The sequence below is a fragment of the Anopheles arabiensis genome, unplaced genomic scaffold (genome assembly GCF_016920715.1).
Source record: "Anopheles arabiensis isolate DONGOLA unplaced genomic scaffold, AaraD3 Autosomal_pericentromeric_contig0006, whole genome shotgun sequence".
Classification (NCBI taxonomy): Eukaryota; Metazoa; Arthropoda; class Insecta; order Diptera; family Culicidae; genus Anopheles; species Anopheles arabiensis.
Window position 1 is genome coordinate 270,889 of NW_024412154.1, and position 72,089 is coordinate 342,977.

Here is a 72,089-nt window from a genome sequence, read left to right on the forward strand (position 1 = left end):
TTCAATGGCCTTGAATTTAGATGTTTAGTTTTTTTGCCCTCTATTATCGTTGTTACGGCCATGTTTCATCCAAATCGAGCCATCTTGCACTATTTCAATGGCCTTGAAATTTGATGTTGAGTTTTGTTGCCATCTATTATCGTTTTTATGGCCATCTTTCAGCCAAATCGAGCCATCTTGCACTATTTGAATGGCCTTGAAATTAGATATTGAGTTTTGTTGCCATCTGTTATCGTTGTTACGGCCATGTTTCATCCAAATGAAGCCATATTGCACTATTTCAATGGTCTTGAAATTCGGTTTTGAGTTTTGTTGCCAGCTATTGAAGCCATCTTGCACTATTTGAATGGCCTTGAAATTTGATGTTGAGTTTTGTTGCCGTCTATTATCGTTGTTATGGCCATGTTTCATTCAAATAGAGTCTTCCTGCACTATATCACTGGCCTTGAAATTTGATATTGAGTTTTGTTGCCATCTATTATCGTTGTTACGGCCATGTTTCATCCAAATGAAGCCATCTTGCACATCTTGGCCTTGAATTTAGATGTTGAGTTTTGTTGCCATCTATTATCGTTGTTACGGCCATGTTTCATCCAAATGAAGCCATCTTGCACTATTTGAATGGCCTTGAAATTCGATGTTGAGTTTTGTTGCCATCTATTATCGCTATTACGGCCATGTTTCATCCAAATGAAGCCATCTTGCACTTTTGAATGGCCTTGAAATTTGATGTTGAGTTTTGTTGTCATCTATTATCGTTGTTACGGCCATATTTCATCCAAATGAAGCCATCTTGCACTATTTCAATGGGCTTGAAATTTGATCTTGAGTTTTGTTGCCATCTATTATCGTTGTTACGGCCATGTTTCATCCAAATGGAGTCATCCTGCACTATTTCAATGGCCTTGAAATTAGATCTTGAGTTTTGTTGCCATCTATTATCGTTGTTACGGCCATGTTTCATCCAAATGAAGCCATCTTGCACTATTTCAATGGCCTTGAAATTCGATGTTGAGTTTTGTTGCCATCTATTATCGTTGTTACGGCCATGTTTCATCCAAATGAAGCCATCTTGCACTATTTCAATGGCCTTGAAATTTGATGTTGAGTTTTGTTGTCATCTATTATCGTTGTTACGGCCATTTTGCATCCAAATGAAGCCATCTTGCACTATTTCAATGGGCTTGAAATTTGATCTTGAGTTTTGTTGCCATCTATTATCGTTGTTACGGCCATGTTTCATCCAAATGAAGCCATCTTGCACTATTTCAATGGGCTTGAAATTAGATCTTGAGTTTTGTTGCCATCTATTATCGTTGTTTTGGCCATGTTTCATCCAAATAAAGCCATCTTACACTATTTCAATGACCTTGAAATTCGGTTTTGAGTTTTGTTGCCATTTTTTTAAGCCATCTTGCACTATTTCAATGGGCTTGAAATTTGATCTTGAGTTTTGTTGCCATCTATTATCGTTGTTACGGCCATGTTTCATCCAAATGAAGCCATCTTGCACTATTTCAATGGCCTTGTAATTAGATGTTGAGTTTTGTTGTCATCTATTATTGTTGTTACGGCCATGTTTCATCCAAAAGGAGTCATCCTGCACTATTTCAATGGCCTTGAAATTAGATCATGAGTTCTGTTGCCATCTAATATCGTTGTTACGGCCATGTTTCATCCAAATGAAGCCATCTTGCACTATTTCAATGGCCTTGAAATTTGATGTTGAGTTTTGTTGCCATCTATTATCGTTGTTACGGCCATGTTTCATCCAAATGAAGCCATCTTACACTATTTCAATGGTCTTGAAATTCGGTTTTGAGTTTTGTTGCCATTTATTGAAGCCATCTTGCACTATTTCAATGGCCTTGAAATTCGGTTTGAGTTTTGTTGCCATCTATTATCGTTGTTACGGCCATGTTTCATCCAAATGAAGCCATCTTGCACTATTTCAATGGCCTTGAAATTAGATGTTGAGTTTTGTTGTCATCTATTATCGTTGTTACGGCCATGTTTCATCCAAATGGAGTCATCTTGCACTATTTCAATGGGCTTGAAATTTGATCTTGAGTTTTGTTGCCATCTATTATCGTTGTTACGGCCATGTTTCATCCAAATGAAGCCATCTTGCACTATTTCAATGGCCTTGAAATTTGATGTTGAGTTTTGTTGCCATCTATTATCGTTGTTACGGCCATGTTTCATCCAAATGAAGCCATCTTGCACTATTTCAATGGTCTTGAAATTCGGTTTTGAGTTTTGTTGCCATTTATTGAAGCCATCTTGCACTATTTCAATGGCCTTGAAATTCGGTTTTGAGTTTTGTTGCCATCTATTATCGTTGTTACGGCCATGTTTCATCCAAATGAAGCCATCTTGCACTATCCAATGGCCTTGAAATTTGATGTTTAGTTTTGTTGCCATCTATTATCGTTGTTACGGCCATGTTTCATCCAAATGGAGCCATCTTGCACTATTTCAATGGCCTTGAAATTTGATGTTGAGTTTTGTTGCCATCTATTATCGTTGTTACGGCCATGTTTCATCCAAATGGAGCCATCTTGCACTATTTCATTGGCCTTGAAATTTGATGTTGAGGTTTGTTGCCATCTATTATCGTTGTTACGGCCATGTTTCATCCAAATGAAGCCATCTTGCACTATTTCAATGGCCTTGAAATTAGATGTTGAGTTTTGTTGCCATCTATTATCGTTGTTACGGCCATGTTTCATCCAAATGAAGCCATCTTGCACTATATCAATGGCCTTGAAATTTGATGTTGAGTTTTGTTGCCATCTATTATCGTTGTTACGGCCATTTTGCATCCAAATGAAGCCATCTTGCACTATTTCAATGGTCTTTAAATTCGGTTTTGAGTTTTGTTGCCATTTATTGTAGCCATCTTGCACTATTTCAATGTTCTTGAAATTCGGTTTTGAGTTTTGTTGCCATCTATTATCGTTGTTACGGCCATGTTTCATCCAAATGTAGCCATATTGCACTATTCAATGGCCTTGAAATTTGATGTTTAGTTTTGTTGCCATCTATTATCGTTGTTACGGCCATGTTTCATCCAAATGGAGCCATCTTGCACTATTTCAATGGCCTTGAAATTTGATGTTGAGTTTTGTTGCCATCTATTATCGTTGTTACGGCCATGTTTCATCCAAATTAAGCCATCTTGCACTATTTCAATGGCCTTGAAATTAGATGTTGAGTTTTGTTGCCATCTATTATCGTTGTTACGGCCATGTTTCATCCAAATGAAGCCATCTTGCACTATTTCAATCGCCTTGAAATTTGATGTTGAGTTTTGTTGCCATCTATTATCGTTGTTACGGCCATGTTTCATCCAAATGAAGCCATCTTGCACTATTTGAATGAACTTGAAATTCAGTTTTGAGTTTTGTTGCCATCTATTATCGTTGTTACGGCCATGTTTCATCCAAATGAAGCCATCTTGCACTATTTCAATGGCCTTGAAATTTGATGTTGAGTTTTGTAGCCTCCCTTTTTTATGAGTGATTCACTCACTTTTTAAAACATAATCCGTTTTTTATGAGTGAATCACTCACTTTTTTACACAAAATCCTTTTTTATGAGTGATTCACAAAACAAAATCCCTTTTTATTAGTGATTTGCTCACTTTTTAAACAAAATCATTTTTTTATGAGTGAAACACTCACTTTTTTACACAAAATCCCTTTTTTATGAGTGATTTGCTCACTTTTTTTCAACAAAATCCCTTTTTTATGAGTGATTCACTCACTTTTTTAAACAAAATCCCTTTTTTATGAGTGAATCACTCACTTTTTAAAACAAAATCAATTTTTTATGTGTGATATACTCTATGTTTTAAACAAAATCCCTTTTTATGAGTGATTCACTCATTTTTTAAAACAAAATCTCTTTTTTATGAGTGATATACTCACTTTTTTAAACAAAATCCCTTTTTAATGAGTGATTCACTCTTTTTTTTTTAACAAAATCCCTTTTTGTATGAGTGAACCACTCACTTTTTAAAACAAAATCACTTTTTTTTGAGTTATTCACTCACTTTTTTAAACAAAATCCCTTTTTTATGAGTAATTCACTTACTTTTAAAACAAAATCACTTTTTTTTTGAGTGATTCACTCACTTTTTAAAACAAAATCCCTTTTTTATGAGTGATTCACTCACTTTTTTTAACAAAATCCCATTTTTATGAGTGATTCACTCACTTTAAAAAAAAAATCTCTTTTTTATGAGTGATTCACTCACTTTTTAAAACAAGATCCCTTTTTCATGAGTGATTCACTCACTTTTTAAAACAAAATCACTGTTTTATGAGTGATTCACTCACTTTTTAAACAAATTCCCTTTTTTATGAGTGATTCTCTCACTTTTTTAAACAAAATCCTTTTTTTATGAGTGATTCACTCACTTTTTTAAACAAAATTACTTTTTCATGTGTGATTCACTCACTTTTTAAAACAAAATCCCTTTTGTATGAGTGATTCACTCACTTTTTTAAACAAAATCACTTTTTTTGTGTGATTCACTCACTTTTTAAAACAAAATAGTTAACACGACATCACAGCACCGAAACGAAAACACCAGCACCGAAACAATGCAACACCATTCATAGCGAAGTATGCTATGATCAACAAAGTAATCATCGGAACCAGAACCAGCATCAACATCGTATCAACATCTGGCCAAATCAAACCTCTAATAAATAACCGTAGCATCAACATAATAACCATAGCATAAACAATGAAAAGTAGGGAACCGAACAATATATAACATGAAATCAGGAAATATTAGCCAGTTCTAACCAACATCTTTAACTAAGAATATGTGCGCGACGAATTGAAAAAATAAAATTATTTTTTTATACAATTCTAACGCATGTGTTCTTAACTGGCGCCCGAATAGGGACCCGATATTGTGAAGTTTTTATAAATATATATTTTTTGTTTTGTGAAGTGACTACGTAAGAGTAATGTTGCAACAGAACAGTTTGTTAAAAACGAGTGTTTCCTATCGCCCCGCAAAAAAGTGACATTTTTCTGTGGCAGCAGTTCGTGAGATACCGTAGTATCAACAAGTGGTTAAAAGCTCATCTTGTTGAAAAAGGAGCAATTATCTACGAATCGAGAAGTACCGCAACATTATCGGGTCAACGCCACGACTGAATGACTTCCACCGTAAGAGGACAGGAGCAACAGTCGTCATAAGAATTTCAGAAACATCGCCGTAAGATGATAGATACTGATTTTCTTCGCAGAGAATTCCAGACCATCACCGTAAGAGGCACGAGGCGGAATTTTCACAATCATTTTGAGGTATCCCCTAAAATGAAACTTATGTAAGTAAAAGTGAAATAAGCGTGAGTATATAAAATCAAAAGCAAAGTGAATCGAAAATATAAACTGAAAATAATAAGAGTTTCCAAATTGATTTTCAAAAATTTCTATAAAAAAACATAAAATTAATAAATAATTAAAATCTATTTATAATAAACCTGGACGAATTAATAGAATCACTAAATAATTTTTCATTCAAAATGTCTCAACAAGAAGTAGTGGATAGAATTCTAAGCAGACTAGCTGCTTTAGAAGCACAACAACAATCGATTCCTGGAGTAATAGATTACTCGGACCCCCCATTACATTTTACGAAAACTGACGGAACAGCTGTAAGTCCTGAATCATTCGATAAAATACCTGATCTTGTAAAAGATTTGCCTGTTTTCTCTGGTGAACCAAGTGAGTTAAATAGCTGGATTGATGATGTTGATGGTATAGTAAAACTATACCAAACCAACAGTACCAATACCGTGGAACAACAAAACAGATTCCACATGGTTTGTAAATTCATTCGAAGAAAAATTAGAGGTGAGGCTAACGAGAAAAGAAAACCTTAATAACATATTACGGAGAGAAACGTGATCTTGAAACACTTGACTTCCAGATAATGAGCGTACAACAAAAGGGTCGGTCGTTAGAAGTGTATTATGACGAAGTCAATAGACTATTGTCATTAATAGCAAACCAAATTCATACTGATGATCGATTCTCTCATCCAGAAGCATCTAAAGCTCTCATTGAAACTTACAATAGGAAAGCCATTGATTCCTTCATTAGAGGACTTGATGGAGATGTGTACAAATTCATAAGAAATTATGAACCCACATCATTGGCCGCTGCTTACAGTTATTGTATTTCATTCCAAAACATCGAGTGTCGGAAAATGCTTACCACACCAAAATCATACATACCACCTTCCGCACCCAGGAATCTTATCCCAATAGTACCAAGAATACCAACAAAACCAAATATGTACAGACCACCAACCACTCCGAACCACCCCAATTCAACAATTTACTACAGACCTCCTACTTATCTAACTCCGCAAAATAGACCAAATCAAAACTTTTACAACCCACATTTACGCATTAGACCACCTGTAATTCCACAGAGAAATCCGTTTAAACCACCAGTCGCACAAAACCCGCCACAACCAGAACCTATGGAAGTTGATAGTTCCATCCGTTCTAAACAGGTAAATTACGGTAATCGTCCTAATTTTTCAGGAACATATAAACCACCATTAAAAAGAACAAGAGCATTTAATATAGAAACAAACACAGGAAACGAGCAAGTAGAATACGAAGAGGAAATGGCAAAAACATTAGAAGAATGTGACGATGATGTGCTCTCCGCCCATGATCGATACTTGGCATGCATTAACAGACAAGATGGATCAGAAACATCCGAAAATGGAGAAGAAGCCGAATTGATTTTTTTAGAATAAGGTCCACATTACCATATTTCCTTTACTATGGTAATGCAAAAGAGACATTACGAATCTTAGTAGACACAGGATCTAACAAAAACTATATACATCCAAAATATGCAAAAATTTCTCACGACTTAGAAAAACCATTTTTATCTCAACTGTAGCAGGAGACGTCAAAATAACCAAATATTCACAAGCTAGATTACTTAAACCATACTCGGACAAGATGATAAAATTTTTTCATCTTAAACAACTGAAATCGTTTGATGCTATTTTGGGTTGGGATTCTTTAAAGGAAAATGGTTCATGGATAAATACAGTACAAGACACATTAATAGTAAATAGAAAATATACTATTCCATTATTGCTATACATGCTTCAAGAAGTTAATCAAATAAATATGCGCGATGAACATTTACAAACTCAAGAAAAAAAGATTTAAGAAATATGCTCCACGATTTTCAAGATATATTTCAGCCTCCCGATAAAAAACTACCTTTTACAACAAAGGTTAAAGCTGAAATAAGAACTACCAATCAATCACCAGTTTACAGTAAAACATACCCATATCCACAAGCACTAAAATCGGAAGTGCATTCCCAGATAAACAAACTTTTAAACGATGGAATTATACGACCATCTCGATCTCCATACAATTCACCTGTATGGATTGTCCCTAAAAAACTTGATGCTTCTAACGAAAAAAAAAATAGACTTGTCATAGATTACAGGAAATTAAACTCAAAAACCATAAGTGATAGATACCCTATTCCAGATACTGCATCCATTTTGGCCAATTTAGGTTCAAATAAATATTTTACTACATTAGACTTAGCTTCAGGATTTCATCAAATTCCTATGCATGAAAGAGACATAGAAAAAACTGCATTTTCAATTCACAATGGCAAATACGAATTTGTACGTATGCCTTTTGGTTTGAAAAATGCACCATCGATTTTTCAAAGAGTAATGGATGACACATTACGTGAACATATTGGAAAAATTTGCTATGTTTACATAGATGACATAATAGTCTTTGGAAAAACTGTTGAAGAACATTTAAAAAATTTAAAAACTGTGTTAGAAACACTTAGGGAAGCTAATTTTAAAATTCAACCAGATAAATCAGAATTTCTTAAATCAGAAGTTGATTTTCTTGGCTTCATTATTTCTGCAGAAGGTCTTAAACCAAACATGAAAAAGTAGAATGCATCCGAAAATACCCCGAACCGAAGACATTAAAAGATTTAAGAGCATTTCTAGGACTCTCCGGATATTATAGACGTTTCGTAAAGAATTACGCAGAACTTGCGAAACCCCTTACGAAACTTTTACGAGGAGAGGATGGCCATCGTCAAATTTCCAAAAACCAGTCAAAAAATTTCACTATAACTTTAGATGAATCAGCAAAAAAATCATTCCAATACCTTAAAGAAGTGCTATGTTCAAATGATGTTTTAGCTTTTCCGGATTTTGAAAAACCCTTCATTCTTACTACAGATGCATCAAATATAGCATTGGGAGCAGTACTTTCGCAACAAACCTCAGATGGAGAGAGACCAATTACATTTATTTCCAGAACTCTTTCCAGAACTGAAGAAAATTACGCGACTAACGAAAAGAAATGCTAGCAGTAGTATGGGCATTACAAACTCTAAGAAATTTTATCTATGGAGCAAAACTTAAAATTTTTACCGATCACCTCCCACTAACATTTACACTTTCCCCAAAAAATAATAATGCAAAACTTAAAAGATGGAAATCATTTTTAAAAGAACATGATTATGAATTATGTTATAAACCAGGTAAAGCAAACATTGTTGCAGATGCTTTATCACGTGTTCAAATTAACTCCTTAACACCTACTCAACACTCAGCAGAAGATGATGATAACGATTATATTCTTTCAACAGAGGCACCCATTAATGTTTTCCGAAATCAACTTATATTCCGATTAACCCCTAACTCCTCCTATGAACTAAAGGCCGGGCTACATTGATCGTACTCCTGAGTGTATTTTTTTTTTGAACGCGTACGCCATCTAGCGGCGGCGGGTCGAAGCTAGAGGCTGGTATAATTTATCTGTCAAAAAGCGTTTTGGGTCGAGGAGCCTATAATTTTATCACAAACCAGTAAACAAACAACTCGGTGAGTATGTTCGATATTTTGTCGTGTATGTTTTTTTGAAAATATGTGGTAATTTAACATACATATTGTATTTCTAGCCATGGAACAAGCAGGAAGCAGTCGACGCAATGAAAAAATAGTAAGTACAACTGTTTATAACAAAAATTGTGTGTGTGTGTGTGAACTGTTGTCTGTGAATCGCTGGCTCGGCTCGGGGCCGCAATTGTGCTGAACATTTTATTGAAAAATGTAGTGTTTGTAGGTTTCACAAGTGCTTTAATAATTTGTTGTAGGGTTTGTCCATCTATTTCATCATTTAAACTACATTGCAGAGTGTGTGAAACTGGTTGTTCGTTTTGGTATTGTAGCGGTTTTTAGTATAGAGCGTGTTTTTTTATTCATGAGGAACGGCTTTGTCATATTGCTTGGTAGAACGTTTTTTTTATAAAATTGTAAGCAAAATTTACCGGCCTTTTTGTATACATTTAATATAAAAATAGCACGTGTTATTATTATCACTGTGGTTCCGGTGTGACGGCTAGCATGACCGAATTATCACGCGATTGTCGACCTTTCTGTTGTTTTAATTTAAATTAAAAAGGGAAGTATTTAACTGAATTTTCTTTTTCATTCCAGGATCATGAAAACAGCCTCCGCTTCATTGCCGAGGTGCAAAAGCACCGTGTTTTGTGGGAGAAAAAAATAAAAACTATAAAAATGTAGTTTTGATGGGCAACGCGTGGGCTGCGATAGCGGCAAAGGAGGAGGTTTCGCCACAAGATGCGAAACATCTGTGGTCCCGACTCCTTGGCATTTATCGGACCAACAAGGCCAAGGTCAAGAAGACGACGCAAACCGGTGCAGGTACATGTAGAAAAATATATATACAGTTAATTTATTATTTCTCATCCCAATTTATTATTGTTTTATTTAAGGCAATGACGACGTGTTCCGGCCACGGTGGTTCGCCTACCAAGCGATGTCTTTTGTAGACGAGGCCACCCAAGATGCGGTGCATGTAGACACGGTGAGTATGTTTATACTTATTTTAAATAACTAGTGGTGTGGGTTAACTAGTTTGTTTAATCTTTGGCGTGGAAGCTAATGTCAGCTTTCAAATCATTTTTTTCATAAATGCCTAGTATTGAGCATCAACACATTTGGGTATCCATGATTGATAGATGTTCTCCGACGAACTAGTTGACCTTACTCACATTCTATTTAACTAACTTAATGCGAAGCTCGTTTGTTATATACATAAAAAAGCTCTCTTTGCACTTATAAAATAAACATTTTGACGAACAAAGTATATAATGGTGGTTTTCCCATAACACCACAGTAGTATGTGCTTCGTTCGTCAAAGTTTTAACATAAATGAATCATTTCACACACGAAGTGTTCCTATGATCCTTAAAATGTACACATATACGGACGATCACGACAAGCAGGAAATGCTGACCAGCCCACCACGTCAACAGCACGAGACCAATATGTATAGCCGTCCGGAATGATAGTGCTGACATGACGATGGATTCTTTCTTCGCTCGTTGTGCAATTGCAATCGGCAATAACAATTGGCAATCGATCGTTGCGCTGGAAGCAGGTGCGTAGTTGATAGACGAGCGTACCCTGCTTGTTACGATCGTCCGTGATACTCCGCTATTTCAGCGGGTCGATGGCCAATTCGTCCGATAATGTTTTTGGGCGAATCGCTATCGTGTACGTAGCTATAGTTAGTTTCTCCATGATCAATCTTGAAGAGAATTGATTTTAGAAAGATTTTACTGTACATAGTTACATGCGTATGATTATCGCCACGTTCGTCCACTCGATCCACCAGCAGCAACCAAACACAACAGGCATGTGGCCACGTTTATTCGGTGAGTGAGCTAGTAAGCCAGCCAGTTTATCCAGCCGCTAATAGAGCAGGCGAGTAATGCTTAAAAAATCCGTAGTTGTTGCACTCGCGTACTTAAATGTATATTATAAATAACCATGCTGGTAGTAATGTACAGAATAGTTGGTGTAGTTGTGTTTGCGATTTCATAATTTATTATTAATTTTAATATCCATGGTATTGGTTGGATGGATTTACGTAGAACGATTATGTTTTAAATGGTTTGCAATGTGGTTCCTTATGTCAGCAAGATTTTCTGAAGGTCGGGAAGCAATGTTTTGGAGATCGGTCAAGCCCCCTTCACTTCTCCAATCTCCATCGACTCGTCGCCCGCGAACAACCCTATCAAATGCAGACGGGGGTGTGCATGTGTCCCGCGAAGCATGCTTGCGCAAAAAATTGTGCAAAGTAAACTGTTGTCAAAACAATGTTTTTGGCAACATCCGGCTGCAGTTGTATGCCTTTGAGCACTCTCCATCGATTCGCTAATATTCCAAGCGAATTTTCAACTGGCATACGACAAGTAGAGTGCATTTTGTTGAATGTACGCTCCATTGAATCAGGAGGATGCACCCCGCTGTACGGTCTTAAGCAGTAATTGGTAAAGGCAAATGCCTTGTCACCGAGAATAAAGTATGGGACTGGGGTTTGGTACGGGACCTGCAATGGCGTTGCTGGTGCAATGTTTAGTTGGTCGTTTTCTAGCTTGTGATACAGCCGTGTGTTTTTAAATATTCCACCGTCCGATATTCCTCCCTTACCACCAGCATCTGCCCATAAAAAGTTATAATCAGCATCGACCACAACCATTAATACAATACTAAATTTTTTTGATAGTTGTGATATTCGGATCCGCTATTACGAGGGCAAATAATTTCAACGTGCTTCCCATCGATTGCACCTATTGCGTGAGGAAATCTCCAGCGCTGCTCAAATCGTCTTGAGATTGCAAGCCATTCTTCTTCGGTAGAGGGTAGCTAAAAGAAAATAAAATAGAGGAATGATTTTAATGCATGTTTTAGTTACTGTATATTTTAGAGCTTATGAGAAACATAAATTATGATTTTAATGTTCATTTTCTTTTTTTTTCAGCTTGGCTACGACGATGATGAGTTCCCTCGTGGAGGCAGCCTACGCGGTTCCACAATCGTTGGACGACATCGATTGGGATGCCGCGGTTGCCTTCGACCCCGAGCCATTCTCTCCACTCCTTCTTCCTACCCTTCTGCCTTATCCGTCACTCCTGGCACGATCCGCGAGGGAAACGGTGTGAGTGGGGCCCTCAACAACCGGCTGCAACAACCGGTTTCGGGCGCAACAGGCGCACCGGAAACCGCAGATCCGGACGATTTCGGCCGGTACGTGGCCGATGAGCTTCGGCTTATTCCGTCTCCAAAAAGGAGACGCATTATGAATACTCAGCGGGAATTATTAGAATCATTAAAAAAAAAATTAACTTTGAATACTTTTTGAGTTTTGTATATCACATTAGTTACTTGATTGAAGAGCTACGTTCGAGGAAAAAAAAAGTTTCCGTTTTCATGTTACATGAACCTTTTAGTAATGGGCGGGTCGACCCGAACCTATCGGGTCGGAGCCATTAGAAAGCGACCCGGAGTCGTTCGGGTCAACCCAAAAGGTATAAGTAGTTTCAGTGGGTACAAATACTCCGGTAGGTGCGAGAAAGCATAAACGACTCCGACCCGTTGTTGCTGCGAGTTCGGGTCGGGTCGGGCCACGGTAGGTTTGGTTGCAACGAATTCGGGTCGACCCGAAAGATCAGTAGGTGCGAGAAAGCATAAGCGACTCTGACCCGTTGGTGCAGCGAGTTCGGATCGGGTATTGAACCTACCGTGGCCCGACCCGACCCGAACTCGCTGCACCAACGGGTCGGATTCGCTTATGCTTTCTCGCTCCTACTGATCTTTCGGGTCGACCCGAACTCGTTGCACCCACGGGTCGGATTTGATTCCAACTCCGACCTAGCGCACCCGCTGCACCCACGGATCGGAATCGATTCCGGCTGACTCTTTTTATACGAGGACGTTGAAGAGGAAAACGTAGTGCAGCACATTTCACACGTTCATTCCGGCTCCGTTTTTCATGAACTATCCGCCGGCATCTACTACCCAAGCAGTGAATTTTGATCCAAAGATGCATGTAGAAAAAATGAGGTTTTTCGCTATAATTTCAACTCTACTCTCTTCATCAATACTGTTGTGTGTGGGTTGATGTCTTTATCAATCGCAATAATATTTAGAAAATCATTTTTTTACCTTCACACCGTTGTATTCATGCGAATAGAGTACAGTTGTTCGCAATGTATGCTGTTTCTCTAGCCAAAGAGTCCCCAGAGCAATGGTTGGCCCCGGCAAACGGGAAAGTTTACTGGCAGGCCCTGGTGCCTGCCACATGGCTGAACGTTTTAAACACATAAACACTGAAGCGAGGCTGGTTACACCCGCAACTTACCTTGACATAATCCCGCAAAGCCTCGATAAGACATGCGTACGTCTCTTTAACTATTCTGCTGATAGAATGCCTCGACACCTAAAATTATATGTTGATTGATAAAAGTGTGCTTAGCAAAAGCAAATAGCTAAAATAATATTATTTACCCGGAACACGTATTGGAGGCTGGTAAATGTCTCTCCAGTCGCAAGAAAACGCAATGTTATCAGCAGCCTTTCCTGTACCGTGATTGCTTTGCGGAAATCTGTGTCCATTTTCGCAATTTTTGGACCAACAAGGGACAGTAAATGGAAGAAATCTTCCTTCTTCATCCTTAAAAATCGGTTCATCGTCTCGTATATACCCGATGTCGTGATGTCGGTCAGTAGCCGGTTGCCGGTTTCGTTTCGGTTCAGGAATAAGTCTTGAACCCACAAACGACGTGCATGCGGACTACGGGAACGAGATCGGGAACGATCCCGGACTTCGTTGTTGTCATTTTCAAGCTCTGGCTCGCTCATTTTTCCAAAAAATCGAGAACCACCAACATTTTCACTTCTACTAAACACCGGCCGGCAAACGACCCACCAAGCAATTTGACCAAGAGCCGACTGAATTGAGCGACCTTTTCCATACAAGCAACTCACAGCTGCGGCGGCTTACACACACATTCAAGCAGCGCTTGAGCGACTCCTATGGAAACCGATGACAACCTTGGTGCTCAATCATTCTCTCTCGTTCTTTTATCAGTTTTATTCTTTCTGGCACAACTGGCGCACGCACCATTTTGAAAAATTCGTTTGACAGCAGCTCGAAGCAACACAAATATATTTATTTTTCCCCGTGATCAGTTAATTTTGGAAAAAATAAAACTTTACGATGGCAGCACAGCGTGATAAAAAGACTGGTTCCTCGTATCGGAAGCGTGATAGCTTGTTGAAGCAATATGCAAGGGAATGGGACATGGATATGGAGGAAGCAGGATGTAGCTACCAATATTCGGCACCGACTGGTAAAAAGCTTGTGTAGACGGACCGTGGTGGACTGATGCTAATATTACTAACCAAAAATTCTTACAGCAACACCAGAGCCACTTGCTCAATCCGCTGCTCCAGTGATTGAGCATGATATTCCATTGTCGGGGGATGAATTAGGTATTGTTTGCTATGATTGGATTTGTTGCAGTGTTTTTAATGTTGCTTGTTTTCAGCTGCACACTGTTCTGATAGTGATGCGTCTTTTTCGGACCTTGAGGATAATAATGCAACGGAATTTGACGATGGAGATGACGAAGGTGACCAACCTTTCCTTACCGACGATTTGTCCTTCAAGGATGCTCTTCGCGTATGGGTGTTGGAGGCCAACATTTCGCATCGCCGCACAAATGTGTTGCTAGATTTGCTTCGCAAACACAACCATCCTGAGCTGCCGAGGGATGCAAGAACTTTTTTAGAGACTCCCTCAGCGAATACCACACGGAGTCTGGTCTCTACTATCTCGGGTGGTCAATTATGGTATCAGGGGATTGCTAGCAGCCTTAAATCGTACTTTAGGTAATTATAATTGTTGTAGCACAAGCGATTGGTACGATGAGCCTAAAGTGGCACATTTGTTTAGTTCATATTACATGAATCCGGTTTCTTCGCTGTTTTAGACTTGTGACACCGGACGTCAATGAAATGGAGCTAATTTTCTTTGTGGATGGGCTACCACTTCACAGAAGTGGTTTAACTCAGTTTTGGCCCATCCTGATGAGAATTCATGACATGCCAAATGTACCGGTAATGACGGTGGCAATTTTTTGTGGGGAAAGTAAGCCGGGAAGCCTTCAAGGTTACTTGCAACCATTTGTCACGGAACTAAACTACTTGCAAGCCAATGGACTACTGATAAACGGTCGCCCATATAAAATATGGTTCCGGGCCATGATAGCAGATACACCAGCTCGAGCTTACATCAAAGGTACGAATAGTTAGCTTCTACTTTCGCAACGATTATTCATGGCTGTATATCACATTGCAGGTGTTAAATCATTTAACGCTCGTTACGGGTGCATCAAATGCAAGACCCGTACCACAAAGGATCCAACAACGAAACGCAGCTACTACGGGCAGTTTGGTGCTGCGCGACGGACCCATGAAGAGTTCTGTAATGGTGCATACGTCGACCATTGCAAAACCACTACACCTTTGGTTAAGCTAGACAATTGCGACATTATCAAAGATGTAATTACCTCAGAACCTCTGCATGTACGAGATCACAGAGTTACGCGCAGACTAATGCTAAATTGGACTGAAGGAATATTTGGAACGAGTCGTAGGTGGACGGAACCGATACGCGAAGCAGTTTCCAACGAGATTCGGGAACTGCTTCTGCCGTCAGAGTTTCAACGAAGTGTGCGGAGCCTTAAATATTTACGCTTTTGGAAAGGGTTGGAGTACAACTACTTCTTGCACAACATTAGCTTGATTGTCCTTAAGGGAAGAATAAGCGATGTTGAGTACAACCATTTCATGCTGTACTTCTGTGGCATGACTCTGTTCAGCTCAGCTGAATACGAAGATGATTGGCCAATGGCAGATCAGATGTTGCGAAAATTTGTTTTCGATTTTGCCACCGTTTATGGCGTCACGTTTTTGTCTAGTAATGTCCATTACCTGTTGCATGTTTACGAAGATGTTGTTCGGTTTGGACCACTACACAACATTTCTGCCTACAAATTTGAAAGCCATCTTCAAGAGCCCAAAAATTTACTACGAAACGGTAGAAATTGTTTAGCACAAGCTGTGAACAGGTTAACCGAGCTGCAACACATTAACTACGCACGGCCCTCTAACGAGCCTTCGTTTCCGTACATAGTCAACAAAGGAAATGATGTTACTGTTTATGTGATGGCTAATTGCACATTAAAAAATGATAAAAAAAATTGCTGGTTTATGTTGAAAAATAATAATATAGGAATGTACAGCACAGCATCACGCGAACAGGGTTCGATTGTTGTACATTGCCATCTATTTAGTGAAACCAGTGAACAGTTTGACTATCCATGCTCTTCATACATAATGAATATACGGAGAGCAAACATGTTACATTTAGACCTTTCATCGTTGGTACGTATACCAATTGAAGAGGTAAAGTTCAAACTTGTTGCGGTAAAAACCAAAACAGGTGAAATTTACATGTTCGTCCCGGTGCCTCATAGTATGGCGTAAAATATATTTTTTTTCTCAAAACTAAAAAGAGAAGCATAAGGTATTCCATGTTCAAAATTCATAATATATTTCGTTGCATATTACCGTCTAAACATTATTTTTTTATATTTACATAAATTCAAAATTCTCTCCTCCCCCCCCCCTCTCTCTCTCACACACACACACACACATACACACACACACACATACACACACAATATTTACATTATTTCACGCGTTTTCATCTACATTTTCTTCGACATCTAGACAAGATGGATTTGTGGCTTTCCGCGTTTTTTCGGCTTTCACCTGGTCCGGAGCGTAGCGAAGCTTTTTGCCGATAAAATTTGCAACCATTGTTTCATTGATGGCATAGAATCGATTGCTGCCAATCATTTTAAAAAGCTTTACCACCCTTCGTAGCTCGCGAAACGGAAATTTTTTTACTGGTCTGCCACCACCAGTCCAGCTGCATTGCGCGAGAAGCTCCTTCGTGAACAAAAAGTTCAATGCTTCCTGCATCCTCGTCTCGGGAGCTTCGCTGGCAATGCGCCCGTTCGCCCATGTAAATATTTTAACTTCGTACTGGGGATCAGACAGCTTTTCATTAAATTCTTTTAATTCTTCCACATTATTCAGTAGTTCAAACTCAAATTCTTCTTCCTGATGGGCTTGGAGTACTCTATTGCAAACACAATTTTTCACCTGTTCGGTCGTTACCTGGACCAGCCCCACTGATTTTTCAATCCGCCTGGAGCGTTTATCTAAATTTTCCACCGACATTTGCAGTCCATCTAGCTGTCGCATTATTGCATCGAGCTTGCTGTTAATCGTGGATGGTTGTGGCTCTGTCGGAAGTGGTTCTGGCGGAAGTGGTTCTGTTGGAAGTGGCTTGGTCGGCTGTGGCATTGCTCGTGGTTGCACTACGGTAGATGTGAAAGTGGTTGGCTGCACAGGTAAGGATGTTGTTGGGGGTACTTTTTTCAGGGCCGATGTTGGTTGCTGTTTCAGTGGTTGGTACACGAATCGCTCTGGCACTTTTCTTGTTGGCTGATTAGGATTACGTGAAGATGGTTGCTGCACGGAGGGTATGGCTGTAGTGGTTTGCTGGATTCCTAGCGATGATTTGGTGGGCACTTTTCTCCCTAGCAATATTACTTTTTTATGTGTATGCTGCGCAACATTCATCGGTAGAGGAAGGGATGATTTTTCCGGAGCTTTTGTTGGGATACGAGGTTGCGTGGACTTTCGCTGCGGCACGGATGTGGTGGGTATAGTTCTAGCTAATATAAGTTTCGATTGCTTGGTAGGCACGGTTGGTTCATTTGACGATGATGCTCGTGGTTCTATTGTGCGTGTGATTTGTGGTATGCGGGTGGAAGTAGCTGGGATCGATATAGGCACGGATGTACGGGGTTGTCCTGGTTGAATGAAAACAATTTTTTTGCGTTTCTCGGGAGGTACAGCAGTTGAAGTGGGAGAATCTTCGAGGGATGATGGTGGTGTTGCTGATAAATTGCAGAAGTCCGGGTCTAGGTCCTTAGACATTTTGGGATCTGTAAAACAGTTCACGCATACATCACACGTTGTTAATTCGCACTACCTTCTGCGCAACAAATATCACATCACAAAATTTTATTTCTAACTTACCTGCTTGTTGTTGGCAAAAAAATGACACACTTGAAAAATTTTCCCCACTGTCGACTGCACGTAGGACTGCACTGCTCGAGAGTCAAATCGTTAATGAACGGACACTAAGATCAGGGAACTAATGTCTTTTATCCCCAAACCCTAGACACGTGTGGACAGCTGAATGAAAAATTCGGCGAAAATTTTGCTCCACAATGCAGCACCAAACGCAGGGATCGCTTTATTGCAAAGCGTATGCATCAATGAATGGACTAATTCGAGGAAAAACAAGTGTGCCCTGTTTTCCATCGACGCGCACAACAAACCTTTCTCGCCACCCCATCCCTTCCTCCCTTGTGCTCGGTGCAGATCAATGAATGAAATTCCACGAAAAATGCGTGTGCGTTGTGTGCCCACCAGTGCGCGTTTTGTGCCGAAAGCTCCTTCCGTAACATTTCCATGCGTGCCAAAGAATGGACAAATTCTAAGGAAAAAGGGTGCACAATTGTACTTGCTTGTTCCAAAGGGCAAAAAAACACACATTAAAAAAATATCAAGTGTGCCTTGTGTGCCATACCAGTGCGCGTTTTGTGCCCAATGCTCCTTCCGTAACATTTCCATGCGTGCCAAAGAATTGACTAATTCTACGGAGAAAGTGTGCACAATTGTACTTGCTTGCTCCAAAGGGCAAAAAGTACACATAAAAAAATATCAAGCTATCATGCAATCCATCTCAATGCATTATATTGCAATCCTAACACGCCAGCCGCACAACACTCGGATGGTCTACGCAGTATCGTGCCGGTATAACAATCGCCAGGATCGGGATCGCAGTAAGTACATTTCTCATTCCGTCTGCATAAGCTTTAACCCCAACAAAACCCATCAGCTGATCATTCATATTCATTCTTCTCCTCCCACTTCTCCTCATACAGCAGCCGATACATGTGAGCGAAATAATACCACCATATGGGGCCATATGAGCGAGCAAGCCAACGCAGGCAAGCGACACAGTACTATCATACACATGTGCATAGACACACATTTAAAGAGCCGTGGATAAGCTACGCGCGAGCCGTGTCTAGGCTGTGCGCGCGAGCGAGCCTTGTTCATTTTTTTTGCTCTCTCCTGCAATTGACTGTAAGGCGAGCGGGGTATGAGGAGGAGGGAGGGATGAGAGGGTACCACGAGCTACACATACAAACATACCGCCAAAGCAAAACCGCCAAGATGAAAAATGAGTTACCGTGAGTGTTCGTGCCACTCAATTCAGTCAAAACCTACTGCCATTTGACTCCAATCTTGATACAAACCGACTGGGCAAATTTGCACAAATCCGACGTCGGCCGACATGTCAAATTGCTTGGTGGGGATTCAAACAATAAACAATGCACACTGCTGCGATCAAGGTGATAACATTGACTACAATTATATGTGGAAGATTTGGCTGTGGAAGCCATGATGGATGGAGTTTGGCAGATGGGAAGGAATGTTGTCGTGCGCTTTGTATGAAGCTTAGGCACCCAACTGTCAAATGACGATTTGCCCAGCAGTACTCGGCGTCCTGACCTGTAGCAATTTATTGATTTTGATCAACATGTCAAACGGCATACAGACAGCCTGGTCGAAAATTGATGAGACACCAAGCATGAATAATTTTGGCACTTAAATTATACCCACATCTAGCTTGCGCTGGTCGCCGCCAGATGCGCTAGTGAATATAAAAATTACGCTTGCGAGTACGATCAATGTAGCCCGGCCTTAAAACAATACCATTTCAAGGGTATAAAAGACACACCTTCTGTGAATCTGAATTTTCAAGTGACTTCATTAAACAAACTTTTAAAAAATTCCTCAATCCTAAAGAAGGTAATGGTATATATTGCGATCAATTCATAATGGGAAACATTCAAGAAATTTTCAAATCAATGTATAATTCAAAAGTAATAAAAATCCGTTATTCTCAATTGAAAGTAGAAGATTTGCAAACAGAGGAACAAAAATTAGAAAAAATTAAAGAAATACATAACTTTGCACAATGAAATGTTAAAGAAAATTCTATACAATTCATAAAGAAATATTATTTCCCTGGAATGCGTAAATCCATTCAAAACTTCATTCAAAATTGTGAAATTTGCAAACTAGAAAAATATGATAGAAAACCACAGAAGTTCATTCGAATTAAAACCCCAATACCTACCTACCCAGGAGAAATAGTTCACATAGATATTTTTGCCTATAATGCAAATAATCTTTTTATTATATCCTTGGACAAATTTTATAAATATTTAAAAATCAGACATATAAAATCAAAATCAATAGCCGATATTAAAGATGTCTTGTTACAGCTTTTATATGATTGGAATCTTCCAGCAGAAATAGTAATTGATAATGAGTCTTCTTTTGTATCAAAAGTTGTAGAACAATCAATATTGAATTTAGGCGTGAAAATATTTAAAACTCCGGTTAATAGGTCAGAAACAAATGGTCAAGTAGAAAGATGTCATTCAACTATACGAGAAATAGCCAGATGCATTAAATCTCTTAATCCAGATATGAGTATCACTTGCCTTGTACAACAATCCACTTACAAATACAACAACTCTATACATAGTTTCATTAAAGATACACCGAGAAACATTTATATTGGAGAATTTTCAAATGACCATTCATTTGCAGAAAGATCAAAAATACGCGAAGAAAAAGATAGGAAAATCGCTCAACTTTTCAAAGAAAAAGAAGAGAAAATAGTCGATCAGGAATATCAGACTTATGAACCAGGAAGCATTGCATATGAAAAAAATAAAACAAATAACAAAAGAGAGAGTAGATACTATCCCATAAAAATTAAAGAAAATCATTCAACTTATATAATAGATTCTAATAACAGAAAGGTACACAAAGTTAACCTTAGGAAAACCAACTAACAAAAATTTTACTAACATTTAACATTTTCTCTTTTCAGACTCGCCATTTGCGTGTCATTTACAATTGTTTATGCTAACATAGGAATACATGATATAACTAACAACCCCTTAGCAGTAATTCCATTAGGTCAAGCATGAGTCAAGACAGGAAACATAAGAATCATACACCCAATCAAGATAGATCATTTAGAACAAGTTCTCATAAACAATGATGCAGAATTAAAACACCATGTGAACGACAATCCTCTTTACAATATTATAAAATTAAAGGTTAATAAATTGCATGAAACATTTAACAAGATTAGGCCACACACGAACAGAGAACGACGATGGGATACTATTGGCACCATATGGAAGTGGATCGCAGGAACACCTGATGCTGAAGATTTACGTGTTATAAACTCCACTATTAACTCCTTGATTGAGCAAAATAATCAACAAGTACTGATTAACGACGAAATTGATAAACGCTTGTATGATATAACCAGAATTGCAAACAGCGTACTCCAACTGGAAGAAGAAAGATTTCATCAAAGATCGAATGAAATCATCCAACTAATTATCATCTCAAATCTCGATAGTCTGCAAAACTATTTAGAAACACTGGAAGATGCTATTTTACTAGCAAAACATGGAATACCCAGCAGCAAACTATTATCTCTTGACGACCTGAACCAAATGGTTAAGTTTTTAGCTGAGCACAACATACATGTATCATCAACCGAAGAAATGTTGATAAGATCCACAGCTCAGGTAACAATGAACAAAACACATATCATATATATGTTGAAATACCCATTTGAATCCAAACATACTTTTGAATACAATTATATTGATTCAATTATAAAAAAATGACAAAAGAATTCTCTCGCATCACAACTATATACTGAAGAACAACACTCATGTATTTGAATTGTCACAGCCCTGCGAACAAATAGATAATGGCAATTATCTTTGTGACAGCATACTCCTAGAACCATCAAGTAAGTGTATTCAAAAACTAGTACATGGATATCATTCCGATTGTACTTATGAAAAAGTATATTCCGATGGAATAATTAAACGGATTCATGATGCCGTTATACTTATTAACAATGCCACAGTCAGAATTTCATCGAGTTGCAACAATGACACACAATTTCTCACAGGCTCATATATAATACATTTTGAAAAATGCAACATCTACATCAACGGAGAAGAATTTTCAAACCTGGAAATAACAATACCAAACAAAGCATTTCAACCCACACTGGGGTTAATAGCAACCGAAACCGACGTCATCGACATACCACCATCAAAATATCTAAACAATCTAACCATTGAGCATAGAGAAAAAAAATCAAACTAGAGAACAAATCTTTGTCATGGAAAGTTCATTTGTTTGGATCAATAAGTGGTTCAATTGTATTCATTGTGTTTATCGTAATAGCCGTATTGATAAATATTTACAGATATCAAAGCCTGAGGTTCATATTACCATCTGCATCAAGAGAAACAACATAAAGTAAACGAGAGCATCTAGAAACTTCGAGGACAAAGTCATTTAAGAGGAGAGGAGTTAACACGACATCACAGCACCGAAACCAAAACACCAGCACCGAAACAATGCAACACCATTCATAGCGAAGTATGCTATGATCAACAAATTAATCATCGGAACCAGAACCAGCATTAACATCGTATCAACATCTGGCCAAATCAAACCTCTAATAAATAACCGTAGCATAAATATAATAACCATAGCATAAACAATGAAAAGTAGGGAACCGAACAATATATAACATAAAAACAGGAAATATTAGCCAGTTCTAACCAACATCTTGAACTAAGAATATGTGCGCGACGAATTGAAAAAATAAAATTATTTTTTTTATACAATTCTAACGCATGTGTTCTTAACTAAATCCCTTTTTTATGAGTGATTTACTCACTTTTTAAAACAAAATCCCTTTTTTATGAGTGATTCACTCACTTTTTTAAACAAAATCCCTTTTTTATGAGTGATTCACTCACTTAAAAAAAAATCTCTTTTTATGAGTAATTCACTCACTTTTTTAAACAAAATCCCTTTTTTGGGAGTGATTCACTCACTTTTTTATGAGTGATTCACTCACTTTTTTATAGTGATTTACTCACTTTTTTAAACAAAATCCCTTTTTTATGAGTGATTCACTCACTTTTTCAAACAAAATCACTTTATTTAGTGATTCACTCACTTTTAAAACAAAATCCCTTTTTTATGAGTGATTCTCTCACTTTTTTAAACAAAATCCTTTTTTTATGAGTGATTCACTCACTTTTTTAAACAAAATTACCTTTTTTTGTGTGATTCACTCACTTTTTAAAACAAAATCCCTTTTTATGATTATGATTTATGATTTATGATTCACTCACTTTTTTAAACAAAATCACTTAATATGAGTGATGCACTCACTTTTTAAACAAAATCCTATTTTTATGAGTGAATCACTCACTTTTTGAACAAAATCCCTTTTTTGAGTGATTCACTCACTTTTTTAAACAAAATCCCTTTTTTATGAGTGATTCACTCACTTTTTAAAACAAAATCCCTTTTTTATGAGTGATTCACTCACTTTTTAAAACAAAACCAATTTTTTATGTGTGATTCACTCACTTTTGAAAACAAAGTCATTTTTTTATGAGTGAATCACTCACTTTTTAAAACAAAATCCCTTTTTTATGAGTGATTCACTCACTTTTTTAAACAAAATCCCTTTTTTATGAGTGATTCACTCACTTTTTTAAACAAAATCCCTTTTTTATGAGTGCTTCACTCACTTTTTAAAACCAAATCCCTTTTTTATGAGTGATTCACTAACTTTTTAAAACAAAATCCCTTTTTTATGAGTGATTCACTCACTTTTTAAAACAAAATCAATTTTTTATGTGTGATTCACTCACTTTTGAAAACAAAACCCCTTTTTTATGCGTGAATCACTCACTTTTTAAAACAAAATCCCTTTTTATGAGTGAATCACTTTTTCACTTTTTAAACAAAATCCTTTTTTATGAGTGCTTCACTCACTTTTTAAAACAAAATCCCTTTTTTATGAGTGATTCACTCACTTTTAAAACAAAATCCCTTTTTTATGAGTGATTCACTCACTTAAATGAACAATATCCCTTTTTTATGAGTGAATCACTCACTTTTTAAACAAATTCCCTTTTTTATGAGTGATTCACTCACTTTTTTAAACAAAATCCCTTTTTTATGAGTGATTCACTCACTTTTTTAAACAAAATCCTTTTTTTATGAGTGATTCACTCACTTTTTTAAACAAAATTACCTTTTTTTTGTGTGATTCACTCACTTTTTAAAACAAAATCCCTTTTTATGATTATGATTTATGATTTATGATTCACTCACTTTTTTAAACAAAATCACTTAATATGAGTGATGCACTCACTTTTTAAACAAAATCCTATTTTCACGAGTGAATCACTCACTTTTTGAACAAAATCCCTTTTTTGAGTGATTCACTCACTTTTTTAAACAAAATCACTTTTTTATGAGTGATTCACTCACTTTTTAAAACAAAATCCCTTTTTTATGAGTGATTCACTCACTTTTTAAAACAAAACCAATTTTTTATGTGTGATTCACTCACTTTTGAAAACAAAGTCCCTTTTTTATGAGTGAATCACTCATTTTTTAAAACAAAATCCCTTTTGTATGAGTGATTCACTCACTTTTTTAAACAAAACCCCTTTTTTATGAGTGATTAACTCACTTTTTTAAACAAAATCCCTTTTTAATGAGTGATTCACTCACTTTTTAAAACAAAATCCCTTTTTATGAGTGATATACTCACTTGTTAACACAAAATCCCTTTTTTATGAGTGATTCACTCCCTTTTTTAAACAAAATGCCTTTTTTATGAGTGATTCACTCACTTTTTTAAACAAAATCCCTTTTTTATGAGTGATTCACTCACTTTTTTAAACAAAATCCCTTTTTTATGAGTGATTCACTCACTTTTTTAAACAAAATCCCTTTTTCATGAGTGATTCACTCACTTTTTAAAACAAAATCCCTTTTTTATGAGTGATTCACTCACTTTTTTAAACAAAATCACTTTTTTTGTGTGATTCACTCACTTTTTAAAACAAAATCCCTTTTTTATGAGTGATTCACTCACTTTTTTAAACAAAATCACTTTTTTTGTGTGATTCACTCACTTTTTAAAACTGAATAGTTAACACGACATCACAGCACCGAAACCAAAACACCAGCACCGAAACAATGCATTACCATTCATAGCGAAGTATGCTATGATCAACAAATTAATCATCGGAACCAGAACCAGCATTAACATCGTATCAACATCTGGCCAAATCAAAACTTTTAAAAATAACCGTAGCATCAACATAATAACCATAGCATAAACAATGAAAAGTAGGGAACCGAACAATATATAACATGAAATCAGGAAATATTAGCCAGTTCTAACCAACATCTTGAACTAAGAATATGTGCGCGACGAATTGAAAAAATAAAATTATTTTTTTATACAATTCTAACGCATGTGTTCTTAACTGGCGCCCGAATAGGGACCCGATATTGTGAAGTTTTTATAAAATTGTTTTGTGAAGTGACTACGTAAGAGTAATGTTGCAACAGAACAGTTTGTTAAAAACGAGTGTTTCCTATCGCCCCGCAAAAAAGTGACATTTTTCTGTGGCAGCAGTTCGTGAGATACCGTAGTATCAACAAGTGGTTAAAAGCTCATCTTGTTGAAAAAAGGAGCAATTATCTACGAATCGAGAAGTACCGCAACATTATCGGGTCAACGCCACGACTGAATGACTTCCACCGTAAGAGGACAGGAGCAACAGTCGTCATAAGAATTTCAGAAACATCGCCGTAAGAGGATAGATACTGATTTTCTTCGCAGAGAATTCCAGACCATCACCGTAAGAGGCACGAGGCGGAATTTTCACAATCATTTTGAGGTATCCCCTAAAATGAAACTTATGTAAGTAAAAGTGAAATAAGCGTGAGTATATAAAATCAAAAGCAAAGTGAATCGAAAATATAAACTGAAAATAATAAGAGTTTCCAAATTGATTTTCAAAAATTTCTATAAAAAAACATAAAATTAATAAATAATTAAAATCAATTTATAATAATCCTGGACGAATTAATAGAATCACTAAATAATTTTTCATTCAAAATGTCTCAACAAGAAGTAGTGGATAGAATTCTAAGCAGACTAGCTGCTTTAGAAGCACAACAACAATCGATTCCTGGAGTAATAGATTACTCGGACCCCCCATTACATTTTACGAAAACTGACGGAACAGCTGTAAGTCCTGAATCATTCGATAAAATACCTGATCTTGTAAAAGATTTGCCTGTTTTCTCTGGTGAACCAAGTGAGTTAAATAGCTGGATTGATGATGTTGATGGTATAGTAAAACTATACCAAACCAACAGTACCAATACCGTGGAACAACAAAACAGATTCCACATGGTTTGTAAATTCATTCGAAGAAAAATTAGAGGTGAGGCTAACGAGAAAAGAAAACCTTAATAACATATTACAGAGAGAAACGTGATCTTGAAACACTTGACTTCCAGATAATGAGCGTACAACAAAAGGGTCGGTCGTTAGAAGTGTATTATGACGAAGTCAATAGACTATTGTCATTAATAGCAAACAAAATTCATACTGATGATCGATTCTCTCATCCAGAAGCATCTAAAGCTCTCATTGAAACTTACAATAGGAAAGCCATTGATTCCTTCATTAGAGGACTTGATGGAGATGTGTACAAATGCATAAGAAATTATGAACCCACATCATTGGCCGCTGCTTACAGTTATTGTATTTCATTCCAAAACATCGAGTGTCGGAAAATGCTTACCACACCAAAATCATACATACCACCTTCCGCACCCAGGAATCTTATCCCAATAGTACCAAGAATACCAACAAAACCAAATATGTACAGACCACCAACCACTCCGAACCACCCCAATTCACTAATTTACTACAGACCTCCTACTTATCTAATTCCGCAAAATAGACCAAATCAAAACTTTTACAACCCACATTTACGCATTAGACCACCTGTAATTCCACAGAGAAATCCGTTTAAACCACCAGTCGCACAAAACCCGCCACAACCAGAACCTATGGAAGTTGATAGTTCCATCCGTTCTAAACAGGTAAATTACGGTAATCGTCCTAATTTTTCAGGAACATATAAACCACCATTAAAAAGAACAAGAGCATTTAATATAGAAACAAACACAGGAAACGAGCAAGTAGAATACGAAGAGGAAATGGCAAAAACATTAGAAGAATGTGACGATGATGTGCTCTCCGCCCATGATCGATACTTGGCATGCATTAACAGACAAGATGGATCAGAAACATCCGAAAATGGAGAAGAAGCCGAATTGAATTTTTTAGAATAAGGTCCACATTACCATATTTCCTTTACTATGGTAATGCAAAAGAGCCATTACGAATCTTAGTAGACACAGGATCTAACAAAAACTATATACATCCAAAATATGCAAAAATTTCTCACGACTTAGAAAAACCATTTTTTATCTCAACTGTAGCAGGAGACGTCAAAATAACCAAATATTCACAAGCTAGATTACTTAAACCATACTCGGACAAGATGATAAATTTTTTTCATCTTAAACAACTGAAATCGTTTGATGCTATTTTGGGTTGGGATTCTTTAAAGGAAAATGGTTCATGGATAAATACAGTACAAGACACATTAATAGTAAATAGAAAATATACTATTCCATTATTGCTATACATGCTTCAAGAAGTTAATCAAATAAATATGCGCGATGAACATTTACAAACTCAAGAAAAAAAAGATTTAAGAAATATGCTCCACGATTTTCAAGATATATTTCAGCCTCCCGATAAAAAACTACCTTTTACAACAAAGGTTAAAGCTGAAATAAGAACTACCAATCAATCACCAGTTTACAGTAAAACATACCCATATCCACAAGCACTAAAATCGGAAGTGCATTCCCAGATAAACAAACTTTTAAACGATGGAATTATACGACCATCTCGATCTCCATACAATTCACCTGTATGGATTGTCCCTAAAAAACTTGATGCTTCTAACGAAAAAAAAATAGACTTGTCATAGATTACAGGAAATTAAACTCAAAAACCATAAGTGATAGATACCCTATTCCAGATACTGCATCCGTTTTGGCCAATTTAGGTTCAAATAAATATTTTACTACATTAGACTTAGCTTCAGGATTTCATCAAATTCCTATGCATGAAAGAGACATAGAAAAAACTGCATTTTCAATTCACAATGGCAAATACGAATTTGTACGTATGCCTTTTGGTTTGAAAAATGCACCATCGATTTTTCAAAGAGTAATGGATGACACATTACGTGAACATATTGGAAAAATTTGCTATGTTTACATAGATGACATAATAGTCTTTGGAAAAACTGTTGAAGAACATTTAAAAAATTTAAAAACTGTGTTAGAAACACTTAGGGAAGCTAATTTTAAAATTCAACCAGATAAATCAGAATTTCTTAAATCAGAAGTTGATTTTCTTGGCTTCATTATTTCTGCAGAAGGTCTTAAACCAAACATGAAAAAAGTAGAATGCATCCGAAAATACCCCGAACCGAAGACATTAAAAGATTTAAGAGCATTTCTAGGACTCTCCGGATATTATAGACGTTTCGTAAAGAATTACGCAGAACTTGCGAAACCCCTTACGAAACTTTTACGAGGAGAGGATGGCCATCGTCAAATTTCCAAAAACCAGTCAAAAAATTTCACTATAACTTTAGATGAATCAGCAAAAAAATCATTCCAATACCTTAAAGAAGTGCTATGTTCAAATGATGTTTTAGCTTTTCCGGATTTTGAAAAACCCTTCATTCTTACTACAGATGCATCAAATATAGCATTGGGAGCAGTACTTTCGCAACAAACCTCAGATGGAGAGAGACCAATTACATTTATTTCCAGAACTCTTTCCAGAACTGAAGAAAATTACGCGACTAACGAAAAAGAAATGCTAGCAGTAGTATGGGCATTACAAACTCTAAGAAATTTTATCTATGGAGCAAAACTTAAAATTTTTACCGATCACCTCCCACTAACATTTACACTTTCCCCAAAAAATAATAATGCAAAACTTAAAAGATGGAAATCATTTTTAAAAGAACATGATTATGAATTATGTTATAAACCAGGTAAAGCAAACATTGTTGCAGATGCTTTATCACGTGTTCAAATTAACTCCTTAACACCTACTCAACACTCAGCAGAAGATGATGATAACGATTATATTCTTTCAACAGAGGCACCCATTAATGTTTTCCGAAATCAACTTATATTCCGATTAACCCCTAACTCCTCCTATGAACTAAAGGCCGTGCTACATTGATCGTACTCCTGAGTGTATTTTTTTTGAACGCGTACGCCATCTAGCGGCGGCGGGTCGAAGCTAGAGGCTGGTATAATTTATCTGTCAAAAAGCGTTTTGGGTCGAGGAGCCTATAATTTTATCACCAACCAGTAAACAAACAACTCGGTGAGTATGTTCGATATTTTGTCGTGTATGTTTTTTTGAAAATATGTGGTAATTTAACATACATATTGTATTTCTAGCCATGGAACAAGCAGGAAGCAGTCGACGCAATGAAAAAATAGTAAGTACAACTGTTTTTAACAAAAATTGTGTGTGTGTGTGAACTGTTGTCTGTGAATCGCCGGCTCGGCTCGGGGCCGCAATTGTGCTGAACATTTTATTGAAAAATGTAGTGTTTGTAGGTTTCACAAGTGCTTTAATAATTTGTTGTAGGGTTTGTCCATCTATTTCATCATTTAAACTACATTGCAGAGTGTGTGAAACTGGTTGTTCGTTTTGGTATTGTAGCGGTTTTTAGTATAGAGCGTGTTTTTTTATTCATGAGGAACGGCTTTGTCATATTGCTTGGTAGAACGTTTTTTTTATAAAATTGTAAGCAAAATTTACCGGCCTTTTTGTATACATTTAATATAAAAATAGCACGTGTTATTATTATCACTGTGGTTCCGGTGTGACGGCTAGCATGACCGAATTATCACGCGATTGTCGACCTTTCTGTTGTTTTAATTTAAATTAAAAAAGGGAAGTATTTAACTGAATTTTCTTTTTCATTCCAGGATCATGAAAAAAGCCTCCGCTTCATTGCCGAGGTGCAAAAGCACCGTGTTTTGTGGGAGAAAAAAAATAAAAACTATAAAAATGTAGTTTTGATGGGCAACGCGTGGGCTGCGATAGCGGCAAAGGAGGAGGTTTCGCCACAAGATGCGAAACATCTGTGGTCCCGACTCCTTGGCATTTATCGGACCAACAAGGCCAAGGTCAAGAAGACGACGCAAACCGGTGCAGGTACATGTAGAAAAATATATATACAGTTAATTTATTATTTCTCATCCCAATTTATTATTGTTTTATTTAAGGCAATGACGACGTGTTCCGGCCACGGTGGTTCGCCTACCAAGCGATGTCTTTTGTAGACGAGGTCACCCAAGATGCGGTGCATGTAGACACGGTGAGTATGTTTATACTTATTTTAAATAACTAGTGGTGTGGGTTAACTAGTTTGTTTAATCTTTGGCGTGGAAGCTAATGTCAGCTTTCAAATCATTTTTTTCATAAATGCCTAGTATTGAGCATCAACACATTTGGGTATCCATGATTGATAGATGTTCTCCGACGAACTAGTTGACCTTACTCACATTCTATTTAACTAACTTAATGCGAAGCTCGTTTGTTATATACATAAAAAAGCTCTCTTTTGCACTTATAAAATAAACATTTTGACGAACAAAGTATATAATGGTGGTTTTCCCCATAACACCACAGTAGTATGTGCTTCGTTCGTCAAAGTTTTAATACAAATGAATCATTTCACACACGAAGTGTTCCTATGATCCTTAAAATGTACACATATACGGACGATCACGACAAGCAGGAAATGCTGACCAGCGCACCACGTCAACAGCACGAGACCAATATGTATAGCCGTCCGGAATGATAGTGCTGACATGACGATGGATTCTTTCTTCGCTCGTTGTGCAATTGCAATCGGCAATAACAATTGGCAATCGATCGTTGCGCTGGAAGCAGGTGCGTAGTTGATAGACGAGCGTACCCTGCTTGTTACGATCGTCCGTGATACTCCGCTATTTCAGCGGGTCGATGGCCAATTCGTCCGATAATGTGTTTGGGCGAATCGCTATCGTGTACGTAGCTATAGTTAAGTTTCTCCACGATCAATCTTGAAGAGAATTGATTTTAGAAAGATTTTACTGTACATAGTTACATGCGTATGATTATCGCCACGTTCGTCCACTCGATCCACCAGCAGCAACCAAACACAACAGGCATGTGGCCACGTTTATTCGGTGAGTGAGCTAGTAAGCCAGCCAGTTTATCCAGCCGCTAATAGAGCAGGCGAGTAATGCTTAAAAAAATCCGTAGTTGTTGCACTCGCGTACTTAAATGTATATTATAAATAACCATGCTGGTAGTAATGTACAGAATAGTTGGTGTAGTTGTGTTTGCGATTTCATAATTTATTATTAATTTTAATATCCATGGTATTGGTTGGATGGATTTACGTAGAACGATTATGTTTTAAATGGTTTGCAATGTGGTTCCTTATGTCAGCAAGATTTTCTGAAGGTCGGGAAGCAATGTTTTGGAGATCGGTCAAGCCCCCTTCACTTCTCCAATCTCCATCGACTCGTCGCCCGCGAACAACCCTATCAAATGCAGACGGGGGTGTGTATGTGTCCCGCGAAGCATGCTTGCGCAAAAAATTGTGCAAGTAAACTGTTGTCAAAACAATGTTTTTGGCAACATCCGGCTGCAGTTGTATGCCTTTGAGCACTCTCCATCGATTCGCTAATATTCCAAGCGAATTTTCAACTGGCATACGACAAGTAGAGTGCATTTTGTTGAATGTACGCTCCATTAAATCAGGAGGATGCACCCCGCTGTACGGTCTTAAGCAGTAATTGGTAAAGGCAAATGCCTTGTCACCGAGAATAAAGTATGGGACTGGGGTTTGGTACGGGACCTGCAATGGCGTTGCTGGTGGAATGTTTAGTTGGTCGTTTTCTAGCTTGTGATACAGCCGTGTGTTTTTAAATATTCCACCGTCCGATATTCCTCCCTTACCACCAGCATCTGCCCATAAAAAGTTATAATCAGCATCGACCACAACCATTAATACAATACTAAATTTTTTTTGATAGTTGTGATATTCGGATCCGCTATTACGAGGGCAAATAATTTCAACGTGCTTCCCATCGATTGCACCTATTGCGTGAGGAAATCTCCAGCGCTGCTCAAATCGTCTTGAGATTGCAAGCCATTCTTCTTCGGTAGAGGGTAGCTAAAAGAAAATAAAATAGAGGAATGATTTTAATGCATGTTTTAGTTACTGTATATTTTAGAGCTTATGAGAAACATAAATTATGATTTTAATGTTCATTTTCTTTTTTTTTCAGCTTGGCTACGACGATGATGAGTTCCCTCGTGGAGGCAGCCTACGCGGTTCCACAATCGTTGGACGACATCGATTGGGATGCCGCGGTTGCCTTCGACCCCGAGCCATTCTCTCCCACTCCTTCTTCCTACCCTTCTGCCTTATCCGTCACTCCTGGCACGATCCGCGAGGGAAACGGTGTGAGTGGGGCCCTCAACAACCGGCTGCAACAACCGGTTTCGGGCGCAACAGGCGCACCGGAAACCGCAGATCCGGACGATTTCGGCCGGTACGTGGCCGATGAGCTTCGGCTTATTCCGTCTCCAAAAAGGAGACGCATTATGAATATTCAGCGGGAATTATTAGAATCATTAAAAAAAAAATTAACTTTGAATACTTTTTGAGTTTTGTATATCACATTAGTTATTTGATTGAAGAGCTACGTTCGAGGAAAAAAAAAGTTTCCGTTTTCATGTTACATGAACCTTTTAGTAATGGGCGGGTCGACCCGAACCTATCGGGTCGGAGCCATTAGAAAGCGACCCGGAGTCGTTCGGGTCAACCCAAAAGGTATAAGTAGTTTCAGTGGGTACAAATACTCCGGTAGGTGCGAGAAAGCATAAACGACTCCGACCCGTTGTTGCTGCGAGTTCGGGTCGGGTCGGGCCACGGTAGGTTCGGTTGCAACGAGTTCGGGTCGACCCGAAAGATCAGTAGGTGCGAGAAAGCATAAGCGACTCTGACCCGTTGGTGCAGCGAGTTCGGATCGGGTATTGAACCTACCGTGGCCCGACCCGACCCGAACTCGCTGCACCAACGGGTCGGATTCGTTTATGCTTTCTCGCTCCTACTGATCTTTCGGGTCGACCCGAACTCGTTGCACCCACGGGTCGGATTTGATTCCAACTCCGACCTAGCGCACCCGCTGCACCCACGGATCGGAATCGATTCCGGCTGACTCTTTTTATACGAGGACGTTGAAGAGGAAAACGTAGTGCAGCACATTTCACACGTTCATTCCGGCTCCGTTTTTCATGAACTATCCGCCGGCATCTACTACCCAAGCAGTGAATTTTGATCCAAAGATGCATGTAGAAAAAATGAGGTTTTTCGCTATAATTTCAACTCTACTCTCTTCATCAATACTGTTGTGTGTGGGTTGATGTCTTTATCAATCGCAATAATATTTAGAAAATCATTTTTTTACCTTCACACCGTTGTATTCATGCGAATAGAGTACAGTTGTTCGCAATGTATGCTGTTTCTCTAGCCAAAGAGTCCCCAGAGCAATGGTTGGCCCCGGCAAACGGGAAAGTTTACTGGCAGGCCCTGGTGCCTGCCACCTGGCTGAACGTTTTAAACACATAAACACTGAAGCGAGGCTGGTTACACCCGCAACTTACCTTGACATAATCCCGCAAAGCCTCGATAAGACATGCGTACGTCTCTTTAACTATTCTGCTGATAGAATGCCTCGACACCTAAAATTATATGTTGATTGATAAAAGTGTGCTTAGCAAAAAGCAAATAGCTAAAATAATATTAGTTACCCGGAACACGTATTGGAGGCTGGTAAATGTCTCTCCAGTCGCAAGAAAACGCAATGTTATCAGCAGCCTTTCCTGTTCCGTGATTGCTTTGCGGAAATCTGTGTCCATTTTCGCAATTTTTGGACCAACAAGGGACAGTAAATGGAAGAAATCTTCCTTCTTCATCCTTAAAAATCGGTTCATCGTCTCGTATATACCCGATGTCGTGATGTCGGTCAGTAGCCGGTTGCCGGTTTCGTTTCGGTTCAGGAATAAGTCTTGAACCCACAAACGACGTGCATGCGGACTACGGGAACGAGATCGGGAACGATCCCGGACTTCGTTGTTGTCATTTTCAAGCTCTGGCTCGCTCATTTTTCCAAAAAATCGAGAACCACCAACATTTTCACTTCTACTAAACACCGGCCGGCAAACGACCCACCAAGCAATTTGACCAAGAGCCGACTGAATTGAGCGACCTTTTCCATACAAGCAACTCACAGCTGCGGCGGCTTACACACACATTCAAGCAGCGCTTGAGCGACTCCTATGGAAACCGATGACAACCTTGGTGCTCAATCATTCTCTCTCGTTCTTTTATCAGTTTTATTCTTTCTGGCACAACTGGCGCACGCACCATTTTGAAAAATTCGTTGAAAAATTCGACAGCAGCTCGAAGCAACACAAATATATTTATTTTTCCCCGTGATCAGTTAATTTTGGAAAAATAAAACTTTACGATGGCAGCACAGCGTGATAAAAAGACTGGTTCCTCGTATCGGAAGCGTGATAGCTTGTTGAAGCAATATGCAAGGGAATGGGACATGGATATGGAGGAAGCAGGATGTAGCTACCAATATTCGGCACCGACTGGTAAAAAGCTTGTGTAGACGGACCGTGGTGGACTGATGCTAATATTACTAACCAAAAATTCTTACAGCAACACCAGAGCCACTTGCTCAATCCGCTGCTCCAGTGATTGAGCATGATATTCATTGTCGGGGGATGAATTAGGTATTGTTTGCTATGATTGGATTTGTTGCAGTGTTTTTAATGTTGCTTGTTTTCAGCTGCACACTGTTCTGATAGTGATGCGTCTTTTTCGGACCTTGAGGATAATAATGCAACGGAATTTGACGATGGAGATGACGAAGGTGACCAACCTTTCCTTACCGACGATTTGTCCTTCAAGGGTGCTCTTCGCGTATGGGTGTTGGAGGCCAACATTTCGCATCGCCGCACAAATGTGTTGCTAGATTTGCTTCGCAAACACAACCATCCTGAGCTGCCGAGGGATGCAAGAACTTTTTTAGAGACTCCCTCAGCGAATACCACACGGAGTCTGGTCTCTACTATCTCGGGTGGTCAATTATGGTATCAGGGGATTGCTAGCAGCCTTAAATCGTACTTTAGGTAATTATAATTGTTGTAGCACAAGCGATTGGTACGATGAGCCTAAAGTGGCACATTTGTTTAGTTCATATTACATGAATCCGGTTTCTTCGCTGTTTTAGACTTGTGACACCGGACGTCAATGAAATGGAGCTAATTTTCTTTGTGGATGGGCTACCACTTCACAGAAGTGGTTTAACTCAGTTTTGGCCCATCCTGATGAGAATTCATGACATGCCAAATGTACCGGTAATGACGGTGGCAATTTTTTGTGGGGAAAGTAAGCCGGGAAGCCTTCAAGGTTACTTGCAACCATTTGTCACGGAACTAAACTACTTGCAAGCCAATGGACTACTGATAAACGGTCGCCCATATAAAATATGGTTCCGGGCCATGATAGCAGATACACCAGCTCGAGCTTACATCAAAGGTACGAATAGTTAGCTTCTACTTTCGCAACGATTATTCATGGCTGTATATCACATTGCAGGTGTTAAATCATTTAACGCTCGTTACGGGTGCATCAAATGCAAGACCCGTACCACAAAGGATCCAACAACGAAACGCAGCTACTACGGGCAGTTTGGTGCTGCGCGACGGACCCATGAAGAGTTCTGTAATGGTGCATACGTCGACCATTGCAAAACCACTACACCTTTGGTTAAGCTAGACAATTGCGACATTATCAAAGATATAATTACCTCAGAACCTCTGCATGTACGAGATCACAGAGTTACGCGCAGACTAATGCTAAATTGGACTGAAGGAATATTTGGAACGAGTCGTAGGTGGACGGAACCGATACGCGAAGCAGTTTCCAACGAGATTCGGGAACTGCTTCTGCCGTCAGAGTTTCAACGAAGTGTGCGGAGCCTTAAATATTTACGCTTTTGGAAAGGGTTGGAGTACAACTACTTCTTGCACAACATTAGCTTGATTGTCCTTAAGGGAAGAATAAGCGATGTTGAGTATAACCATTTCATGCTGTACTTCTGTGGCATGACTCTGTTCAGCTCAGCTGAATACGAAGATGATTGGCCAATGGCAGATCAGATGTTGCGAAAATTTGTTTTCGATTTTGCCACCGTTTATGGCGTCACGTTTTTGTCTAGTAATGTCCATTACCTGTTGCATGTTTACGAAGATATTGTTCGGTTTGGACCACTACACAACATTTCTGCCTACAAATTTGAAAGCCATCTTCAAGAGCCCAAAAATTTACTACGAAACGGTAGAAATTGTTTAGCACAAGCTGTGAACAGGTTAACCGAGCTGCAACACATTAACTACGCACGGCCTCTAACGAGCCTTCGTTTCCGTACATAGTCAACAAAGGAAATGATGTTACTGTTTATGTGATGGCTAATTGCACATTAAAAAATGATAAAAAAAATTGCTGGTTTATGTTGAAAAATAATAATATAGGAATGTACAGCACAGCATCACGCGAACAGGGTTCGATTGTTGTACATTGCCATCTATTTAGTGAAACCAGTGAACAGTTTGACTATCCATGCTCTTCATACATAATGAATATACGGAGAGCAAACATGTTACATTTAGACCTTTCATCGTTGGTACGTATACCAATTGAAGAGGTAAAGTTCAAACTTGTTGCGGTAAAAACCAAAACAGGTGAAATTTACATGTTCGTCCCGGTGCCTCATAGTATGGCGTAAAATATATTTTTTTTCTCAAAACTAAAAAGAGAAGCATAAGGTATTCCATGTTCAAAATTCATAATATATTTCGTTGCATATTACCGTCTAAACATTATTTTTTTATATTTACATAAATTCAAAATTCTCTCCTCCCCCCCTCTCTCTCTCACACACACACACACACATACACACACACATACAAACACAATATTTACATTATTTCACGCGTTTTCATCTACATTTTCTTCGACATCTAGACAAGATGGATTTGTGGCTTTCCGCGTTTTTTCAGCTTTCACCTGGTCCGGAGCGTAGCGAAGCTTTTGCCGATAAAATTTGCAACCATTGTTTCATTGATGGCATAGAATCGATTGCTGCCAATCATTTTAAAAAGCTTTACCACCCTTCGTAGCTCGCGAAACGGAAATTTACTGGTCTGCCACCACCAGTCCAGCTGCATTGCGCGAGAAGCTCCTTCGTGAACAAAAAGTTCAATGCTTCCTGCATCCTCGTCTCGGGAGCTTCGCTGGCAATGCGCCCGTTCGCCCATGTAAATATTTTAACTTCGTACTGGGGATCAGACAGCTTTTCATTAAATTCTTTTAATTCTTCCACATTATTCAGTAGTTCAAACTCAAATTCTTCTTCCTGATGGGCTTGGAGTACTCTATTGCAAACACAATTTTTCACCTGGTCGGTCGTTACCTGGACCAGCCCCACTGATTTTTCAATTCGCCTGGAGCGTTTATCTAAATTTTCCACCGACATTTGCAGTCCATCTAGCTGTCGCATTATTGCATCGAGCTTGCTGTTAATCGTGGATGGTTGTGGCTCTGTCGGAAGTGGTTCTGGCGGAAGTGGTTCTGTTGGAAGTGGCTTGGTCAGCTGTGGCATTGCTCGTGGTTGCACTACGGTAGATGTGAGAGTGGTTGGCTGCACAGGTAAGGATGTTGTTGGGGGTACTTTTTCAGGGCCGATGTTGGTTGCTGTTTCAGTGGTTGGTACACGAATCGCTCTGGCACTTTTCTTGTTGGCTGATTAGGATTACGTGAAGATGGTTGCTGCACGGAGGGTATGGCTGTAGTGGTTTGCTGGATTCCTAGCGATGATTTGGTGGGCACTTTTCTCCCTACCAATATTACTTTTTTATGTGTATGCTGCGCAACATTCATCGGTAGAGGAAGGGATGATTTTTCCGGAGCTTTTGTTGGGATACGAGGTTGCGTGGACTTTCGCTGCGGCACGGATGTGGTGGGTATAGTTCTAGCTAATATAAGTTTCGATTGCTTGGTAGGCACGGTTGGTTCATTTGACGATGATGCTCGTGGTTCTATTGTGCGTGTGATTTGTGGTATGCGGGTGGAAGTAGCTGGGATCGATATAGGCACGGATGTACGGGGTTGTCCTGGTTGAATGAAAACAATTTTTTGCGTTTCTCTGGAGGTACAGCAGTTGAAGTGGGAGAATCTTCGAGGGATGATGGTGGTGTTGCTGATAAATTGCAGAAGTCCGGGTCTAGGTCCTTAGACATTTTGGGATCTGTAAAACAGTTCACGCATACATCACACGTTGTTAATTCGCACTACCTTCTGCGCAACAAATATCACATCACAAAATTTTATTTCTAACTTACCTGCTTGTTGTTGGCAAAAAATGACACACTTGAAAAATTTTCCCCACTGTCGACTGCACGTAGGACTGCACTGCTCGAGAGTCAAATCGTTAATGAACGGACACTAAGATCAGGGAACTAATGTCTTTTATCCCCAAACCCTAGACACGTGTGGACAGCTGAATGAAAAATTCGGCGAAAATTTTGCTCCACAATGCAGCACCAAACGCAGGGATCGCTTTATTGCAAAGCGTATGCATCAATGAATGGACTAATTCGAGGAAAAACAAGTGTGCCCTGTTTTCCATCGACGCGCACAACAAACCTTTCTCGCCACCCCATCCCTTCCTCCCTTGTGCTCGGTGCAGATCAATGAATGAAATTCCACGAAAAATGCGTGTGCGTTGTGTGCCCACCAGTGCGCGTTTTGTGCCGAAAGCTCCTTCCGTAACATTTCCATGCGTGCCAAAGAATGGACAAATTCTAAGGAAAAAGGGTGCACAATTGTACTTGCTTGTTCCAAAGGGCAAAAAAACACACATTAAAAAATATCAAGTGTGCCTTGTGTGCCATACCAGTGCGCGTTTTGTGCCCAATGCTCCTTCCGTAACATTTCCATGCGTGCCAAAGAATTGACTAATTCTACGGAGAAAGTGTGCACAATTGTACTTGCTTGCTCCAAAGGGCAAAAAAAGTACACATAAAAAAATATCAAGCTATCATGCAATCCATCTCAATGCATTATATTGCAATCCTAACACGCCAGCCGCACAACACTCGGATGGTCTACGCAGTATCGTGCCGGTATAACAATCGCCAGGATCGGGATCGCAGTAAGTACATTTCTCATTCCGTCTGCATAAGCTTTAACCCCAACAAAACCCATCAGCTGATCATTCATATTCATTCTTCTCCTCCCACTTCTCCTCATACAGCAGCCGATACATGTGAGCGAAATAATACCACCATATGGGGCCATATGAGCGAGCAAGCCAACGCAGGCAAGCGACACAGTACTATCATACACATGTGCATAGACACACATTTAAAGAGCCGTGGATAAGCTACGCGCGAGCCGTGGCTAGGCTGTGCGCGCGAGCGAGCCTTGTTCATTTTTTTTGCTCTCTCCTGCAATTGACTGTAAGGCGAGCGGGGTATGAGGAGGAGGGAGGGATGAGAGGGTACCACGAGCTACACATACAAACATACCGCCAAAGCAAAACCGCCAAGATGAAAAATGAGTTACCGTGAGTGTTCGTGCCACTCAATTCAGTCAAAACCTACTGCCATTTGACTCCAATCTTGATACAAACCGACTGGGCAAATTTGCACAAATCCGACGTCGGCCGACATGTCAAATTGCTTGGTGGGGATTCAAACAATAAACAATGCACACTGCTGCGATCAAGGTGATAACATTGACTACAATTATATGTGGAAGATTTGGCTGTGGAAGCCATGATGGATGGAGTTTGGCAGATGGGAAGGAATGTTGTCGTGCGCTTTGTATGAAGCTTAGGCACCCAACTGTCAAATGACGATTTGCCCAGCAGTACTCGGCGTCCTGACCTGTAGCAATTTATTGATTTTGATCAACATGTCAAACGGCATACAGACAGCCTGGTCGAAAATTGATGAGACACCAAGCATGAATAATTTTGGCACTTAAATTATACCCACATCTAGCTTGCGCTGGTCGCCGCCAGATGCGCTAGTGAATATAAAAATTACGCTTGCGAGTACGATCAATGTAGCCCGGCCTTAATGGTATATATTGCGATCAATCCATAATGGGAAACATTCAAGAAATTTTCAAATCAATGTATAATTCAAAAGTAATAAAAATCCGTTATTCTCAATTGAAAGTAGAAGATTTGCAAACAGAGGAACAAAAATTAGAAAAAATTAAAGAAATACATAACTTTGCACAAAGAAATGTTAAAGAAAATTCTATACAATTCATAAAGAAATATTATTTCCCTGGAATGCGTAAATCCATTCAAAACTTCATTCAAAATTGTGAAATTTGCAAACTAGAAAAATATGATAGAAAACCACAGAAGTTCATTCGAATTAAAACCCCAATACCTACCTACCCAGGAGAAATAGTTCACATAGATATTTTTGCCTATAATGCAAATAATCTTTTTATTACATCCTTGGACAAATTTTATAAATATTTAAAAATCAGACATATAAAATCAAAATCAATAGCCGATATTAAAGATGTCTTGTTACAGCTTTTATATGATTGGAATCTTCCAGCAGAAATAGTAATTGATAATGAGTCTTCTTTTGTATCAAATGTTGTAGAACAATCAATATTGAATTTACGCGTGAAAATATTTAAAACTCCGGTTAATAGGTCAGAAACAAATGGTCAAGTAGAAAGATGTCATTCAACTATACGAGCAATAGCCAGATGCATTAAATCTCTTAATCCAGATATGAGTATCACTTGCCTTGTACAACAATCCACTTACAAATACAACAACTCTATACATAGTTTCATTAAAGATACACCGAGAAACATTTATATTGGAGAATTTTCAAATGACCATTCATTTGCAGAAAGATCAAAAATACGCGAAGAAAAAGATAGGAAAATCGCTCAACTTTTCAAAGAAAAAGAAGAGAAAATAGTCGATCAGGAATATCAGACTTATGAACCAGGAAGCATTGCATATGAAAAAAATAAAACAAATAACAAAAGAGAGAGTAGATACTATCCCATAAAAATTAAAGAAAATCATTCAACTTATATAATAGATTCTAATAACAGAAAGGTACACAAAGTTAACCTTAGGAAAACCAACTAACAAAAATTTTACTAACATTTAACATTTTCTCTTTTCAGACTCGCCATTTGCGTGTCATTTACAATTGTTTATGCTAACATAGGAATACATGATATAGCTAACAACCCCTTAGCAGTAATTCCATTAGGTCAAGCATGAGTCAAGACAGGAAACATAAGAATCATACACCCAATCAAGATAGATCATTTAGAACAAGTTCTCATAAACAATGATGCAGAATTAAAACACCATGTGAACGACAATCCTCTTAACAATATTATAAAATTAAAGGTTAATAAATTGCATGAAACATTTAACAAGATTAGGCCACACACGAACAGAGAACGACGATGGGATACTATTGGCACCATATGGAAGTGGATCGCAGGAACACCTGATGCTGAAGATTTACGTGTTATAAACTCCACTATTAACTCCTTGATTGAGCAAAATAATCAACAAGTACTGATTAACGACGAAATTGATAAACGCTTGTATGATATAACCAGAATTGCAAACAGCGTACTCCAACTGGAAGAAGAAAGATTTCATCAAAGATCGAATGAAATCATCCAACTAATTATCATCTCAAATATCGATAGTCTGCAAAACTATTTAGAAACACTGGAAGATGCTATTTTACTAGCAAAACATGGAATACCCAGCAGCAAACTATTATCTCTTGACGACCTGAACCAAATGGTAAATTTTGTAGCTGAGCACAACATACATGTATCATCAACCGAAGAAATGTTGATAAGATCCAAAGCTCAGGTAACAATGAACAAAACACATATCATATATATGTTGAAATACCCATTTGAATCCAAACATACTTTTGAATACAATTATATTGATTCAATTATAAAAAATGACAAAAGAATTCTCTTGCATCACAACTATATACTGAAGAACAACACTCATGTATTTGAATTGTCACAGCCCTGCGAACAAATAGATAATGGCAATTATCTTTGTGACAGCATACTCCTAGAACCATCAAGTAAGTGTATTCAAAAACTAGTACATGGATATCATTCCGATTGTACTTATGAAAAAGTATATTCCGATGGAATAATTAAACGGATTCATGATGCCGTTATACTTATTAACAATGCCACAGTCAGAATTTCATCGAGTTGCAACAATGACACACAATTTCTCACAGGCTCATATATAATACATTTTGAAAAATGCAACATCTACATCAACGGAGAAGAATTTTCAAACCTGGAAATAACAATACCAAACAAAGCATTTCAACCAACACTGGGGTTAATAGCAACCGAAACCGACGTCATCGACATACCACCATCAAAATATCTAAACAATCTAACCATTGAGCATAGAGAAAAAAAAATCAAACTAGAGAACAAATCTTTGTCATGGAAAGTTAATTTGTTTGGATCAATGAGTGGTTCAATTGTATTCATTGTGTTTATCGTAATAGCCGTATTGATAAATATTTACAGATATCAAAGCCTGAGGTTCATATTACCATCTGCATCAAGAGAAACAACATAAAGTAAACGAGAGCATCTAGAAACTTCGAGGACAAAGTCATTTAAGAGGAGAGGAGTTAACACGACATCACAGCACCGAAACCAAAACACCAGCACCGAAACAATGCAACACCATTCATAGCGAAGTATGCTATGATCAACAAAGTAATCATCGGAACCAGAACCAGCATCAACATCGTATCAACATCTGGCCAAATCAATAAAAAACTCAACGGAAAAAAGGTTAGAATGAGTCACAAAGAAAAATAGATTTCCAAATTACGTACTATTTCCGCGCACACACACAGAGTATAACCCAACGGAACGACGATAGTAACGAACGATGATGATATGACAATGAAGAGGGGATAGCGATCGCTGAGCGATAATCATGAATCGATGACGATGTGTAGGGAGCCGAATGGTATGTGGATCAGCACAGCAGAACACCGTACAACTAAAAGTCGGTGATAGAGAATGTTAGTAGAAGGATTAGGAAAGCAATATGATATCCATGGAAAACTACTTAGTTAAGACACTTCGGCGAAGTTAAAGGTAGTTTCGGTATTGCTGCACTAAAGGATGTTTCCGGAATGAGCTATGACGTTTGTCACGAGGTGAAGGTTGAAAAAAAAAAAAGGGTAAAGAGATGAAGCGTTCCGCTCACGCTATAAAGCGCAACGCTAGGATAAGACAAAGCGGCACGTTAGTGATCGCCCGGGGACAACGTAAGGATCGACGAAAGATTGTCAAAGATAGAGCAATTGAGAAGAAGCAGAAGAAGGGGGGGTCGTCCGGTCATTCCTCCTCGGGAGAGAGGTCAAGTGGTGGCAAACTTGGATACGAAGGGGGATTAACTCGGTGGACGGGAAGCTAGAAGGTTCAATAAATTGGCTATTAACACGGTGTAACAAAAAAAAACTAGTTTCTTTTATTAATATAAAGTGTAGTTTAGTTCACCTCTAATAAATAACCGTAGCATAAATATAATAACCATAGCATAAACAATGAAAAGTAGGGAACCGAACAATATATAACATAAAAACAGGAAATATTAGCCAGTTCTAACCAACATCTTGAACTAAGAATATGTGCGCGACGAATTGAAAAAATAAAATTATTTTTTTTATACAATTCTAACGCATGTGTTCTTAACTAAATTCCTTTTTTATGAGTGATTCACTCTCTTTTTAAAACGAAATCCCATTTTATGAGTGATTAACTCACTTTTTAAACCAAAATCCCTTTTTTATGAGTGAATCACTCACTTTTGAAAACAAAATCACTTTTTATGAGTGATTCTCTCACTTTTTTAAACAAAATCACTTTTGTATGAGTGAATCACTCACTTTTAAAAACAAAATCCCTTTTTTATGAGTGATTCTCTCACCTTTTAAAACAAAACCAATTTTTTATGAGTGATTCACTCACTTTTTTAAACAAAATTACCTTTTTTTGTGTGATTCACTCACTTTTTAAAACAAAATCCCTTTTTTATGAGTAATTTACTGACTTTTTAAAACGAAATTCCTTTTTTATGAGTGATTCACTCACTTTTTTAAACAAAATCACTTTTTTATGAGTGATTCACTCACTTTTTAAACAAAATCCCTTTTTTATGAGTCAATCACTCACTTTTTTTAATAAAATCACTCACTTTCAATGAGTGATTCACTCACTTTTTAAAACAAAATCCCTTTTTTATGAGTCAATCACTCACTTTTTTAAACAAAATCCCTTTTTTATGAGTGATTCACTCACTTTTTTTACAAAATCCCTATTTATGAGTGATTCATTCACGTATAAAAACAAAATCACTTTTTTATGAGTGATTCACTTTTTTTTTAAACAAAATCACTTTTTTTAGTGATTCACTCACTTTTTTAAACAAAATCCCTTTTTTATGAGTGATTCACTCACTTTTTTAAACAAAATCCCTTTTTTATGAGTGATTCACTCACTTTTTTAAACAAAATCCCTTTTTCATGAATGATTCACTCACTTTTTTAAACAAAATCCCTTTTTTATGAGTGATTCACTCACTTTTTTAAACAAAATCACTTTTTTTGTGTGATTCACTCACTTTTTAAAACAAAATAGTTAACACGACATCACAGCACCGAAACCAAAACACCAGCACCGAAACAATGCAACACCATTCATAGCGAAGTATGCTATGATCAACAAATTAATCATCGGAACCAGAACCAGCATCAACATCGTATCAACATCTGGTCAAATCAAAACTTTTAAAAATAACCGTAGCATAAATATAATAACCATAGCATAAACAATGAAAAGTAGGGAACCGAACAATATATAACATGAAATCAGGAAATATTAGCCAGTTCTAACCAACATCTTGAACTAAGAATATGTGCGCGACGAATTGAAAAAATAAAATTATTTTTTTTATACAATTCTAACGCATGTGTTCTTAACTAAATTCCTTTTTTATGAGTGATTCACTCTCTTTTTAAAACGAAATCCCATTTTATGAGTGATTCACTCACTTTTTAAACCAAAATCCCTTTTTTTATGAGTGAATCACTCACTTTTGAAAACAAAATCCCTTTTTTATGAGTGATTCACTCTCTTTTTAAAACGAAATCCCATTTTATGAGTGATTAATTCACTTTTTAAACCAAAATCCCTTTTTTATGAGTGAATCACTCACTTAAAAAAAATCCCTGTTGTATGAGTGATTCACTCACTTTTTAAAACAAAATCCCTTTTTTATGAGTGATTCACTCACTTTTTAAAACAAAATCCCTTTTTATGAGTGATTCACTCACTTTTTAAAACAAAATCCCTTTTTTATGAGTGATTCACTCACTTTTTGATGAGTGATTCACTCACTTTTTGATGAGTGATTTACTCACTTTTTTAAACAAAATCCCTTTTTTATGAGTGATTCACTCACTTTTTTAAACAAAATCCCTTTTTTATGAGTGATTCACTCACTTTTTTATGAGTGATTCACTCACTTTTTTATAGTGATTTACTCACTTTTTTAAACAAAATCCCTTTTTATGAGTGATTCACTCACTTTTTTAAACAAAATCACTTTTTTTGAGTGATTCACTCACTTTTAAAAAAAAATCTCTTTTTTATGAGTAATTCACTCACTTTTTAAAACAAAATCCCTTTGTCATGAGTGATTCACTCACTTTTTCAAACAAAATCCCTTTTTTATGAGTGATTCTCTCACTTTTTTAAACAAAATCCTTTTTTATGAGTGATTCACTCACTTTTTTAAACAAAATTACCTTTTTTTGTGTGATTCACTCACTTTTTAAAACAAAATCCCTTTTTTATGAGTAATTCACTCACTTTTTAAAACAAAATCCCTTTTTTTGAGTGATTCACTCACTTTTTAAAACAAAATCCCTTTTTATGATTATGATTTATGATTTATGATTCATTCACTTTTTAAAACAAAATCCCTTTTTTATGAGTGATTCACTCACTTTTTGATGAGTGATTTACTCACTTTTTTAAACAAAATCACTTTTTCTGAGTGATTCACTCACTTTTTAAAACAAAATCCCTTTTTATGAGTAATTTACTGACTTTTTAAAACAAAACTCCTTTTTTATGAGTGATTCACTCACTTTTTAAAACAAAATCCCTTTTTTGAGTGATTCACTCACTTTTTAAAACAAAATCACTTTTTTATGAGTGATTCACTCACTTTTTTAAACAAAATCCTATTTTAATGAGTGATTTACTCACTTTTTTAAACAAAATCCCTTTTTTATGAGTGATTCACTCACTTTTTTAAACAAAATCACTTTTTTTGAGTGATTGACTCACTTTTTAAACAAAACCCTTTTTTAATGAGTGATTTACTCACTTTTTTAAACAAAATCCCTTTTTATGAGTGATTCACTTTCTTTTTCAAACAAAATCCCTTTTTTATGAGTGATTCACTCACTTTAAAAAAAAATCTCTTTTTTATGAGTGATTCACTCACTTTTTTAAACAAAATCCCTTCTCTATGAGTGATTCACTCACTGTTTTACCAAAATCCCTTTTTAATGAGTGATTCACTCACTTTTTTATGAGTGATTCACTCCCTTTTTTATGAGCGAATCACTCACTTTTTTTCACAAAATCACTTTTTTTGTGTGATTCACACACTTATTAAAACAAAATAGTTAACACGACATCACAGCACCGAAACCAAAACACCAGCACCGAAACTCACTTTCTTAAACAAAATCACTCTTTTATGAGTGATTCACTTACTTTTTTATGAGTGATTCACTCACTTTTTAATACAAAATCCCTTTTTTATGAGTGATTCACTCACTTTTTAAAACAAAATCCCTTTGTTTCGTGTGATTCACTCACTTTTTTTCACAAAATCCCTTTTTATTAGTAAATCACTCACTTTTTTAAACAAAATCACTTTTTTTGAGTGATTCACTCACTTTTTTAAACAAAATCCCTTGTTTCTGAGTGATTCACTCACTTTTTAAAACAAAATCCCTTTTTATGAGTGATTCTCTTACGTTTAAAAACAAATTCTCTTTTTTATGAGTGATTCACTCACTTTTTTTCACAAAATCACTTTTTTGTGTGTGATTCACTCACTTATTAAAACAAAATAGTTAACACGACATCACAGCACCGAAACCAAAACACCAGCACCGAAACTCACTTTCTTAAACAAAATCACTCTTTTATGAGTGATTCACTTACTTTTTTATGAGTGATTCACTCACTTTTTAATACAAAATCCCTTTTTTATGAGTGATTCACTCACTTTTTAAAACAAAATCCCTTTGTTTCGTGTGATTCACTCACTTTTATACACAAAATCCCTTTTATGAGTAAATCACTCACTTTTTTAAACAAAATCACTTTTTTGAGTGATTGACTCACTTTTTAAACAAATTCCCTTTTTCATGAGTGATTCACTCACTTTTTTAAACAAACTCCTTTTTTATGAGTGATTCACTCACTTTTTAAATCAAATTCAATTTTTATGAGTGATTCACTCACTTTTTAAAACAAAATCCATTATTAATGCGTGAATTGCTCACTTTTTATGAGTGATTCACTCACTTTTTTAAACAAAATCCCTTTTTTATGAGTGATTCACTCACTTTTTTAAACAAAATCTTTTTTTTATGAGTGATTAACTCACTTTTTTAAACAAAATCACTTTTTAATGAGTGATTCACTCACTTTTTAAAACAAACTCCTTTTTTATGAGTGATTCACTCACTTTTTAAAACAAAATCCCTTTTTAATGAGTGAATCGCTCACTTTTTTAAACAAAATCACTTTTTATGAGTGACTTACTTACTTTTTAACACAAAATCCCTTTTTATGAGTGATTCACTCACTTTTTTATGAGTGATTCACTCACTTTTTTACACAAAATCCCTTTTTTATGAGTGATTCACTCACTTTTTTAAACAAAATCCCTTTTTAATGAGTGATTTACTCACTTTTTTAAACAAAAAGATGATGATGATGATGATGATGATGATGATGACCCACCTCTGACCCCTACAAAGGATTGAGATGTTCGATGTTTCTTGCGATAATTTGGTAAAGCTGCAAATATTCAAACGATTAGATGTTTGGGAGCTTAGCAAAGCATAGAGGTATGACGAGTTATTAGCCCGATCCACACCAATCTACCAAGCTCCGAACCCGGAGTCTACTGTACGCGCGCGTGTCTCAATTCAATGTAATCTCATTCTAATAATTTTTTGTATATTTATAGTTTTGAAACTTTGGTGCATTTAGAATGTAAATTAGTTTTAAAAAAATTCATCGCATTTTAAAGGACAAAAGAAAAGATTGTGAATGTCTACTCCTCTCACAACTCTTTGCGTAAGATATGTAGGTAGACGTCTTTTTATTAGATTATCAATGAATATCATTGTCTGATACGTCACTCTCTGTTTTATGGACATCGATTGTAAGACCATTCGCATTGTAACAGAAGAGGTATAACGCCCACAATCAAGGATAGCCCGCATTGCCTTATTCTGCAGCCTTTGAAGTCGCGTGAACTGTGTTTCAGTCGCCAGAAACAAAATCGAGGCACAAAAATCTAGATGAGGTCCAATACAGGGTTTTCAATGATATTATTGACATGTTCAGCGAGTTGTTGATTCGTTCGGGCATATAATTGACACTTTCAGCGAGATATTGAATTGTTCGTAAGCAGGCTCGCTGAACATGTCAATAATATCATTGAAAACCCTGTAAGTGATAAGTATAATTGTATCTTACCGCAACGGTTTACATCCTTTCTCAGTCTGCAAATAACTCCAACCTTTTTGGCCACCTTCTGTATAACGTTGTCAATATGGTCCGTAAATCTGAGTTTATCGTCAACTATCACTCCTAAATATTTTATACTAGATACAATTTCTACAGATACATTATTTATTACTAATTGAGTGGGTAGGCTAAATAGTCTTCGACACACAACCAAGGCTTTAGTTTTCTCAGGATTCAATTTGAGTTTCTTATGTTTCAGCCACCCATCCAGTGAGTCCAGATCCTGATTGAGTTTCCTAACAATATCACAATGGTCACTACCACTAATGAAGATGACTGTGTCATCCGCAAATAAATTGATGTCGCAATGCTGTAAAACCCTTTTCATATCGTTAATATACATTAAGAAAAGTATTGGTCCTAGAACACTTCCCTGAGGTACTCCTAGGGTGTTCTCGACGGCACTTGATGTTTTGTTGTTAAATACAGTTCTCTGTGTTCTGTCTTGGAGATAACTCTCGAACCATCGTAGGTCGTTGCCTTTAATGCCAAAACTTATTAACACTTTTAATAATAGTGGCCTCGAAATTGTTTCAAAGGCACGTTTTAGGTCGAGGAATACAGCAATTGTAGTCTTTTTACATTCGTTTTCATACGAAGCAGATTGCATACCAGAACTTGTTTGCAATGTTGGTGGGGAATTCTTATTTGGCGTGCATGTATTAGAGCAATCTTTACCCATATTATTTAATCCCACTTGCTTTTCTACTTGTATCACATTTACCTTACCACTACGCTCGCACTTGGCAACTGAGATTTTAGCATTAAGCGCCTCAACTAAATCGGATTTCAGTATCTCAAACTTAAGAGCAAATTCTTTCATGAGGGTTTCAAAGCCTGCATTTAGCATCGCTTTGCATTTACCCAAATCATTCCTCTCTAAATTCTTTTTGTCACACGCGTCACAACAGAAAACGATGTGAGTCGATTCATTTATCATACGCGCAGCCACTTGATAAACATCAACATCAAATTTCAAGGCCATTCAAATAGTGCAAGATGGCTTCATTTGGATGAAACATGGCCGTAACAACGATAATAGATGGTAACAAAACTCAACATCAAAATTCAAGGACATTCAAATAGTGCAAGATGGCTTCATTTGGATGAAACATGGCCGTAACAACGATAATAGATGGCAACAAAACTCAACATCAAATTTCAAGGCCATTGAAATAGTGCAAGATGGCTTCATTTGGATGAAACATGGCCGTAACAACGATAATAGATGGCAACAAAATTCAACATCAAATTTCAAGGTCATTGAAATAGTGCAAGATGGCGTCGTTTGGATGAAACATGGCCGTAACAACGTAACATAATAGATGGCAACAAAACTCAACATCAAATTTCAAGGCCATTGAAATAGTGCAAGATGGCTTCATTTGGATGAAACATGGCCGTAACAACGATAATAGATGGCAACAAAATTCAACATCAAATTTCAAGGCCATTCAAATAGTGCAAAATGGCTTCATTTAGATGAAACATTGCCGTAACAACGATAATAGATGGCAACCAAACTCAATATCTAATTTCAAGGCCATTCAAATAGTGCAAGATGGCTTCATTTGGATGAAACATGGCCGTAACAACGATAATAGATGGCAACAAAACTCAACATCAAATTTCAAGGCCATTGAAATAGTGCAAGATGGCTTCATTTGGATGAAACATGGCCGTAACAACGATAATAGATGGCAACAAAACTCAACATCAAATTTCAAGGCCATTGAAATAGTGCAAGATGGCTTCATTTGGATGAAACATGGCCGTAACAACGATAATAGATGGCAACAAAATTCAACATCAAATTTCAAGACCATTGAAATAGTGCAAGATGGCTTCATTTGGATGAAACATGGCCGTAACAACGATAGTAGATGGCAACAAAACTCAACATCAAATTTCAAGACCGTTCAAATAGTGCAAGATGGCTTCATTTGAATGAAAAATGGTCGTAACAACGATAATAGATGGCAACAAAACTCAACATCAAATTTCAAGGCCATTCAAATAGTGCAAGATGGCTTCATTTGGATGAAACATGGTCGTAACAGCGATAAGAGATGGCAACAAAACTCAACGTCACATTTCAAGGCCATTGAAATAGTGCAAGATGGCTTCATTTGGATTAAACATGGTCGTAACAACGATAATAGATGGCATCGCAACTCAAGATCAACTTTCAAGGCCATTCAAATAGTGCAAGATGGCTTCATTTGGATGAAACATGGCCGTAACAACGATAATAGATGGCAACAAAACTCAACATCAAATTTCAAGGCCATTCAAATAGTGCAAGATGGCTTCATTTGGATGAAACATGTCCGCAATAACGATAATAGATGGCAACAAAACTCAACATCAAATTTCAAGGCCATTCAAATAGTGCAAGGTGGCTTCATTTGGATGAAACATGGCCGTAACAACGATAATAGATGGCAACAAAATTCAACATCAAATTTCAAGGCCATTGAAATAGTGCAAGATGGCTTCATTTGGATGAAACATGGTCGTAACAACGATAATAGATGGCAACAAAACTCAACATCAAATTTCAAGGCCATTGAAATAGTGCAAGATGGCTTCATTTGGATGAAACATGGCCGTAACAACGATAATAGATGGCAACAAAACTCAACATCAAATTTTAAGGCCATTGAAATAGTGCAAGATGGCTTCATTTGGATGAAACATGGTCGTAACAACGATAATAGATGGCAACAAAACTCAACATCAAACTTCAAGGCCATTGCAATAGTGCAAGATGGCTTCATTTGAATGCAACATGGCCGTAACAACGATAATAGATGGCAACAAAATTCAACATCAAATTTCAAGGCCATTGAAATAGTGCAAGATGGCTTCATTTGGATGAAACATGGTCGTAACAACGATAATAGATGGCAACAAAACTCAAGATCTAATTTCAAGGCCATTGAAATAGTGCAAGATGGCTTCATTTGGATGAAACATGGCCGTAACAACGATAATAGATGGCAACAAAACTCAAGATCAAATTTCAAGCCCATTGAAATAGTGCAAGATGGCTTCATTTGGATGAAACATGGCCGTAACAACGATAATAGATGGTAACAAAATTCAACATCAAATTTCAAGGCCATTCAAATAGTGCAAGATGGCTTCATTTGGATGAAACATGGCCGTAACAACGATAATAGATGACAACAAAACTCAACATCAAATTTCAAGGCCATTGAAATAGTGCAAGATGGCTCCTTTTGGATGAAACATGGTCGTAACAACGATAATAGATGGCAACAAAATTCAACATCAAATTTCAAGGCCATTGAAATAGTGCAAGATGGCTTCATTTGGATGAAACATGGCCGTAACAACGATAATAGATGGCAACAAAACTCAACATCAAATTTCAAGGCCATTCAAATAGTGCAAGATGGCTTCATTTGGATGAAACATGGCCATAACAACGATAATAGATGGCAACAAAACTCAACAACTAATTTCATGATCATTAAAATAGTGCAAGATGGCTTCATTTGGATGAAACATGGCCGTAACAACGATAATAGATGGCAACAAAACTCAACATCAAATTTCAAGGCCATTCAAATAGTGCAAGATGGCTTCATTTGGATGAAGCATGGCCGTAACAACGATAATAGATGGCAACAAAACTCAACATCAAATTTCAAGGTCATTGAAATAGTGCAAGATGGCTTCATTTGGATGAAACATGGCCGTAACAACGATAATAGATGGCAACAAAACTCAACATCAAATTTCAAGACCATTCAAATAGTGCAAGATGGCTTCATTTGGATGAAACATGGCCGTAACAACGATAGTAGATGGCAACAAAACTCAACATCAAATTTCAAGACCGTTCAAATAGTGCAAGATGGCTTCATTTGGATAAAACATGGCCGTAACAACGATAATAGATGGCAACAAAACTCAACATCAAATTTCAAGGTCATTGAAATAGTGCAAGATAGCTTCATTTGGATGAAACATGGCCGTAACAACGATAATAGATGGCAACAAAACTCAACATCAAATTTCAAGACCATTGAAATAGTGCAAGATGGCTTCATTTGGATGAAACATGGCCGTAACAACGATAATAGATGGCAACAAAACTCAACATCAAATTTCAAGACCGTTCAAATAGTGCAAGATGGCTTCATTTGGATGAAACATGGCCGTACCAACGATAATGGATGGCATCAAAATTCAACATTAAATTTCAAGGTCATTGAAATAGAGCAAGATGGCGTCATTTGGATGAAACATGGCCGTAACAACGATAATAGATGGCAACAAAACTCAACATCAAATTTCAAGGCCATTGAAATAGTGCAAGATGGCTTCATTTGGATGAAACATGGCCGTAACAACGATAATAGATGGCAACAAAACTCAACATCAAATTTCAAGGCCATTGAAATAGTGCAAGATGGCTTCATTTGGATGAAACATGGCCGTAACAACGATAATAGATGGCAACAAAACTCAACATCAAATTTCAAGGCCATTGAAATAGTGCAAGATGGCTACATTTGGATGAAACATGGCCGTAACAATGATAATAGATGGCAACAAAATTCAACATCAAATTTCAAGGCCATTCAAATAGTGCAAGATGGCTTCATTTGGATGAAACATGGCCGTAACAACGATAATAGAAATAGATGGCAACAAAACTCAACATCAAATTTCAAGACCGTTCAAATAGTGCAAGATGGCTTCATTTGGATGAAACATGGTCGTAACAACGATAATAGATGGCAACAAAACTCAACATCTAATTTCAAGGCCATTCAAATAGTGCAAGATGGCTTCATTTGGATGAAACATGGTCGTAACAGCGATAAGAGATGGCAACAAAACTCAACATAAAATTTCAAGGCCATTGAAATAGTGCAAGATGGCTCCATTTGGATTAAACATGGTCGTAACAACGATAATAGATGGCAACAAAACTCAACATCAAATTTCAAGGCCATTGAAATAGTGCAAGATGGCTTCATTTGGATGAAACATGGTCGTAACAACGATAATAGATGGCAACAAAACTCAACATCAAATTTCAAGGCCATTCAAATAGTGCAAGATGGCTTCATTTGGATGAAACATGTCCGCAATAACGATAATAGATGGCAACAAAATTCAACATCAAATTTCAAGGCCATTGAAATAGTGCAAGATGGCTTCATTTGGATGAAACATGGCCGTAACAACGATAATAGATGGCAACAAAATTCAACATCAAATTTCAAGGCCATTCAAATAGTGCAAGATGGCTTCATTTGGATGAAACATGGTCGTAACAACGATAATAGATGGCAACAAAACTCAACATCAAATTTCAAGGCCATTGAAATAGTGCAAGATGGCTTCATTTGGATGAAACATGGCCGTAACAACGATAATAGATGGCAACAAAACTCAACATCAAATTTTAAGGCCATTGAAATAGTGCAAGATGGCTTCATTTGGATGAAACATGGTCGTAACAACGATAATAGATGGCAACAAAACTCAACATCAAACTTCAAGGCCATTGCAATAGTGTAAGATGGCTTCATTTGAATGCAACATGGCCGTAACAACGATAATAGATGGCAAGAAAATTCAACATCAAATTTCAAGGCCATTGAAATAGTGCAAGATGGCTTCATTTGGATGAAACATGGTCGTAACAACGATAATAGATGGCAACAAAACTCAAGATCTAATTTCAAGGCCATTCAAATAGTGCAAGATGGCTTCATTTGGATGAAACATGGCCGTAACAACGATAATAGATGGCAACAAAACTCAACATCAAATTTCAAGGCCATTAAAATAGTGCTAGATGGCTTCGTTTGGATGAAACATGGCCGTAACAACGATAATAGATGGCAACAAAATTCAACATCAAATATCAAGGCCATTGAAATAGTGCAAGATGGCTTCATTTGGATGAAACATGGTCGTAACAACGATAGTAGATGGCAACAAAACTCAACGTCAAATTTCAAGGCCATTGAAATAGTGCAAGATGGCTTCATTTGGATGAAACATGGTCGTAACAACGATAATAGATGGCAACAAAACTCAACATCAAATTTCAAGGCCATTCAAATAGTGCAAGATGGCTTCATTTGGATGAAACATGGCCGTAACAACGATAATAGATGGCAACTAAACTTAACATCAAATTTCAAGGCCATTGAAGTAGTGCAAGATGGCTTCATTTGAATGAAACATGGCCGTAACAACGATAATAGATGGCAACAAAATTCAACATCAAATTTCAAGGCCATTCAAATAGTGCAAGATGGCTTCATTTGGATAAAACATGTTCGTAACAACGATAATAGATGGCAACAAAACTCAACGTCAAATTTCAAGGCCATTGAAATAGTGCAAGATGGCTTCATTTGGATGAAACATGGTCGTAACAACGATAATAGATGGCAACAAAACTCAACATCAAATTTCAAGGCCATTGAAATAGTGCAAGATGGCTTCATTTGGATGAAACATGGCCGTAACAACGATAATAGATGGCAACAAAATTCAACATCAAATTTCAAGGCCATTGAAATAGTGCAAGATGGCTTCATTTGGATGAAACATGACCGTAACAACGATAATAGATGGCAACAAAACTCAACATCAAATTTCAAGGCCATTGAAATAGTGCAAGATGGCTTCATTTGGATGAAACATGGTCGTAACAACGATAATAGATGGCAACAAAACTCAACATCTAATTTCAAGGCCATTCAAATAGTGCTGTTCGTAACAACGATAGTAGATGGCAACAAAACTCAACATCAAATTTCAAGGCCATTGAAATAGTGCAAGATGGCTTCATTTGGATGAAACATGGCCGTAACAACGATAATAGATGGCAACAAAACTCAACATCAAATTTCAAGGCCATTCAAATAGTGCAAGATGGCTTCATTTGGATAAAACATGTTCGTAACAACGATAGTAGATGGCAACAAAACTCAACATCAAATTTCAAGGCCATTCAAATAGTGCAAGATGGCTTCATTTGGATGAAACATGGCCGTAACAACGATAATAGATGGCAACAAAACTTAACATCAAATTTCAAGGCCATTGAAGTAGTGCAAGATGGCTTCATTTGAATGAAACATGGCCGTAACAACGATAATAGATGGCAACAAAACTCAACATCAAATTTCAAGGCCATTGAAATAGTGCAAGATGGATGCATTTGGATGAAACATGGCCGTAACAACGATAATAGATGGCAACAAAGTTCAAGATCAAATTTCAAGGCCATTGAAATAGTGCAAGATGGCTTCATTTGGATGAAACATGGCCGTAACAACGATAATAGATGGCAACAAAATTCAACATCAAATTTCAAGGCCATTGAAATAGTGCAAGATGGCTTCATTTGGATGAAACATGGCCGTAACAACGATAATAGATGGCAAAAAATTCAACATCAAATTTCAAGGCCATTGAAATAGTGCAAGATGGCTTCATTTGGATGAAACATGGCCGTAACAACGAAAATAGATGGCAACAAAACTCAACATCAAATTTCAAGGCCATTGAAATAGTGCAAGATGGCTTCATTTGGATGAAACATGGCCGTAACAACGATAATAGATGGCAACAAAACTCAACATCTAATTTCAAGGTCATTGAAATAGTGCAAGATGGCTTCATTTGGATGAAACATGGCCGTAACAACGATAATAGATGGCAACAAAACTCAACATCGAATTTCAAAACCATTGAAATAGAGCAAGATTGCTTCATTTAGATGAAACATGGCCGTAACAACGATAATAGATGGCAACAAAACTCAACATCTAATTTCAAGGCCATTGAAATAGTGCAAGATGGCTTCATTTGGATGAAACATGGCCGTAACAACGATAATAGATGGCAACAAAACTCAACATCAAATTTCAAGGCCATTCAAATAGTGCAAGATGGCTTCATTTGGATGAAACATGGCCGTAACAACGATAATATATGGCAACAAAACTCAACATCAAATTTCAAGGCCATTGAAATAGTGCAAGATGGCTTCATTTGGATGAAACATGGCCGTAACAACGATAATAGATGGCAACAAAACTCAACATCTAATTTCAAGGTCATTGAAATAGTGCAAGATGGCTTCATTTGGATGAAACATGGCCGTAACAACGATAATAGATGGCAACAAAACTCAACATCTAATTTCAAGGTCATTGAAATAGTGCAAGATGGCTTCATTTGGATGAAACATGGCCGTAACAACGATAATAGATGGCAACAAAACTCAACATCAAATTTCAAGGCCATTGAAATAGTGCAAGATGGCTTCATTTGAATGAAACATGGCCGTAACAACGATAATAGATGGCAACAAAACTCAACATCTAATTTCAAGGCCATTGAAATAGTGCAAGATGGCTTCATTTGGATGAAACATGGCCGTAACAACGATAATATATGGCAACAAAACTCAACATCAAATTTCAAGGCCATTGAAATAGTGCAAGATGGCTCCATTGGGATGAAACATGGCCGTAACAACGATAATAGATGGCAACAAAACTCAACATCTAATTTCAAGGCCATTGAAATAGTGCAAGATGGCTTCATTTGGATGAAACATGGCCGTAGCAACGATAATAGATGGCAACAAAACTCAACATCAAATTTCAAGGCCATTCAAATAGTGCAAGATGGCTTCATTTGGATGAAACATGGCCGTAACAACGATAATATATGGCAACAAAACTCAACATCAAATTTCAAGGCCATTGAAATAGTGCAAGATGGCTTCATTTGGATGAAACATGGCCGTAGCAACGATAATAGATGGCAACAAAACTCAACGTCATATTTCAAGGCCATTAAAATAGTGCAAGATGGCTTCATTTGGATGAAACATGGCCGTAACAACGATAATAGATGGCAACAAAATTCAACATCAAATTTCAAGGCCATTGAAATAGTGCAAGATGGCTTCATTTGGATGAAACATGGCCGTAACAACGATAATAGATGGCAACAAAACTCAACATCAAATTTCAAGGCCATTGAAATAGTGCAAGATGGCTTCATTTGGATGAAACATGGCCATAATCACGATAATAGATAGGAAAAAAAACTCAACGTCATATTTCAAGACCATTGAAATAGTGCTAGATGGCATCATTTGGATGAAACATGGCCGTAACAACGATAATAGATGGCAACAAAACTCAACATCAAATTTCAAGGCCATTGAAATAGTGCAAGATGGCTTCATTTGGATGAAACATGGCCGTAACAACGATAATAGATGGCAACAAAACTCAACATCAAATTTCAAGGCCATTGAAATAGTGCAAGATGGCTTCATTTGGATGAAACATGGCCATAATCACGATAATAGATGGCAACAAAACTCAACATCAAATTTCAAGACCATTGAAATAGTGCAAAATGGCTTCATTTGGATGAAACATGGCCGTAACAACGATAATAGATGGCAACAAAACTCAACATCAAATTTCAAGGCCATTGAAATAGTGCAAGATGGCTTCATTTGAATGAAACATGGCCGTAACAACGATAATAGATGGCAACAAAACTCAACATCAAATTTCAAGGTCATTGAAATAGTGCAAGATGGCTTCATTTGGATGAAACATGGCCGTAACAACGATAATAGATGGCAACAAAACTCAACATCAAATTTCAAGGCCATTGAAATAGTGCAAGATGGCTTCATTTGAATGAAACATGGCCGTAACAACGATAATAGATGGCAACAAAACTCAACATCAAATTTCAAGGCCATTGAAATAGTGCAAGATGGCTTCATTTGGATGAAACATGGCCGTAACAACGATAATAGATGGCAACAAAACTCTACATCAAATATCAAGGTCATTGAAATAGTGCAAGATGGCTTCATTGGGATGAAACATGGCCGTAACAACGATAATAGATGGCAACAAAACTCAACATATAATTTCAAGGCCATTAAAATAGTGCAAGATGGCTCCATTGGGATGAAACATGGCCGTAACAACGATAATAGATGGCAACAAAACTCAACATCAAATTTCAAGGCCATTAAAATAGTGCAAGATGGCTCCATTGGGATGAAACATGGCCGTAACAACGATAATAGATGGCAACAAAACTCAACATCAAATTTCAAGGCCATTGAAATAGTGCAAGATGGCTCCATTGGGATGAAACATGGCCGTAACAACGATAATAGATGGCAACAAAACTCAACATCTAATTTCAAGGCCATTGAAATAGTGCAAGATGGCTTCATTTGGATGAAACATGGCCGTACCAACGATAATAGATGGCAACAAAACTCAACATCAAATTTCAAGGCCATTGAAATAGTGCAAGATGGCTTCATTTGAATGAAACATGGCCGTAACAACGATAATAGATGGCAACAAAACTCAACATCAAATTTCAAGGCCATTGAAATAGTGCAAGATGGCTTCATTTGGATGAAACATGGCCGTAACAATGATAATAGATGGCAACAAAACTCAACATCAAATTTCAAGGCCATTGAAATAGTGCAAGATGGCTTCATTTGGATGAAACATGGCCGTAACAACGATAATAGATGGCAACAAAATTCAACATCAAATTTCAAGGCCATTGAAATAGTGCAAGATGGCTTCATTTGAATGGAACATGGCCGTAACAACGATAATAGATGGCAAAAAATTCAACATCAAATTTCAAGGCCATTGAAATAGTGCAAGATGGCTTCATTTGGATGAAACATGGTCGTAACAACGATAATAGATGGCAACAAAACTCAACATCAAATTTCAAGGCCATTGAAATAGTGCAAGATGGCTTCATTTGGATGAAACATGGCCGTAACAACGATAATAGATGGCAACAAAATTCAACATCAAATTTCAAGGCCATTGAAATAGTGCAAGATGGCTTCATTTGGATGAAACATGGTCGTAACAACGATAATAGATGGCAACAAAACTCAACATCAAATTTCAAGGCCATTGAAATAGTGCAAGATGGCTTCATTTGGATGAAACATGGCCGTAACAACGATAATAGATGGCAACAAAATTCAACATCTAATTTCAAGGCCATTGAAATAGTGCAAGATGGCTTCATTTGGATGAAACATGGCCGTAACAACGATAATAGATGGCAACAAAACTCAACATCAAATTTCAAGGCCATTAAAATAGTGCAAGATGGCTTCGTTTGGATGAAACATGGCCGTAACAACGATAATAGATGGCAACAAAACTCAACATCAAATTTCAAGGCCATTCAAATAGTGCAAGATGGCTTCATTTGGATGAAACATGGCCATAACAACGATAATAGATGGCAACAAAACTCAACATCAAATTTCAAGGCCATTGAAATAGTGCAAGATGGCTTCATTTGGATGAAACATGGCCGTAACAACGATAATAGATGGCAACAAAACTCAACATCAAATTTCAAGGCCATTCAAATAGTGCAAAATGGCTTCATTTGGATGAAACATGGCCGTAACAACGATAATAGATGGCAACAAAATTCAACATCAAATTTCAAGGCCATTCAAATAGTGCAAGATGGCTTCATTTGGATGAAACATGGCCGTAACAACGATAATAGATGGCAACAAAATTCAACATCAAATTTCAAGGCCATTGAAATAATGAAAGAAAGCTTCATTTGGATGAAACATGGCCGTAACAACGATAATAGATGGTAACAAAACTCAACATCAAATTTCAAGGTCATTGAAATAGTGCAAGATGGCTTCATTTGGATGAAACATGGCCGTAACAACGATAATAGATGGCAACAAAACTCAACATCAAATTTCAAGGCCATTGAAATAGTGCAAGATGGCTTCATTTGAATGAAACATGGCCGTAACAACGATAATAGATGGCAACAAAACTCAACATCAAATTTCAAGGCCATTGAAATAGTGGAAGATGGCTTCATTTGGATGAAACATGGCCGTAACAACGATAATAGATGGCAACAAAACTCAACATCAAATTTCAAGGTCATTGAAATAGTGCAAGATGGCTTCATTTGGATGAAACATGGCCGTAACAACGATAATAGATGGCAACAAAACTCAACATCGAATTTCAAAACCATTGAAATAGAGCAAGATTGCTTCATTTAGATGAAACATGGCCGTAACAACGATAATAGATGGCAACAAAACTCAACATCAAATTTCAAGGCCATTAAAATAGTGCAAGATGGCTCCATTGAGATGAAACATGGCCGTAACAACGATAATAGATGGCAACAAAACTCAACATCTAATTTCAAGGCCATTGAAATAGTGCAAGATGGCTTCATTTGGATGAAACATCGCCGCAACAACGATAATAGATGACAACAAAACTCAACATCAAATTTCAAGGGCATTGAAAAAGTGCAAGATGGCTCCATTTGGATGAAACATGGCCGTAACAACGATAATAGATGGCAACAAAACTCAACATCTAATTTCAAGGCCATTCAAATAGTGCAAGATGGCTTCATTTGGATGCAACATGGCCGTAACAACGATAATAGATGGCAACAAAACTCCACATCAAATTTCAAGGCCATTAAAATAGTCTAAGATGGCTCCATTGGGATGAAACATGGCCGTAACAACGATAGTAGATGGCAACAAAACTCAACATCAAATTTCAAGGCCATTGAAATAGTGCAAGATGGCTTCATTTGGATGAAACATGGCCGTAACAACGATAATAGATGGCAACAAAACTCAACATCAAAATTCAAGGCAATTGAAATATTTCAAGATGGCTTCATTTGGATGAAACATGGCCGTAACAACGATAATAGATGGTAACAAAACTCAACATCAAATTTCAAGGCCATTCAAATAGTGCAAGATGGCTTCATTTGGATGAAACATGGCCGTAACAACGATAATAGATGGCAACAAAACTCAACATCAAATTTCAAGGCCATTGAAATAGTGCAAGATGGCTTCATTTGGATGAAACATGGCCGTAGCAACGATAATAGATGGCAACAAAACTCAACGTCATATTTCAAGGCCATTGAAATAGTGCAAGATGGCTTCATTTGGATGAAACATGGCCGTAACAACGATAATAGATGGCAACAAAATTCAACATCAAATTTCAAGGCCATTCAAATAGTGCAAAATGGCTTCATTTGGATGAAACATGGCCATAATCACGATAATAGATGGCAACAAAACTCAACATCAAATTTCAAGGCCATTGAAATAGTGCAAGATGGCTTCATTTGGATGAAACATGGCCGTAACAACGATAATAGATGGCAACAAAACTCAACATCAAATTTCAAGGCCATTGAAATAGTGCAAGATGGCTTCATTTGGATGAAACATGCCCAAAACAACGATAATAGATAGGAAAAAAAACTCAACGTCATATTTCAAGACCATTGAAATAGTGCAAGATGGCTTCATTTGGATGAAACATGGCCGTAACAACGATAATAGATGGCAACAAAACTCAACATCAAATTTCAAGGCCATTGAAATAGTGCAAGATGGCTTCATTTGGATGAAACATGGCCGTAACAACGATAATAGATGGCAACAAAACTCAACATCAAATTTCAAGGCCATTCAAATAGTGCAAAATGGCTTCATTTGGATGAAACATGGCCATAATCACGATAATAGATGGCAACAAAACTCAACATCAAATTTCAAGGAACATTGAAATAGTGCAAAATGGCTTCATTTGGATGAAACATGGCCGTAACAACGATAATAGATGGCAACAAAACTCAACATCAAATTTCAAGGCCATTGAAATAGTGCAAGATGGCTTCATTTGAATGAAACATGGCCGTAACAACGATAATAGATGGCAACAAAACTCAACATCAAATTTCAAGGTCATTGAAATAGTGCAAGATGGCTTCATTTGGATGAAACATGGCCGGAACAACGATAATATATGGCAACAAAACTCAACATCAAATTTCAAGGCCATTGAAATAGTGCAAGATGGCTTCATTTGGATGAAACATGGCCGTAACAACGATAATAGATGGTAATAAAACTCAACATCAAATTTCAAGGTCATTGAAATAGTGCAAGATGGCTTCATTTGGATGAAACATGGCCGTAACAACGATAATAGATGGCAACAAAACTCAACATCGAATTTCAAAGCCATTGAAATAGTGCAAGATTGCTTCATTTAGATGAAACATGGCCGTAACAACGATAATAGATGGCAACAAAACTCAACATCTAATTTCAAGGCCATTAAAATAGTGCAAGATGGCTCCATTGGGATGAAACATGGCCGTAACAACGATAATAGATGGCAACAAAACTCAACATCAAATTTCAAGGCCATTCAAATAGTGCAAGATGGCTCCATTGGGATGAAACATGGCCGTAACAACGATAATAGATGGCAACAAAACTCAACATCAAATTTCAAGGCCATTGAAATAGTGCAAGATGGCTCCATTGGGATGAAACATGGCCGTAACAACGATAATAGATGGCAACAAAACTCAACATCTAATTTCAAGGCCATTGAAATAGTGCAAGATGGCTTCATTTGGATGAAACATGGCCGTACCAACGATAATAGATGGCAACAAAACTCAACATCAAATTTCAAGGCCATTGAAATAGTGCAAGATGGCTTCATTTGAATGAAACATGGCCGTAACAACGATAATAGATGGCAACAAAACTCAACATCAAATTTCAAGGTCATTGAAATAGTGCAAGATGGCTTCATTTGGATGAAACATGGCCGTAACAACGATAATAGATGGCAACAAAACTCAACATCAAATTTCAAGGCCATTGAAATAGTGCAAGATGGCTTCATTTGGATGAAACATGGCCGTAACAACGATAATAGATGGCAACAAAATTCAACATCAAATTTCAAGGCCATTGAAATAGTGCAAGATGGCTTCATTTGAATGAAACATGGCCGTAACAACGATAATAGATGGCAACAAAATTCAACATCAAATTTCAAGGCCATTGAAATAGTGCAAGATGGCTTCATTTGGATGAAACATGGTCGTAACAACGATAATAGATGGCAACAAAACTCAACATCAAATTTCAAGGCCATTCAAATAGTGCAAGATGGCTTCATTTGGATGAAACATGGCCGTAACAACGATAATAGATGGCAACAAAATTTAACATCAAATTTCAAGGCCATTGAAATAGTGCAAGATGGCTTCATTTGGATGAAACATGGTCGTAACAACGATAATAGATGGCAACAAAACTCAACATCAAATTTCAAGGCCATTGAAATAGTGCAAGATGGCTTCATTTGGATGAAACATGGCCGTAACAACGATAATAGATGGCAACAAAATTCAACATCTAATTTCAAGGCCATTGAAATAGTGCAAGATGGCTTCATTTGGATGAAACATGGCCGTAACAACGATAATAGATGGCAACAAAACTCAACATCAAATTTCAAGGCCATTGAAATAGTGCAAGATGGCTTCGTTTGGATGAAACATGGCCGTAACAACGATAATAGATGGCAACAAAACTCAACATCAAATTTCAAGGCCATTGAAATAGTGCAAGATGGCTTCATTTGGATGAAACATGGCCATAACAACGATAATAGATGGCAACAAAACTCAACATCAAATTTCAAGGCCATTGAAATAGTGCAAGATGGCTTCATTTGGATGAAACATGGCCGTAACAACGATAATAGATGGCAACAAAACTCAACATCAAATTTCAAGGCCATTCAAATAGTGCAAAATGGCTTCATTTGGATGAAACATGGCCGTAACAACGATAATTGATGGCAACAAAATTCAACATCAAATTTCAAGGCCATTCAAATAGTGCAAGATGGCTTCATTTGGATGAAACATGGCCGTAACAACGATAATAGATGGCAACAAAATTCAACATCAAATTTCAAGGCCATTGAAATAGTGCAAGATGGCTTCGTTTGGATGAAACATGGCCGTAACAACGATAATAGATGGCAACAAAACTCAACATCAAATTTCAAGGTCATTGAAATAGTGCAAGATGGCTTCATTTGGATGAAACATGGCCGTAACAACGATAATAGATGGCAACAAAACTCAACATCAAATTTCAAGGTCATTGAAATAGTGCAAGATGGCTTCATTTGGATGAAACATGGCCGTAACAACGATAATAGATGGCAACAAAACTCAACATCGAATTTCAAAACCATTGAAATAGTGCAAGATTGCTTCATTTAGATGTAACATGGCCGTAACAACGATAATAGATGGCAACAAAACTCAACATCTAATTTCAAGGCCATTAAAATAGTGCAAGATGGCTCCATTGGGATGAAACATGGCCGTAACAACGATAATAGATGGCAACAAAACTCAACATCTAATTTCAAGGCCATTGAAATAGTGCAAGATGGCTTCATTTGGATGAAACATGGCCGTAACAACGATAATAGATGGCAACAAAACTCAACATCAAATTTCAAGGCCATTGAAGTAGTGCAAGATGGCTTCATTTGAATGAAACATGGCCGTAACAACGATAATAGATGGCAACAAAATTCAACATCAAATATCAAGGCCATTGAAATAGTGCAAGATGGCTTCATTTGGATGAAACATGGTCGTAACAACGATAATAGATGGCAACAAAACTCAACATCAAATTTCAAGGCCATTGAAATAGTGCAAGATGGCTTCATTTGGATGAAACATGGCCGTAACAACGATAATAGATGGCAACAAAACTCAACATCAAATTTCAAGGCCATTGAAATAGTGCAAGATGGCTTCATTTGGATGAAACATGGCCGTAACAACGATAATAGATGGCAACAAAACTCCACATCAAATTTCAAGGCCATTCAAATAGTGCAAGATGGCTTCATTTGGATAAAACATGGTCGTAACAACGATAGTAGATAGCAACAAAACTCAACATCAAATTTCAAGGCCATTCAAAAAATGCAACATGGCTTCGTTTGGATGAAACATGGCCGTAACAACGATAATAGATGGCAACAAAACTCAACATAAAATTTCAAGGCCATTCAAATAGTGCAAGATGGCTTCATTTGGATGAAACATGGCCGTAACAACGATAATAGATGGCAACTAAACTTAACATCAAATTTCAAGGCCATTGAAGTAGTGCAAGATGGCTTCATTTGAATGAAACATGGCCGTAACAACGATAATAGATGGTAACAAAATTCAACATCAAATTTCAAGGCCATTGAAATAGTGCAAGATGGCTTCATTTGGATGAAACATGGCCGTAACAACGATAATAGATGGCAACAAAACTCAACATCAAATTTCAAGGCCATTGAAATAGTGCAAGATGGCTTCATTTGGATGAAACATGGCCGTAACAACGATAATAGATGGCAACAAAACTCCACATCAAATTTCAAGGCCATTCAAATAGTGCAAGATGGCTCCATTGGGATGAAACATGGCCGTAACAACGATAATAGATGGCAACAAAACTCCACATCAAATTTCAAGGCCATTGAAATAGTGCAAGATGGCTTCATTTGGATGAAACATGGCCGTAACAACGATAATAGATGGCAACAAAATTCAATATTATATTTCAAGGCCATTGAAATAGTGCAAGATGGCTTCATTTGGATAAAACATCGCCGCAACAACGATAATAGATGGCAACAAAACTCAACATCAAATTTCAACGGCATTGAAAAAGTGCAAGATGGCTCCATTTGGATGAAACATGGCCGTAACAACGATAATAGATGGCAACAAAACTCCACATCAAATTTCAAGGCCATTCAAATAGTGCAAGATGGCTCCATTGGGATGAAACATGGCCGTAACAACGATAATAGATGGCAACAAAACTCCACATCAAATTTCAAGGCCATTAAAATAGTGCAAGATGGCTCCATTGAGATGAAACATGGCCGTAACAACGGTAATAGATGGCAACAAAACTCAACATCAAATTTCAAGGCCATTAAAATAGTGCAAGATGGCTCCATTGGGATGAAACATGGCCGTAACAACGATAGTAGATGGCAACAAAACTCAACATCAAATTTCAAGGCCATTGAAATAGTGCAAGATGGCTCCATTGGGATGAAACATGGCCGTAACAACGATAATAGATGGCAACAAAACTCAACATCTAATTTCAAGGCCATTGAAATAGTGCAAGATGGCTTCATTTGGATGAAACATGGCCGTAACAACGATAATAGATGGCAACAAAACTCAACATCAAATTTCAAGGCCATTGAAATAGTGCAAGATGGCTTCATTTGGATGAAACATGGCCGTAACAACGATAATAGATGGCAACAAAACTCAACGTCATATTTCAAGGCCATTGAAATAGTGCAAGATGGCTTCATTTGGATGAAACATGGCCGTAACAACGATAATAGATGGCAACAAAATTCAACATCAAATTTCAAGGCCATTCAAATAGTGCAAGATGGCTTCATTTGGATGAAACATGGCCGTAACAACGATAATATATGGCAACAAAACTCAACATCAAATTTCAAGGCCATTGAAATAGTGCAAGATGGCTTCATTTGGATGAAACATGGCCGTAACAACGATAATAGATGGCAACAAAACTCAACGTCATATTTCAAGGCCATTGAAATAGTGCAAGATGGCTTCATTTGGATGAAACATGGCCGTAACAACGATAATAGATGACAACAAAACTAAACATCTAGATTCAAGGCCATTGAAATAGTGCAAGATGGCTCGATTTGGATGAAACATGGCCGTAACAACGATAATAGATGGCAACAAAACTCAAGATCTAATTTCAAGGCCATTGAAATAGTGCAAGATGGCTTCATTTGGATGAAACATGGCCGTAACAACGATAATAGATGACAACAAAACTAAACATCTAGATTCAAGGCCATTGAAATAGTGCAAGATGGCTCCATTTGGATGAAACATGGCCGTAACAACGATAATAGATGGCAACAAAACTCAAGATCTAATTTCAAGGCCATTGAAATAGTGCAAGATGGCTTCATTTAGATGAAACATGGCCGTAACAACGATAATAGATGACAACAAAACTAAACATCTAGATTCAAGGCCATTGAAATAGTGCAAGATGGCTCGATTTGGATGAAACATGGCCGTAACAACGATAATAGATGGCAACAAAACTCAAGATCTAATTTCAAGGCCATTGAAATAGTGCAGGATGACTCCATTTGGATGAAACATGGCCGTAACAACGATAATAGATGACAACAAAACTCAACATCTAATTTCAAGGCCATTCAAATAGTGCAATATGGCTTCATTTGGATGAAACATGGCCGTAACAACGATAATAGATGGCAACAAAACTCAACATCTAATTTCAAGGTCATTGAAATAGTGCAAGATGGCTTCATTTGGATGAAACATGGCCGTAACAACGATAATAGATGGCAACAAAACTCAACATCAAACTTCAAGGCCATTGAAATAGTGCAAGATGGCTTCATTTGGATGAAACATGGCCGTAACAACGATAATAGATGGCAACAAAACTCAACATCTAATTTCAAGGCCATTGAAATAGTGCAGGATGACTCCATTTGGATGAAACATGGACGTAACAACGATAATAGATGGCAACAAAACTCGACATCAAATTTCAAGGCCATTGAAATAGTGCAAGATGGCTCCATTTGGATGAAACATGGCCGTAACAACAATAATAGATGGCAATAAAACTCAAGATAAAATTTCAAGCCCATTGAAATAGTGCAAGATGGCTTCATTTGGATGAAACATGGCCGTAACAACGATAATAGATGGCAACAAAACTCAAGATCAAATTTCAAGGCCATTGAAATAGTGCAAGATGGCTCGATTTGGATGAAACATGGCCGTAACAACGATAATAGATGGCAACAAAACTCAAGATCTAATTTCAAGGCCATTGAAATAGTGCAAGATGGCTTCATTTGGATGAAACATGGCCGTAACAACGATAATAGATGACAACAAAACTCAACATCTAATTTCAAGGCCATTCAAATAGTGCAAGATGGCTTCATTTGGATGAAACATGGCCGTAACAACGATAATAGATGACAACAAAACTAAACATCTAGATTCAAGGCCATTGAAATAGTGCAAGATGGCTTCATTTGGATGAAACATGGCCGTAACAACGATAATAGATGGCAACAAAACTCAACATCAAATTTCAAGGCCATTGAAATAGTGCAAGATGGCTCGATTTGGATGAAACATGGCCGTAACAACGATAATAGATGGCAACAAAACTCAAGATCTAATTTCAAGGCCATTGAAATAGTGCAGGATGACTCCATTTGGATGAAACATGGCCGTAACAACGATAATAGATGGCAACAAAACTCAACATCAAACTTCAAGGCCATTGAAATAGTGCAAGATGGCTTCATTTGGATGAAACATGGCCGTAACAACGATAATAGATGGCAACAAAACTCAAGATCTAATTTCAAGGCCATTGAAATAGTGCAAGATGGCTTCATTTGGATGAAACATGGCCGTAACAACGATAATAGATGACAACAAAACTAAACATCTAGATTCAAGGCCATTGAAATAGTGCAAGATGGCTCGATTTGGATGAAACATGGCCGTAACAACGATAATAGATGGCAACAAAACTCAAGATCTAATTTCAAGGCCATTGAAATAGTGCAGGATGACTCCATTTGGATGAAACATGGCCGTAACAACAATAATAGATGGCAATAAAACTCAAGATAAAATTTCAAGCCCATTGAAATAGTGCAAGATGGCTTCATTTGGATGAAACATGGCCGTAACAACGATAATAGATGGCAACAAAACTCAAGATCAAATTTCAAGGCCATTGAAATAGTGCAAGATGGCTCGATTTGGATGAAACATGGCCGTAACAACGATAATAGATGACAACAAAACTAAACATCTAGATTCAAGGCCATTGAAATAGTGCAAGATGGCTCGATTTGGATGAAACATGGCCGTAACAACGATAATAGATGGCAACAAAACTCAAGATCTAATTTCAAGGCCATTGAAATAGTGCAAGATGGCTTCATTTGGATGAAACATGGCCGTAACAACGATAATAGATGACAACAAAACTAAACATCTAGATTCAAGGCCATTGAAATAGTGCAAGATGGCTCGATTTGGATGAAACATGGCCGTAACAACGATAATAGATGGCAACAAAACTCAAGATCTAATTTCAAGGCCATTGAAATAGTGCAGGATGACTTCATTTGGATGAAACATGGCCGTAACAACGATAATAGATGACAACAAAACTCAACATCTAATTTCAAGGCCATTCAAATAGTGCAATATGGCTTCATTTGGATGAAACATGGCCGTAACAACGATAATAGATGGCAACAAAACTCAACGTCACATTTCAAGGCCATTGAAATAGTGCAAGATGGCTTCATTTGGATGAAACATGGTCGTAACAACGATAATAGATGGCAACAAAACTCAACATCAAACTTCAAGGCCATTGAAATAGTGCAAGATGGCTTCATTTGGATGAAACATGGCCGTAACAACGATAATAGATGGCAACAAAACTTAAGATCTAATTTCAAGGCCATTGAAATAGTGCAAGATGGCTTCATTTGGATGAAACATGGCCGTAACAACGATAATAGATGACAACAAAACTAAACATCTAGATTCAAGGCCATTGAAATAGTGCAAGATGGCTCGATTTGGATGAAACATGGCCGTAACAACGATAATAGATGGCAACAAAACTCAAGATCTAATTTCAAGGCCATTGAAATAGTGCAGGAATGCTCCATTTGGATGAAACATGGCCGTAACAACGATAATAGATGGCAACAAAACTTAAGATCTAATTTCAAGGCCATTGAAATAGTGCAAGATGGCTTCATTTGGATGAAACATGGCCGTAACAACGATAATAGATGGCAACAAAACTCAACATCTAATTTCAAGGCCATTGAAATAGTGCAGGATGACTCCATTTGGATGATATATGGACGTAACAACGATAATAGATGGCAACAAAACTCAACATCAAATTTCAAGCCCATTCAAATAGTGCAATATGGCTTCATTTGGATGAAACATGGCCGTAACAACGATAATAGATGGCAACAAAACTAAACATCAAATTTCAAGGCTATTGAAATAGTGCAAGATAGCTTTTTGGATGAAAAAAGGTCGTAACAACGATAATAGATGGCAACAAAACTCCACATCAAATTTCAAGGCCATTGAAATAGTGCAAGATGGCTCCATTTGGATGAAACATGGCCGTAACAACAATAATAGATGGCAACAAAACTCAAGATCTAATTTCAAGGCCATTGAAATAGTGCAGGAATGCTTCATTTGGATGAAACATGGCCGTAACAACGATAATAGATGGCAACAAAACTCAACATCAAATTTCAAGCCCATTGAAATAGTGCAATATGGCTTCATTTGGATGAAACATGGCCGTAACAACGATAATAGATGGCAACAAAACTCAAGATCAAATTTCAAGCCCATTGAAATAGTGCAAGATGGCTTCATTTGGATGAAACATGGCCGTAACAACGATAATAGATGGCAACAAAACTCAACATCAAACTTCAAGGCCATTGAAATAGTGCAAGAATGCTTCATTTGGATGAAACATGGCCGTAACAACGATAATAGATGGCAACAAAACTCAACATCTAATTTCAAGGCCATTGAAATAGTGCAGGATGACT

At 37.3% G+C, this 72,089-nt stretch overlaps 5 protein-coding genes across 5 annotated transcripts; 3 read left to right on the top strand and 2 right to left on the bottom strand.

Moving 5' to 3' along the window:
- Positions 1 to 9,639: 9,639 nt before the first annotated feature.
- Positions 9,640 to 11,180, top strand: LOC120908288. Its single transcript, XM_040319200.1, has 3 exons — positions 9,640 to 9,775; positions 9,847 to 9,938; positions 10,706 to 11,180. The coding sequence occupies exons 1-3, from the start codon at positions 9,640 to 9,642 to the stop codon at positions 10,793 to 10,795; spliced, it is 318 nt and encodes a 105-aa protein (XP_040175134.1). The 3' UTR covers positions 10,796 to 11,180.
- Positions 11,181 to 11,508: 328 nt separating this feature from the next.
- On the bottom strand, positions 11,509 to 14,091 carry LOC120908290. Its single transcript, XM_040319203.1, has 3 exons — positions 13,427 to 14,091; positions 13,281 to 13,358; positions 11,509 to 11,785 (listed from the first exon to the last, which is right to left on the bottom strand). Exons 1-3 carry the CDS (start codon positions 13,778 to 13,780, stop codon positions 11,618 to 11,620), a joined length of 600 nt encoding a protein of 199 aa, XP_040175137.1. The 5' UTR covers positions 13,781 to 14,091; the 3' UTR covers positions 11,509 to 11,617.
- Positions 14,092 to 14,138: 47 nt separating this feature from the next.
- Positions 14,139 to 15,813, top strand: LOC120908291. Its single transcript, XM_040319204.1, has 5 exons — positions 14,139 to 14,271; positions 14,470 to 14,812; positions 14,914 to 15,221; positions 15,282 to 15,484; positions 15,805 to 15,813. The coding sequence occupies exons 1-5, from the start codon at positions 14,139 to 14,141 to the stop codon at positions 15,811 to 15,813; spliced, it is 996 nt and encodes a 331-aa protein (XP_040175138.1).
- Positions 15,814 to 31,754: 15,941 nt separating this feature from the next.
- Positions 31,755 to 34,713, bottom strand: LOC120908292. The gene is made up of 4 exons (XM_040319205.1): positions 34,086 to 34,713; positions 33,939 to 34,016; positions 32,013 to 32,442; positions 31,755 to 31,807 (listed from the first exon to the last, which is right to left on the bottom strand). Exons 1-4 carry the CDS (start codon positions 34,437 to 34,439, stop codon positions 31,755 to 31,757), a joined length of 915 nt encoding a protein of 304 aa, XP_040175139.1. The 5' UTR covers positions 34,440 to 34,713.
- A 91-nt stretch (positions 34,714 to 34,804) lies between these two features.
- Positions 34,805 to 37,432, top strand: LOC120908293. Its single transcript, XM_040319206.1, has 5 exons — positions 34,805 to 34,937; positions 35,135 to 35,477; positions 35,579 to 35,886; positions 35,947 to 36,072; positions 37,410 to 37,432. The coding sequence occupies exons 1-5, from the start codon at positions 34,805 to 34,807 to the stop codon at positions 37,430 to 37,432; spliced, it is 933 nt and encodes a 310-aa protein (XP_040175140.1).
- Positions 37,433 to 72,089: the final 34,657 nt, after the last annotated feature.

Coding starts and splice junctions, on each gene's coding strand:
- LOC120908288 (XM_040319200.1), top strand. CDS start 9,640: ATGGGCAACGCGTGGGCTGCGATAGCGGCAAAGGAGGAGGTTTCGCCA. Junction 9,776..9,846: donor GACGACGCAAACCGGTGCAG/GTACATGTAGAA, acceptor GTTTTATTTAAG/GCAATGACGACGTGTTCCGG. Junction 9,939..10,705: donor ATGCGGTGCATGTAGACACG/GTGAGTATGTTT, acceptor TACTGTACATAG/TTACATGCGTATGATTATCG.
- LOC120908290 (XM_040319203.1), bottom strand. CDS start 13,780: ATGAGCGAGCCAGAGCTTGAAAATGACAACAACGAAGTCCGGGATCGT. Junction 13,359..13,426: donor GCCTCCAATACGTGTTCCGG/GTAAATAATATT, acceptor ATATAATTTTAG/GTGTCGAGGCATTCTATCAG. Junction 11,786..13,280: donor CTTTGCGGGATTATGTCAAG/GTAAGTTGCGGG, acceptor ATTTTCTTTTAG/CTACCCTCTACCGAAGAAGA.
- LOC120908291 (XM_040319204.1), top strand. CDS start 14,139: ATGGCAGCACAGCGTGATAAAAAGACTGGTTCCTCGTATCGGAAGCGT. Junction 14,272..14,469: donor CCAATATTCGGCACCGACTG/GTAAAAAGCTTG, acceptor GCTTGTTTTCAG/CTGCACACTGTTCTGATAGT. Junction 15,222..15,281: donor AGCTCGAGCTTACATCAAAG/GTACGAATAGTT, acceptor ATCACATTGCAG/GTGTTAAATCATTTAACGCT.
- LOC120908292 (XM_040319205.1), bottom strand. CDS start 34,439: ATGAGCGAGCCAGAGCTTGAAAATGACAACAACGAAGTCCGGGATCGT. Junction 34,017..34,085: donor GCCTCCAATACGTGTTCCGG/GTAACTAATATT, acceptor ATATAATTTTAG/GTGTCGAGGCATTCTATCAG. Junction 32,443..33,938: donor CTTTGCGGGATTATGTCAAG/GTAAGTTGCGGG, acceptor ATTTTCTTTTAG/CTACCCTCTACCGAAGAAGA.
- LOC120908293 (XM_040319206.1), top strand. CDS start 34,805: ATGGCAGCACAGCGTGATAAAAAGACTGGTTCCTCGTATCGGAAGCGT. Junction 35,478..35,578: donor AGCCTTAAATCGTACTTTAG/GTAATTATAATT, acceptor TCGCTGTTTTAG/ACTTGTGACACCGGACGTCA. Junction 36,073..37,409: donor ACGGACCCATGAAGAGTTCT/GTAATGGTGCAT, acceptor GCGTTTTTTCAG/CTTTCACCTGGTCCGGAGCG.